This window comes from Pan paniscus, chromosome 2, assembly GCF_029289425.2.
Source record: "Pan paniscus chromosome 2, NHGRI_mPanPan1-v2.0_pri, whole genome shotgun sequence".
NCBI classification, from domain to species: domain Eukaryota; kingdom Metazoa; phylum Chordata; class Mammalia; order Primates; family Hominidae; genus Pan; species Pan paniscus.
In genome coordinates this window covers 91,495,070-91,567,158 of record NC_085926.1, presented here as the reverse complement: position 1 = coordinate 91,567,158, position 72,089 = coordinate 91,495,070, and the positions used below count along the sequence as shown (strand labels likewise).

At 37.8% G+C, this 72,089-nt stretch overlaps 1 protein-coding gene across 1 annotated transcript; it reads left to right on the top strand.

Annotated features, from left to right (window-relative positions):
• Positions 1-21,263: 21,263 nt before the first annotated feature.
• LOC129397513 (DNA primase large subunit-like) lies at positions 21,264-71,511 on the top strand. The gene is made up of 4 exons (XM_055110860.2): positions 21,264-21,273; positions 25,126-25,208; positions 57,015-57,083; positions 70,540-71,511. Exons 1-4 carry the CDS (start codon positions 21,264-21,266, stop codon positions 70,768-70,770), a joined length of 393 nt encoding a protein of 130 aa, XP_054966835.1. The 3' UTR covers positions 70,771-71,511.
• Positions 71,512-72,089: the final 578 nt, after the last annotated feature.

Sequence of the window (72,089 nt, the reverse complement as noted above, 5' to 3'; positions counted from 1 at the left end):
CTACTTTGGGATGTGTGTGTTCAACTCACAGAGTTTAACCTTTCTTTTCATAGAGCAGTTTGGAAACACTCTGTTTGTAATGCCTGCAAGTGGATATTTGGACCTGTTTGAGGCCTTCGTTGGAAACGGGATTTCTTCCTATAATGCACGCCAGAAGAATTCTCAAGAACTTCTTTCTGTGTGTGTCTTCAACTCAAAGATTTGTAACGTCCTTAAGACCGAGCAGATCGGAACACTCTTTTTGCGGAATTTTCAGGAGGAGATTTCAACCGCTATGAAGCCAATGATTGAAAAGGAAATATCTTCGTATAAAAACTGGACACTATCATTCTCAGAAAATACTTTGTGATGTGTGCGTTCAACTAACAGAGTTTATCCTTTCTTTTGGTAGAGCAGTTTGGAAACACTCTTTTTGCAGTATCTGCAAGTGGATATTTGGACCTCTTTGAGGCCTTCGTTGGAAACGGAATTTCTGCATATAATGCTAGACAGATGAATTCTGAGTAACTTCTTTTGGTGGTGTGTATTCAACTCATAGATTTGAACTTTCCTTTAGACAGAGCAGATGTGAAACTCTGTTTTGGGGAATATGCAAGTGGAGATTTCATGCGATTTCAGGCCAATATTAGAAAAGGTATATCTTCGTATAAAAACTGGAGGGAACCATTCTCAGAAACTGCTTTGTGATGTGGGCGTTAAACTCACAGAGTTTAACCTTTCCTTTCTTAGAGCAGTTTGAAAACACTCTGTTTGTAATGTCTGCTTGTTTATATATGGAAGCCTATGAGGACTACGTTGGAAACGGGATTTCTTCATGTAATGCCAGACGGAAGAATTCTCAGTGAATTCTTTCTGTGTGTGTGTATTCAACTCACAGATTTGAACGTCCCTTTAGACAGAGAAGATTGGAAACACACTTTTTGAGAGTTTGCATGTGGAGATTTCAAGCGCTTAGAGGCCAATGGTAGAAAAGGAAATATCTTTGTATAAAAACTAGACAGAATCATTCTCAGAAACTACTTTGGTATGTGTGTGTTCAACTCAGAGAGTTTAATATTTCTTTTCATAGAGCCGTTTGGAAACACTCTTTCTGCAGTATCTGCAAGTGGATATTTGGACCTCTATGAGGCCTTCGTTGGAAACGGGTTTTCTGCTCATAATGCTGGACAGAAGAATTCTGAGTAACTTCTTTTTGTGGTGTGTATTCAACCCACAGAGTTCAACATTCCCTCAGACAGAGCAGATGTGAAACTCTATTTTTGTGGCATTTGCAAGCGGAGATCTGAAGCACTTTGAGGCCAATGGTAGAAAAGATATATCTTTGAATAAAAAGTTGACGGAATAATTCTCAGAAACTGCTTTCTGTTGTGTGCGTTAAACTCACAGAGTTTAACCTTCCCTTTCATAGAGCAGTTTGGAACCACTCTGTTTGTAGTGTCTGCAAGTGGATATTTTGAACTCTTTGAGGACTTCGTTGGAAACGGAATTTCTTCATGTAATGCTAGACAGAAGAATTCTCAGTGAATTGTTTCTGTGTGTGTGTATTCAACTCACAGAGTAGAACGTTCCTTTAGACAGAGCAGATTGGAAACACTCTTTTTGAGGATTTGCAAGTGGAGATTTCAAGCGCTTTGAAGCCAATGGTAGAAAAGGAAAAAACTTCGTATAAAAGCTAGACAGAATCATTCTCAGAAACTACTTTGGTATGTTTGTGTTTAACTCACAAAGTTAAACTTTTCTTTTCATCGAGCAGTTTGGAAATACTCTGTTTGTAATGTCTGCAAGTGGATATTTGGAACTCTTTGAGGCCTTCGTTGGAAACGGGATTTCTTCATACAATGCAAGCCAGAAGAATTCTCAGTAACTTCTTTGTGTGTGTGTCTTCAACTCCAAGAGTTGAAACATCCCTTAGACCGAGCAGGTTGGAAACACTCTTTTTGCGGTATTTTCAGGTGGAGATTTCAACCGCTTTGGGGCCAATGATTGAAAAGGAAATATCTTCATATAAGAACTAGACAGAATCATTCTCAGAAACTACCTTGTGATGTGTGCGTTCAACTAACAGAGTTTACCCTTTCTTTTCATAGAGCAGTTTGGAAACACTCTTTTTGCAGTATGTGCAAGTGGATATTTGGACCTCTTTGAGGCCTTCGTTGGAAAGGGGATTTCTGCATGTAATGCTTGACAGATGAATTCTGAGTAACTTCTTTGGTGGTGTGTATTCAACTCACAGATTTGAACTTTCCTTTAGACAGAGCAGATGTGAAAGTCTGTTTTGTGGAATTTGCAAGTGGAGATTTCCAGCGCTTTGAGGCCAATGGTAGAAAAGATACATCTACGTATAAAAAGTTGACGGAATCATTCTCAGAAACTGCTTTGTGATGTGTGTGTTAAACTCACAGAGTTTAACCTTTCCTTTCATAGAGCAGTTTGGAAACACTGTTTGTAGTGTCTGCAAGTGGATATTTGGAACTCTGTGAGGACTTCGTTGGAAACGGGATTTCTTCATGTAATGCTATACAGAAGAATTCTCAGTGAATTCTTTCTGTGTGTGTGTGTATTCAACTCACAGGGTTGAACGTTCCTTTAGACAGAACAGATTGGAAACACTGTTTTTGAGAATTTGCAAGTGGAGATTTCAAGCGCTTAGAGGCCAAGGGTCTGAAAAGGAATTATCTTCACATAAAAACTAGACAGAATCATTCTCAGAAACTACTTTGGGATGTGTGTGTTCAACTCACAGAGTTTAACCTTTCTTTTCATAGAGCAGTTTGGAAACACTCTGTTTGTAATGCCTGCAAGTGGATATTTGGACCTGTTTGAGGCCTTCGTTGGAAACGGGATTTCTTCCTATAATGCACGCCAGAAGAATTCTCAAGAACTTCTTTCTGTGTGTGTCTTCAACTCAAAGATTTGTAACGTCCTTAAGACCGAGCAGATCGGAACACTCTTTTTGCGGAATTTTCAGGAGGAGATTTCAACCGCTATGAAGCCAATGATTGAAAAGGAAATATCTTCATATAAAAACTGGACAGTATCATTCTCAGAAAATACTTTGTGATGTGTGCGTTCAACTAACAGAGTTTATCCTTTCTTTTGGTAGAGCAGTGTGGAAACCCTCTTTTTGCAGTATCTGCAAGTGGATATTTGGACCTCTTTGAGGCCTTCGTTGGAAACGGAATTTCTTCATACAATGCAAGACAGAAGAATTCTCAATAACTTCTTTGTGTGTGTGTCTTCAACTCAAAGAGTTGAAACATCCCTTAGACCGATCAGGTTGGAAACACTCTTTTTGCAGTATTTTCAGGAGGAGATTTCAACTGCTTTGAGGCCAATGATTGAAAAGGAAATATCTTCGTATAAAAACTAGACAGAATCATTCTCAGAAACTACCTTGTGATGTGTGCGTTCAACTAACAGAGTTTATCCTTTCTTTTTCATAGAGCAGTTTGGAAACACTCTTTTTGCCGTATCTGCAAGTGGATATTTGGACCTCTTTGAGGCCTTCATTGGAAACGAGATTTCTGAATATAATGCTAAAGAGAAGAATCATGAGTACCTTTTATTTGTGGTGTGTATTCAACTCACAGGGTTGAACTTCCCTTTAGACATAGCAGATGTGAAACTCCATTTTTGTGGAATTTGCAAGAGAGATTTCATGCACTTTGAGGCCAGTGTTAGAAAAGGGTATATCTTTAGGTAAAAACTTGCCAGAATCATTCTCAGAAACTGCTTTGTGATGGGAGCATTAAACTCACAGTGTTTAACCTTTCCTTTCATACAGCAGTTTGCAAACACTCTGTTTGTAATGTCTGCTAGTGGATATTTGGAGGACTATGAGGCCTTCGTTGGAAACGGGATTTCTTCTTGTAAAGCTAGACAGAAGAAATCTCAGTGACTTATTCCTATGTGTGTGTATTCAACTCACAGTGTTGAACGTTCCTTTAGACAGATCAGATTGGAAACACTCCTTTTGTTGAATTTGCAAGAGGAGATTTCAAGCGCTTTGAGGCCAATGGTAGAAAAGGAAAAGTCTTCGTATAAGAACTAGACAGAATCATTCTCAGATACTACTTTGGTATGTGTGTTTTCAACTCACAAAGTATAACCTTTCTTTTCATAGAGCAGTTTGGAAACACTCTGTTTGTAATGTTTGCAATTGGATATTTGGAACTCTTTGAGGCCTTCGTTGGAAAAGAGATTTCTTCATATAATGCAAGCCAGAAGAATTCTCAGTAACTTCTTTGTGTGTGTGTCTTCAACTCACAGAGCTTAACCTTGCCTTTCTTAGAGCAGTTTGGAAACCCTCTGTTTGTAATGTCTGCAAGTGAATATGTGGAACTCTTTGAGGCCTTCGTTGGAAAAGGGATTTCTTCAGATAATGCAAGCCAGAAGAATTCTCAGTAACTTCTTTGTGTGTGTGTCTTGAACACAATGTGTTGAAACTACTCTTTCATAGAGCTGTTTGGAAACACTGTGTTTGTAATGTCTGCAATGGGATATTTGGAACTCTTTGGGGAGTTCATTGGAAACGGGTTTTCTTCATGTAATGCTGGACAGAAGAATTCTCTGTGAATTATTTTTGTGTGTGTTTATGCAACTCACAGATTTGAACGTCCCTTTAGAGAGAGCAGATTGGAAACACTCTTTTTGTCTAATTTGGAAATGGAGACTTCAAGCACTTAGAGGCCAATGGTAGAAAAGGGAATATCTTCGTATAAAAACAAGACAGAATCATTCTCAGAAACTACTTTGGTATGTGTGTGTTCAACTCACCAAGTTTAACCTTTCTTTTCATAGAGCAGTTTGGAAACACTCTGTTTACAATGTCTGCAAGTGGATATTTGGAACTCTTTGAGGCCTTCGTTGGAAACGGGATTTCTTCATATAATGCAAGGCAGAAGAATTCTCAGTTACTTCTTTGTGTGTGTGTCTTCAACTCAAAGAGTTGAAACTTCCTTTAGACCGAGCAGGTTGGAAACTCTCTTTTTGCGGAATTTTCAGGAGGAGATTTCAACCGCTTTTAGGCCAGTGATTGAAAAGGAAATATCCTCGTGTAAAAACTAGACAGAATCATTTTCAGAAACTACTTTGCGATGTGTGCGTTGAACTGAGTTTATCCTTTCTTTTCATAGAGCAGTTTGGAGACACTCTTTTTGCAGTATGTGCAAGTGGATATCTGGACCTCTTTGAGGCCTTCTTTGGAAACGGGATTTCTGAGTATAATGCTAGACAGAAGAATTCGGAGTAAATTCCTTTGGTGCTGTGTATTCAACTCACAGAGTTGAACTTTCCTTTAGACAGAACAGATGTGAAACTCAATCTTTGTGGAATTTGCAAGTGGAGATTTCAAGCGCTTTGAAGCCAATGGCAGAAAAGGATATATCTTCATAGAACAGCTAGATTTAATCATTCTCAGAAACTGCTTTGTGATGTGAGCATTAAACTCACAGAGTTTAACCTTTCCTTTCATAGAGCAGTTTAGAAACACTCTGTTTGTAATGTCTGCAAGTGGATATTTGGAACTCCTTCAGGACATCTTTGGAAACGGGATTTCTTCATGTAATGCTAGACAGAAGAATTCTAAGTGGATTCTTTCTGTGTGTGTTTATTTAACTCGCAGAGTTGAACGTTCATTTAGATAGAGCAGATTGGAAACACTCTTTTTGAGAATTTGCATGTGGAGAATTCAAGCGCTTAGAGGCCAAGAGTAGAAAAGGAAATATCTTCGTAGAAAAACTAGACAGAATCATTCTAAGAAACTAATTTGTTTTGTGTGTGTTCAACTCACAGAACTTAACCTTTCTTTTCATAGAGCAATTTGGAAATACACTTTTTGCAGTATCTGCAAGTGGATATTTGGATCTCTTTGAGGCCTTCGTTGGAAACGGGATTTCTGCATATAATGCTAGACAGAAGAATTCTGAGTAACTTCTTTTTGTGGTGTTTATTCAACTCACCGATTTCAACTTTCCTTTAGACAGAGCCGATGTGAAACTCTATTTTTGTGGAATTTGCAAGAGGAGATTTCCAGCGTTTTGAGGCCAATGGCAGAAAAGATATGTCTTCGTATAAAAAGTTGACGGAATCATTCTCAGAAACTGCTTTGTGATGTGTGCGTTAAACACACAGAGCTTAACCTTTCCTTTCATAGGGCACTTTGGAAACACTCTGGTTGTAATGTCTGCAAGTGGATACTTGGAACTCTTTGAGGAATTCGTTGGAAATGGGACTTCTTCATGTAATGCTAGACAGAAGAAATCTCAGTGAATTCTTTCTGTGTGTGTGTTCATCTCACAGAGTTGAACGTTCCTTTAGACAGAGCAGATTGGAAACACTCTTTTTGTGGAATTTGCAAGTGGAGATTTCAAGCGCTTTGAGGCCAATGGTAGAAAAGGAAATATCTTCGTATAAAAACTAGAGAGAATCATTCTCAGAAACTACTTTGGTAAGTGTGTGTTCAACTCACAAATTTAACATTTCTTTTCATAGAGCGGTTTGGAAACACTCTGTTTTTAATGTCTGCAAGTGGATATTTGGAACTGTTTGAGGCCTTCGTTGGAAAAGTGACTTCTTCATATAATGCAATCCTGAAGAATTCTCAGTAACTTCTTTGTGTGAGTGTCTTCAACTCACAGAGTTGAAAGTTCCTTTAGACCAAGCAGATTGGAAACACTCTTTTTGCGGAATTTTCAGGAGGAGATTTCAAGCGCTTTGAAGCCAATGATAGAAAAGTAAATATCTACGTATAAAAACTAGACAGAATCATTCTCAGAAACTACTTTATGATGTGTGCATGCAACTCACAGAGTTGAATCTTCCTTTTCATAGAGCACTTTTGAAACCCTCTTTTTGCAGTATGTGCAAGTGGATATTTGGACATCTTTGAGGCCTTCATTGGAAACGGGATTTCTTCATGTAATGCTAGACAGAAGAATTTTCAGTGAATTCTTTCTATGTGTGTGTATTCAACTCACAGGGTTGAACATTCCTTTAGACAGAACAGATTGGAAACACTCTTTTTGTGGAATTTGCAAGGGGAGATTTCAAGCCCTTTGAGGGAAGCGGTTGAAAAGGAAATATCTTCGTATAAGAACTGGATAGAATCATTTTCAGAAACTACTTTGGTATGTGTGTGTTCAACTCACAAGGTTTAACCTTTCTTTTCATAGAGCTGTTTGGAAACACTCTGTTTGTAATGTCTGCAAGTGGATATTTGGAACGCTTTGAGGCCTTCGTTGGAAAAGGGTTTTCTTCGGCTAATGCAAGCCAGAATAATTCTCAGTAACCTCTTTGTGTGTGTGTCTTCAACTCACAGAGTTGGAGCTACCCTTTCATAGAGTAGTTTGGAAACACTGTGTTTGTAATGTCTGCAAGTGGATATTTGGAACTCTTTGAGGACTTCGTTGGAAACGGGATTTCTTCCTGTAATGCTAGACAGAAGTATTCTCAGTTAATTCTTTCTGTGTGTGTGTATTCAACTCACAGAGTTGAAGGTTCCTTTAGACAGAGCATATTGGAAACACTCTTTTTGTGGAATTTCGAAGTGGAGATTTCCAGCGCTTTGAGGCCAACGTTAGAAAAGGAAATATCTTCGTATAAAAATTAGACAGAATCATTATCAGAAACTACTTTGGTAAGTGTGTGTTAAACTCACAAAGTTTAACCTTTTTTTTCATAGAGCAGTTTGGAAGCACTCTGTTTGTAATGTCTGCAAGTGGATACTTGCAACTCTTTGGGGCCTTCGTTGGAAACGGGATTTCTGCATACAATGCAAGCCAGAAGAATTCTCAGTAACTTCTTTGTGTGTGTGTCTTCAACTCACAGTGTTGAAACATCCTTTAGACAGAGCAGGTAGGAAACACTCTTTTTGCGGAATTTTCAGGAGGAGATTTCAACTGCTTTGAGGCCAGTGATGGAAAAGGAAATATCTTCGTATAAAAACTAGACAGAATCATTCTCAGAAACTACTTTGTGATGTGTGCATTCAACTAACAGAGTTTATCCTTTCTTTTCATAGAGCAGTTTGGAAACACTCCTTTTGCAGTATGTGCAAGTGGATATTTGGACCTCTTTGAGGCCTTCGTTGGAAAAGGGATTTCTGAATATAATGCTAGACAGAAGAATTCTGAGTAACTTATTTTTGTGCTGTGTATTCAATCCACAGAGTTGAACTTTCCTTTAGACAGAGCAGATTGGAAACACTCTTTTCGTGGAATTTGCAAGTGGAGATTTCAAGCTCTTTGAGGCCAATGGTAGAAAAGGATATATCTTCTTATAAAAACTAGATGCAATCATTCTCAGAAACTGCTTTGTGAGGTGTGCATTTAACTCCCAGAGTTTAACCTTTCCTTTCATAGAGCTGTTTGCAAGCACTCTGTTTGTAATGTCTGCCAGTGGATATTTGGAACTCTATGAGGACATCTTTGGAAACAGGATTTCTTCATGTAGTGCTAGACAGAAGAATTCTCAGTGAATTATTTCTGTGTGTGTGTATTCAACTCAGAGAGTTGGAGTTTCATTTTGACAGAGCAGATTGGAAACACTCTTTTTGAGAATTTGCATGTTGAGATTTCAAGCGCTTAGAGGCCAAGGGTAGAAAAGGAAATATCTTCGTAGGAAAACTAGACAGAATCATTCCCAGAAACTGCTTTGGTATGTGTGTGTTCAACTCACAGAGTTTAACCTTTCTCTTCATAGAGCAGATTGGAAACACTCTTTTTGAGAATTTGCATGTGGAGAATTCAAGCGCTTAGAGGCCAAGAGTAGAAAAGGAAATATCTTCGTAGAAAAACTAGACAGAATCATTCTAAGAAACTAATTTGTTTTGTGTGTGTTCAACTCACAGAACTTAACCTTTCTTTTCATAGAGCAATTTGGAAATACACTTTTTGCAGTATCTGCAAGTGGATATTTGGATCTCTTTGAGGCCTTCGTTGGAAACGGGATTTCTGCATATAATGCTAGACAGAAGAATTCTGAGTAACTTCTTTTTGTGGTGTTTATTCAACTCACCGATTTCAACTTTCCTTTAGACAGAGCCGATGTGAAACTCTATTTTTGTGGAATTTGCAAGAGGAGATTTCCAGCGTTTTGAGGCCAATGGCAGAAAAGATATGTCTTCGTATAAAAAGTTGACGGAATCATTCTCAGAAACTGCTTTGTGATGTGTGCGTTAAACACACAGAGCTTAACCTTTCCTTTCATAGGGCACTTTGGAAACACTCTGGTTGTAATGTCTGCAAGTGGATACTTGGAACTCTTTGAGGAATTCGTTGGAAATGGGACTTCTTCATGTAATGCTAGACAGAAGAAATCTCAGTGAATTCTTTCTGTGTGTGTGTTCATCTCACAGAGTTGAACGTTCCTTTAGACAGAGCAGATTGGAAACACTCTTTTTGTGGAATTTGCAAGTGGAGATTTCAAGCGCTTTGAGGCCAATGGTAGAAAAGGAAATATCTTCGTATAAAAACTAGAGAGAATCATTCTCAGAAACTACTTTGGTAAGTGTGTGTTCAACTCACAAATTTAACATTTCTTTTCATAGAGCGGTTTGGAAACACTCTGTTTTTAATGTCTGCAAGTGGATATTTGGAACTGTTTGAGGCCTTCGTTGGAAAAGTGACTTCTTCATATAATGCAATCCTGAAGAATTCTCAGTAACTTCTTTGTGTGAGTGTCTTCAACTCACAGAGTTGAAAGTTCCTTTAGACCAAGCAGATTGGAAACACTCTTTTTGCGGAATTTTCAGGAGGAGATTTCAAGCGCTTTGAAGCCAATGATAGAAAAGTAAATATCTACGTATAAAAACTAGACAGAATCATTCTCAGAAACTACTTTATGATGTGTGCATGCAACTCACAGAGTTGAATCTTCCTTTTCATAGAGCACTTTTGAAACCCTCTTTTTGCAGTATGTGCAAGTGGATATTTGGACATCTTTGAGGCCTTCATTGGAAACGGGATTTCTTCATGTAATGCTAGACAGAAGAATTTTCAGTGAATTCTTTCTATGTGTGTGTATTCAACTCACAGGGTTGAACATTCCTTTAGACAGAACAGATTGGAAACACTCTTTTTGTGGAATTTGCAAGGGGAGATTTCAAGCCCTTTGAGGGAAGCGGTTGAAAAGGAAATATCTTCGTATAAGAACTGGATAGAATCATTTTCAGAAACTACTTTGGTATGTGTGTGTTCAACTCACAAGGTTTAACCTTTCTTTTCATAGAGCTGTTTGGAAACACTCTGTTTGTAATGTCTGCAAGTGGATATTTGGAACGCTTTGAGGCCTTCGTTGGAAAAGGGTTTTCTTCAGCTAATGCAAGCCAGAATAATTCTCAGTAACCTCTTTGTGTGTGTGTCTTCAACTCACAGAGTTGGAGCTACCCTTTCATAGAGTAGTTTGGAAACACTGTGTTTGTAATGTCTGCAAGTGGATATTTGGAACTCTTTGAGGACTTCGTTGGAAACGGGATTTCTTCCTGTAATGCTAGACAGAAGTATTCTCAGTTAATTCTTTCTGTGTGTGTGTATTCAACTCACAGAGTTGAAGGTTCCTTTAGACAGAGCATATTGGAAACACTCTTTTTGTGGAATTTCGAAGTGGAGATTTCCAGCGCTTTGAGGCCAACGTTAGAAAAGGAAATATCTTCGTATAAAAATTAGACAGAATCATTATCAGAAACTACTTTGGTAAGTGTGTGTTAAACTCACAAAGTTTAACCTTTTTTTTCATAGAGCAGTTTGGAAGCACTCTGTTTGTAATGTCTGCAAGTGGATACTTGCAACTCTTTGGGGCCTTCGTTGGAAACGGGATTTCTGCATACAATGCAAGCCAGAAGAATTCTCAGTAACTTCTTTGTGTGTGTGTCTTCAACTCACAGTGTTGAAACATCCTTTAGACAGAGCAGGTAGGAAACACTCTTTTTGCGGAATTTTCAGGAGGAGATTTCAACTGCTTTGAGGCCAGTGATGGAAAAGGAAATATCTTCGTATAAAAACTAGACAGAATCATTCTCAGAAACTACTTTGTGATGTGTGCATTCAACTAACAGAGTTTATCCTTTCTTTTCATAGAGCAGTTTGGAAACACTCCTTTTGCAGTATGTGCAAGTGGATATTTGGACCTCTTTGAGGCCTTCGTTGGAAAAGGGATTTCTGAATATAATGCTAGACAGAAGAATTCTGAGTAACTTATTTTTGTGCTGTGTATTCAATCCACAGAGTTGAACTTTCCTTTAGACAGAGCAGATTGGAAACACTCTTTTCGTGGAATTTGCAAGTGGAGATTTCAAGCTCTTTGAGGCCAATGGTAGAAAAGGATATATCTTCTTATAAAAACTAGATGCAATCATTCTCAGAAACTGCTTTGTGAGGTGTGCATTTAACTCCCAGAGTTTAACCTTTCCTTTCATAGAGCTGTTTGCAAGCACTCTGTTTGTAATGTCTGCCAGTGGATATTTGGAACTCTATGAGGACATCTTTGGAAACAGGATTTCTTCATGTAGTGCTAGACAGAAGAATTCTCAGTGAATTATTTCTGTGTGTGTGTATTCAACTCAGAGAGTTGGAGTTTCATTTTGACAGAGCAGATTGGAAACACTCTTTTTGAGAATTTGCATGTTGAGATTTCAAGCGCTTAGAGGCCAAGGGTAGAAAAGGAAATATCTTCGTAGGAAAACTAGACAGAATCATTCCCAGAAACTGCTTTGGTATGTGTGTGTTCAACTCACAGAGTTTAACCTTTCTCTTCATAGAGCAGTTTGGAAACACTCTTTTTGCAGTATCTGCAAGTGGATATTCGGATCTCTTTGAGGCCTTCGTTGGAATCGGGATTTCTGCATATAATGCTAGACAGAAGATTTCTGAGTAAGTTCTTTTTGTGGTGTGTGTTCAACACTGAGAGTTCAACTGTCCTTTGGACAGAGCAGATGTGAAACTCTATTTTTGTGGAATTCGCAAGTGGAGATTTCAAGCGCTTCGAGGCCAGTGGTAGAAAAGATATATCTTAGTATAAAAAGTTGACGGAATCATTCTCAGAAACTGCTTTGTGATGTGTGCGTTAAAATCACAGAGTTTCACCTTTCCTTTCATAGAGCAGTTGGGAAACACTCTTTTTGTAATGTCTGGATGTGGATATTTGGAACTCTTTGAGGCCTTCTTTGGAAATGGGTTTTCTGCATATAATGCTAGACAGATGAATTCTGAGTAACTTCTTTAGGTGGTGTGTATTCAACTCACAGATTTGAAATTTAGTTTATACAGAGCAGACATGAAACTCTATTTTTTTGGAATTTGCAAGTGGAGATTTCAAGCGCTTTGAGGCCAATGGTAGTAAAGATATATCTTCGTTTAAATAGTATACGCAATCATCCTCAGAAACTGCTTTGTGATGTGTGCGTTAAGCTCACAGCGTTTAACCTTTCTTTTCACAGAGCAGTTTGGAAACACTCACTTTGTAACATCTTCAAGTGCATATTTGGACCTCTTTGAGGACTTCATTGGAAACGGGATTTCTTTTTATAATGCTAGACAGAAGAATTCTCAGTAACTTCTGCTTGTTGTGTGTATTCAACTCACAGAGTTGAACGTTCCTTTAGAACGGGCAGATTGGAAACACTCTTCTTGTGGAATTTGCGAGTGGAGATTTCAAGCCCTTGGAGGTCAATGGTGAAAAGGAAATATCTTCGTATAAAAACTAGACAGAATTATTCTCAGAAATTACTTTGTGTTTTGTGCATTAAACTCACATACTTTAACCCTTCTTTTCATAGAGCAGTTCAGAAACACTCAATTTGTAAAATCTGCAAGTGGATATTTTGACCTCTTTGAGGCCTTCATTGTAAACGGGATTTCTTCATGTAATGCTAGACAGAAGAATTCTCAATAAGTTCTTTTTGTGTGTGTGTATTCAACTGACAGAGTTGAACGTTCCTTTAGACAGAGCAGATTTGGAACACTCTTTTTCTGGAATTTGCTAGTGGAGATTTCAAGCACTTTGAGGCCAATGGTAGAAACCGAAATATCTTTGTATAAAAATGAGACAGAATCCTCAGAAACTACCTTGGTATGTGTGTGTTCAACTCACAAAGTTTAACCTTTCTTTTCTTAGAGCAGTATGGAAACACTCTGTTTTTAATGTCTGCAAGTGGATATTTTGAACTGTTTGAGGCCTTCATTGGAAATGGGATTTCTTCATATAATGCTAGACAGAGGAATTCTCAGTATCTTCTTTGTGTGTGTGTGTCTTCAACTCAAAGAGTTGAAACTTCCTTTAGACAGAGCAGGTTGGAAACACTTTTTCTGCGGAATTTTCATGAGGAGATTTCAAGTGCTTTGAGGCCAATGGTAGAAAAGGAAATATCTTCGTATAAAAACTAGACAGAATCATTCTCAGAAACTTCTTTGTGATGTCTGCATTCCACTCACAGAGTTTAACCTTTCTTTTCATAGAGAAATTTGGAAACACTCAGTTTGTCAAGTCTGCAAAAGGATATTTCCGCCTCTTTGATGTCTTCATTGGAAACGGGATTTCTTTTTATAATGCTAGACAGAAGATTTCTCAGCAACTTCTTTTGTTGTGTGTATTCAACTCACAGAGTTGAGGCTTTCTGCCGAAAGAACAGATTGGAAACACTCTTTTTGTGGAATTTGCAAGTGGAGATTTCAAGCGCTTGGAGGTCAACGGTGGAAAAGGAAATATTTTCGTACAAAAACTAGTCAGAATCATTCTCAGAAATTACTTTGTGATGTGTGCGTTAAACTCACAGAGTGTAACCCTTCTTTTCATACAGCAGTTTGGAAATACTCTATTTGTTAAGTTTTCAAGTGGATATTTGGACGTCTTTGAGGCCTTCGTTGGAAACGGGATTTCCTCATAAAATGCTAGTCAGAAGAATTCTCAGTAACTTCTCTGTGTGTGTGTCTTCATCTCACAGTGTTGAACCTTCCTTTAGACACAGCAGGTTGGAAACACTCTTTTTGCGTAATTTTCTGGTGGAGATTTCAAGCGCGTTGAGGCCTTTGATATAAAAGGAAATAACTTCGTATAAAAATAGACAGAATCATTCTCTGAAACTGCTTTGTGATGTGTGCGTTCAACTCACATGGTTTAAACTTTCTTTTCATGGAACAGTTTGGAAACACTCTTTTTGAAGGATCTGCAAGTGGATATTTGGACCTCTTTGAGGCCTTCGATGGAAACGGGAATTCTTCATATAATGCTAGACAGAAGAATTCTCAGTAACTTCTTTTGTTTGTGTATTGAACTCACAGAGTTGAACTTTCCTTTTGGCAGAGCAGATTTGAAACTCTTTTTTTGTGGAATTTGTTAGTGGAGATTTCAAGCGCTTTGAGGCCAATGGTAGAAAAGGATATATCTTCGTATAAAAACTAGATGGAATCATTCTCAGAAACTGCTTTGTGATGTGTGCATTAAACTCACAGAGTTTAACCTTCCTTTTCATGGAGCAATTTGGAAACACTCAGTTTGTAAAGTCTGCAACTGGATATTTTGACCTCCTTGAGGCCTTCTTTGTAAACGGGATTTCTTCATGTAATGCTTGACAGAAGAATTCTCAGTGAATTCTTTCTCTGTGTGTGTGTATTCAACCCACAGAGTTGAACGTTGCTTCAGACAGAGCAGATTGTTAGTACTCTTTTTGTGGAATTTGCAAGTGGAGATTTCAAGCGCTTTGAGGACAATGGTAGAAAAGGATTTATCTTCGTATAAAAACTAGACAATATCATTCTCAGAAACTACTTTGGCCTGTGTGTGTTCAATTCACAAAGTTTAACCTCTCTTTTTCATAGAGCAGTTTGGAAATACTCTGTTTGTAATGTCTGCAAGTGGATATTTAGAACTCTTTGAGGCCTTCTTTGGAAAAGGGATTTCTTCATATAATGCTAGACAGAAGATTTCTCAGTAACTTCTGTGTGTGTGTGTTTATTGAGCTCACAGTTTTGAACCTTCCTGTAGACAGAGCAGGTTGGAAACACTCTTTTTGCGGAATTTTCATGTAGAAATTTCAAATGCTTTGAGGCCAATGATAGAATAGGAAATACCTTCGTATAAAAATGAGACAGAATCATTCTCAGAAAGTACTTTGTGATGTTTGCGTTCAAGTCACAGATTTTAACCCTTCTTTTCATAGAGCAGTTTAGAAACACTCTGTTTGTAAAGTCTGCAAATGGATATTTGGACGTCTTTGAGGCCTTCCTTGGAAAGGGGATTTCTTCATATAATTCTAGACAGAAGAATTCTCAATAACTTCTTTGTGTTGTGTGTATTCAACTCAGAGTGGAACGTTCGTTTAGACAGAGGAGATTTGAAACTCTCTTTCTGAGAAAGTTTCAGGTGGAGAATTGAAGTGCTTTGGGCCAATGGTAGAAATGATATATCTTCGTATAAAAACTAGACGGAACGATTCTCAGAAACTACTTTGTGATGTGTGTGTTCAACTCACAGAGTTCAACCTTTCTTTTCATAGAGCTGTTTGGAAACACTCTGTTTGTGAAGTCTGCAAGTGGATATTTGGAAGTCTTTGAGGCCTTCCTTGGAAACGGGATTTCTTCATATAAAATTAGACAGAAGAATTCTGAGAAACTTCTTTGTGATGTTTGCATTCAACTCAGAGTATTGAACATTACTTTATAAAGAGCAGTTTTCAAACACTCTTTTTGTAGAACTTCCAAGTGCATACTTAGATTGCTTTGAAGCCCGTGATAGACAACGAAGTATCTTCATGTAAAAACTAGACTGAATCGTTCGCAGAAACAACGTTGTGATCTGTGCATTCAACTCACAGAGTTCAACCTTTCTTTCTATAGAGCAGTTATGAAACACTCTCTTTGTAGAATTTGCAAGGGTGTATTTAGTGGGCTTTGAGGCCTACGGTAGAAAAGGAAGTATCTTACCATAGAAACTAGACAGAAGCACTCTCCAAAACTAAGTTGTGATGTTTGCATTCAACCCCCAGAGTTCAAAATTCCTTTTGATAGAGCAGTTTTGAAACACTCTTTTTGTAGAATCTGCAAGTGGATATTTGGACCTCTTTGAGGCCTTCTTTGGAAACGGGATTTCTTCATATAATGCTAGACAGAAGAATTCTCAGTAACTTCTGTGTGTGTGTGTACTCAGCTCACAGAGTTGAATGTTCCTATAGACAGAGCAGGTTGGACACGTTCTTTTTGCGGAATTTTCAAGTGGAGATTTCAAGCGCTTTGAGGCCGATGATAGAAAAGGAAATACCTTCCTATAAAAACGAGACAGAATCATTCTCAGAAACTGCTTTAGGATGTGTGTGTCCAACTCGCAGAGTTTAACCTTTCTTTTCATAGAGCAGTTTGGAAACACTCTTTTTGCAGATTCTGCAAGAGGATATTTGGACCTCTTTGAGGCCTTCATTGGAAACAGGATTTCTTCATATAATGCTAGACAGAAGAATTCTCAGTAACTTCTTTTTGTGGTGTGTATTCAATTCAGAGAGTTGAACCTTCCTTTAGACAGAGCAGATTTGAAACTCTCTTTTTGTGGAATTCGCAAGTGGAGATTTCCAGCGCTTTGAGTCCAATGGTAGAAAAGGAACTCTCTTCGTATAAAAACTAGACGGAATCATTCTCAGAAACTGCTTTGTGATGTGAGGGTTAAACTCAGAGAGTTTAACCTTTCTTTTCATAGAGCAGTTTGTAAACACTCTGTTTGTAAAGTCTGCAAGTGGATATTTGGTAATCTTTGAGGACTTCTTTGGAAACGGGATTTCTTCATATAATGATAGACAGAAGAATTCTCAGTAACTTCTTTGTGTGTGTGTATTCAACTCAGAAAGTTGAACAGAGCAGATTGGAAACACTCTTTTTGCGGAATTTTCAGGTGGATATTTCAATCGCTTTGAGGCGAACGGAAGAAAAGGATATTTCTTCCAGTAAAAACTAGACGGAATCATTCTCAGAAACTGCTTTGTGATGTGTGCGTTCAACTTACAGAGTTTAGCCTTTCTTTTAATAGAGCAGTTTAGAAACACTCTTTTTGCAGAACCTGCAAGTGGATATTTGGACGTCTTTGTGGCCTTCATTGGAAACGTGATTCCTTCATATAAACCTAGAGAGAAGAATTCTGAGAAACTTCTTTGTGATGTGTGCATTCCACTCACAGGGTTGAAACTTTGTTTCAAAAGAGCAGTTTTCAAACACTCTTTTTGTAGAACTTCCAAGTGCATAATTAGAGTGCTTTGTAGCCTGCAGTAGACAACGAAGTAACTTCATGTAAAAACTAGACAGAATCATTCTCAGAAACCACATTGTGGTCTGTGCATTCAATTCACAGTGTTCAATATTTCTTTCCATAGAGCAGTTTTGAAACACTCTCTTTGTAGTATTTGCATGGGTGTATTTAGAGGGCTTTGATGCCAATGGTAGAAAAGGAAATATCTTCGTATAAAAATTAGAGGGGATCGTTCTCAGAAACTACTTTGTGATGTGTGCTTTCAACTAACAGAGTTTAACCATTCTTTTCATAGAGCAGTTTGGAAACACGCTGTTTGTGAAGTCTGCAAGTGGATATTTGGACCTCTTTGAGGCCTTTGTTGGAAACGGGATTTCTTTATATAAAATTAGACAGAAGAATTCTGAGAAACTTCTTTGTGATGTGTGCATTCAAGTCACTGAGTTGAACCTTACTTTTGAAAGAGCAGTTCTGAAACACTCTCTTCATAGAACTTCCAAGTGCATACTTAGAGTGCTTTGAAGCCTACGGAAGACAACAAAATGCCTTCATGTAAAAACTAGACAGAATCATTCTCAGAAACCACATTGTGATCTGAGCTTTCAACTCAGAGAGTTCAACCTTTCTTTCCATAGAGCAGTTATGAAGCACTCTCTTTATAGAATTTGCAAGGTTGTATTTAGAGGGCTTTGAGGCCTATGGTGGAAAAGGAAATATCTTACCAGAAAAACTAGACAGAAGCCTTCTCAGAAACTCAGTTGTGATGTTTGCATTGAACTCACAGAGTTCAACATTCCTTTTGATGGAGATGGTTTGAAACACTCTTTTTGCAGAATCTGCAAGTGGATATTTGGACCTCTTTGAGGCCTTCGTTTGAAACGGGATTTCTTCATATAATGCTAGACAGAAGACTTCTCAGTAACTTCTTGGTGTGTGTGTATTCAACTCACAGAGTTGAACCTTCCTTTAGACAGAGCAGATTGGAAGCACACTTTTTGCGGAATTTGCAAGTGGAGATTTCAAGCACTTTGAGGCCAATTGTAGAAAAGGAAATATCTTCGTATAAAAACTAGATGGAATCATTCTCAGAAAGTGCTTTGTGATGTGTGCATTCAACTCACTGTGTTTAACCTTTCTTTTCATGGAGCAGTTTGGAAACACTCTTTGTGTAAAGTGTGCAAATGGATATTTGGACGTCTTTGAGGGTTTCTTTGGAAATGGCATTTCTTATAAACCCTGACAGAAGAATTCTGAGAAATTTCTTTGTGATGTGTGCATTCATCTCACAGGGTTGAACGTTACTTTTGAAAGAGCAGTTTTCTAACTCTCTTTTTGTAGAGCTTCGAAGTGCATACTTAGAGTGCTTTGAAGCCTGCGGTAAACAACGAAATATCTTCATGTAAAAACTAGACAGTATCATTCTCAGAAACCACGTTGTGATCTGTGTGTTCAACTCACAGAGTTCAACCTTTCTTTCTGTAGAGCAGTTATGAAACACCCTCTTTGTAGAATTTGCAAGGGTGTATTTAGAGGGCTTTGATGCCTATGGTAAAAAAGGGAATATCATACCATAAAAATTAGACAAAAGCATTCTCAGAAATTAAGTTGTGATGCTTGCATTCAACTCACAGCGTTCAACATTCCTTTTAATAGAGTGGTTTTGAAATACTCTTTTTGCAGAATCTGCAAGTGGAGGTTTGGACCTCTTTGAGGCCTTCATTGGAAACGGGAATTCTTCATGTAATGCTAGACAGAAGAATTCTCAGTAACTTCTTCATGTTGTGTGTATTCAACTTACAGAGTTGAACCTTAATGTAGACAGAGCAGATTTCAAACACTTTTTTATGGAATTTGCAGGTGGAGATTTCAAGCTCTTTGATGCCATTGTAAGAAAAGGAAATGTCTTCATATAAAAACTAGTCAGAATCATTCTGAGAAACTACTTTGGGATGTGTGCGTTCAACTCACAATTTAACCTTCCTTTTCATAGAGCAGTTTGGAAACACTCTGTTTGTAAAGTCTGCAAGTGGATATTTGGACCTCTTTGAGGCCTTCTTTGAAAATGGGAATTCTTCATATAAGGTTAGACAGATGAATTCTCAGTAACTTCTTTTTGTGGTGTGTATTCAACTCACAGAGTTGAACTTTCCTTTAGACAGAGCAGATTTGAAACTCTATTTTTGTGGAATTTGCAAGTGGAGATTTCAAGCGCTTTGAGGCCAATGGTAGAAAACGATATATCTTCGTATAAAAACTAGAAAGAATCATTCTCAGAAACTGCTTTGTGATGTGTGCGTTAAACTCAGAGTTTAACCTTTCTTTTCATAGAGCAGTTTGGAAACACTCTGTTTGTAATGTCTGCAAGTGGATATTTGGACCTCTTTGAGGCCTTCGTTGTAAAAGGGATTTCTTCATGTAATGCTCGACAGAAGAATTCTCAGTGAATTCTTTCTGTGTGTGTGTATTCAACTCACAGAGTTGAATGTTCCTTTAGACAGAGCAGATTGGAAACAATCTTTTTGTGGAATTTGCAAGTGGAGATTTCAAGCGCTTTGATGCCAATGGTAGAGAAGGAAATATCTTCATATAAAAACTAGACAGAATCATTCTCAGAAACTACTTTGGTATGTGTGTGTTCAACTCACAAAGTTTAAACTTTCTTTTCATAGAGCAGTTTGGAAACACTCTGTTTGTAATGTCTGCAAGTGGATATTTGGAACTCTTTGAGGCCTTCGTTGGAAACGGTATTTCTTCATATAATGCTAGCCAGAAGAATTCTCAGTAACTTCTTTGTGTGTGTCTTCAACTCACAGAGTTGAACCTTCCTTTAGACCGAGCAGGTTGGAAACACTCTTTTTGCGGAATTTTCAGCCGGAGATTTCAAGCGCTTTGAGGCCAATGATAGAAAAGGAAATATCTTCGTATAAAAACTAGACAGAATCATTCTCAGAAACTACGTTGTGATGTGTGAGTTCAACTCTCAGAGTTTAACCTTTCTTTTCATAGAGCAGTTTGGAAACATTCTATTTGTAAAGTCTGCAAGTGGATATTTGGACCTCCTTGAGGCCTTCGTTGGAAACGGGATTTCTTTTTATAATGCTAGACAAAAGAATTCTCAGTAACTTCTTCTTGCTGTGTGTATTCAACTCACAGAGTTGAACATTCCTGCAGACAGAGCAGATTGGAAACATTCTTTTTGTGGAATTTGCAAGTGGAGATTTCAAGCGCTTGGAGGTCAATGGTGGAAAAGGAAATATCTTCGTATAAAAAGTAGACAGAATCATTCTCAGAAACTACTTTGTGATGTGCGCGTTCAACTCACAGAGTTTAAACTTTCTTTTCATAGAGCAGTTTGGAAACACTCTTTTTGCAGAATCGGCTGGTGGATATTTGGACCTTTTTGAGGCCTACATTTTAAAATACTGCACACTTTTGGACTGCTGAAGATCAAATAATCATAAGCAATATTTTTAGAAAGACATTCTATGTGACCAAATCATTAAAAAATGCCTATATATTCATTAGTTAATAGATGAAGAAGTGGCCAGCACTAGTTATATTGATAGACAGATAAGATCGAACTATATATAGACATAGATTTTTTTTTTTTGAGACAGAGTTTCATTCTTGTTGCCCAGGCTGGAGTGCAATGGCGCAATCTCGGCTCACTGCAGTCTCCACCTCCTGGGTTCAAGCAATTTTCCTGCCTCAGCCTCCTGTGTAGCTAGGATTACAGGCACCTGCCACCCAGCCTGGCTAATTTTTTGTATTTTTAGTAGAGACGAGGTTTCAACTAGTTGGCCAGGCTGGCGGGCCTCAGGTGATCTGCCCGCCTTGGCCTCCCAAAGTGCTAGGATTACAGGCCTGAGCCACCACACCCAGCCTGGTAATAGATATTGAGTGGTTTTTATCACTTATTTCAGAGTCCCTTGAGGTTCTTTTTTAGAAATGCAGATTCTCAGGGTGCACCCTCAGTCATATAAAATCAGACTTTATTTGCAAGTACACCGGGTGAGTTTTATGTCTTCTAAAGTTTGAAAACCATGGGTCCAGGTACTTCTGTTGTGGAAGCTTGAAGCCTTTTTTAGCTTAGCAGCCATACCAGGCAGTCAACTTATGATTAAGCTTGTGGCCAAGTAAAACTCCCAGGGATTTGTCTGCAAATTTCCAGGTTCTAGCATTTGTCTCTTAATTAGTTGGTTTTCATTAGCTTAAATGCAAAACTTTATTTCTGTTAAGTTGTATCTTGTTATCCCAGTGCTTTATGTTATTATTTTGTTTCTAAGTTCAACTCTGTCAGTCCAGAAATATTATACTTAGCACTCAATGTACTCATTAATTGTTGGACATTTACTTATTCCGTTTTTAAAAAGTAATAAACTTGATTTTTTAGAACTGTTTTAGGTTCACAGCAAAATCGTGTGGGAAGTTCAGAGTTCCCATATACCTCCATGCCCCAACATACACACAACCTCCGTTGCTGTCAGTATCCCACACCACACTGGTACATGTGTTACAATTGATGAACCTACATTGACAAATCCTTATCATCCAAAGCCCATAGTTTACAAGAGTTCATTGTGTATTTTGCATAACAGTACTTTATCAGATTTGTCTTTTGCAAATGTTTTCTCCCCATCTGTGCTTCTGTTCTTTTCTCTCTTTTTTCACCTTTTGGGATTTCATTTACACACACGTTATACCTTTTATAGTTGTCCCATAGTTCTTAGGTATTGTATTTTGTTTTGTTTTGTTTTTGTCTTTTTTCTCTTTGCTTTTTAGTTTCAGAAGTTTCTATTTGTCACATCCACAAGATCCAAGAATTTTCCCCAGTCATGTCCAGTCTACTGATGAACCCATTGAAGACATTCTTCATTTCTGTTACAGTGTTTTTGATCACTAGCATTTCTTTTTTGTTCTTAGAATTTTCATGTCTCTGCTAACTGGTTATTCCAACACATTTATTGAATAGGGAGTCCTTTCTCCATTGCCTATTTTTATTGACTTTGTTGAAGGTCAGATAGTTGTAGGTATGCTGTCTTATTTCTGATTCTCTATTCTGTTTCATTAGTCTATGTGTCGGTTACTGTTTTGGTTACAATGGCCTTATAGTATAGTTTGGAGTTAGGTAGAGTGATGCCTCTGGCTTTGTTCCTTTTGCTTAGGATTGCTTTGGTCATTTAGTCTCTTTTTTAGTTCCATATGAATTTTAGAATAGTTGTTTTCTTATTCTGTGAAAAATGACATTGGTAGTTTGATAGAAATAGCATTGAATCTGTACATTACTTAGGGTGGTATGGCCATTTTAATGATATTGATTCTTCCAATCCATGAGCATGGAATGTTTTTCTGTTTGTGTTGTCTCTGATTTCTTTCAGCAGCATTTTGTAGTTCTTCTTATAGAGATCTTTCACTTCCTTGCTTAGATGTATTCCTAAATATTTTATTTATTTATTTCTTGGTGGCTACTGTAAACAGAATTGTGTTTTTGATTTGGCTCTCAGCTTGAACATTGTTGGTATGTAGAAATGGTACTGATTTTTAAGGCTGGTCGTGGTGGATCATGCCTGTAATCCCAACACTTTGGGAGGCCAACACAGCTAGATCACTTGAGGTCAGGAGTTCAAGACCAGCCTGGCCAACATGGTGAAACCTCATTTCTACTAAAATTAAAAAGCCAAACAAAAATTAGCCAGGCGTGGTGTTGTGCACCTGTAATTCCAGCTATTCAGGAGGCAGAGGTTGCAGTTGGCTGAGATGGCACCACTGCACCAGGTGACAGAGTGAGACTCTGTCTCAAAAAAAAGAAAAGCTACTGATTTTTGTATATTAATTTTGTATCCTGAAACTTTGCTGAAGTCATTGATTAATTCCAGGAGACTTTTTGGTGCATTCTTTAGGGTTTTCTAGGTATAGAATCATATCATCAGCAAAGAAAGATAGTTTGACTTCTTTTCCTATTTGGATGGCTTTTATTTCTTTCTTTTGCCTGATTGCTCTGGGTAGGACTCCCAGTAGTATTTTGAGTAAGAGTGGGGAGAGTGGGCATCCTTGTCTTGTTCCCATTCTCAAGGGAAATGGTTTGAGCTTTGGCCCATTCAGTATGGTGTTGGTTGTGGGTTTCTCTTAGATAGTTCTTATTATTTTGAGGTATATTCCTTTGGTATCTAGTTTTTTGAGGGTTTTTATCATGAAGGAATATTGGATTTTTTTTTTTTTTTTTTTTTTTTTTTTGGAGATGGAGTCTCACTCTGTTTCCCAGGCTTGAATGCAGTGGTGCAATCTGGGCTCACTGCAAGCTCCGCCTCCTGGGTTCATGCCATTCTCCTGACTCAGCCTCCTGAGTAGCTGGGACTACAGGTGCCTGCCACCGTGCCCAGCTAATTTTTTATATTTTTAGTCGAGATGGGGTTTCACCGTGGTAGCCAGGATGATCTTGATCTCCTGATCTCGTGATCTGCCTGCCTCGCCTTCCAAAGTGCTGGGATTACAGGCATGAGCCACCATGCTTGGCCAGGATATTGGATTTTATTGAAAGCTTTTTCTATTGAGATGATATGGTTTTTGTTTTTAATTCTGTTTATGTGGTGAATCACTTTTATTGATTTGCATATGTTGAGTCAGACTTGCATCCCAGAAATAAAGCCTATTTGATCATGGTGAATTCGTTTTTTGATGTGCTGCTGGATTCAGTTTGCTAGTATTTTGTTGAGGATTTTTGATTCTATGGTCATCAGAGATATTGGCCAGAAGTTTTCCTTTTTTCATTGTGTCTCGGCCAGATTTTGGTATCAGGGTGATGCTGGCTTCATAAATTGAGTTAATGGGGGATTACCCCCTAATCAGTTTTTTGGAATAGTTTTGGTAGGATTGGTACCGATTCTTCTTTGTACATCTGGTAGAATTTGGCTGTGAATCTACCTGGTCCAGGGCTTTTTCTGGTTGATAGGTTTTTTATTCCAGATTCAATTTCAGACCTCATTATTGGTCTGTTCAGATTTTCACTTTCTTCCTGCTTCAGTCACAGAAGGTTGTGTGTTTCCTGGAACTTAGTCATTTCCTCTAGATTTTCTAATTTGTGAAAAATACACAATTATTAACTTACAAATCTATCATCTGTATGACTGAAAAAAAGACTTTTCTGTATTAAATTTTTAATAAGCATTTTGACTTACCATTGCAGTTTGTTAAAATATCTAAAATTTTCTAGATTTTGTCCTAAAACAGCTTTTGTATTTCAAATTCTTCTGTATTCCTATTTATGTGAATATTTCTAGTGGTCTTTCATTTTTTTCATGAAATAATATAACGATGACACATATCCACCATAAATTGTTTTTCTATGAAATAGTTTATTTTTTCATCGCATTTCCATCCATGATTCTTTTACATTTTCATAGATTCTACGCTTTAGGAAATAGGCATATAATTTACATTTGAAAATGATGTTGAATTTTTTTCTTTCTCAGAGTTTGCATGTTTTTCATTTTGTTTATCTATCTTCCTTCTCTCATATGCCTTTTATATAATTTTTAGAGTAGAATATGAGAAGATTGTTAAAGTTTTAAAATAAACTATTACACAGCTATTTTGTGATTATTTGTGCTTGTTAGCAAGGAGCATAATTAAAGCTGTTTTCCCTCTTCCTGTTGAATGGACATCTTAGCCTGAGAATGCTGCAATGTTTTATGTAACTCTTGAGCCTGGAGTGCCCTGATAACCACACAGCTAAGTAATCATTTAGATGAAAAGGGGAAAGCAGTTGCACCCATGGGCAATTACCTTTTTTTATTAATAAGCTGTTAGACAATTAAGGGGAGCTTAGATGGTCTCTCGAGTGTGGTATTGTACTAAGTTGTGGGTAAATAACCTTGTTTGTGTGCTGGCTTATTTTTTTGTTGTCAGGGTGCCCATTCCGTCACAGTGATCCAGAGCTGCTGAAGCAAAAGTTGCAGTCATACAAGATCTCTCCTGGAGGGATAAGCCAGGTAGGTCATATTCTTCTCTCTGCATCTGCAGTAATGAGGCCTTAGACAGATCTGTAGGTTTTATTTAATGTTCTTGCAGTGATGCTGTGTACTAGTTGTCAGGCCTCACACCAGACATCTTATCTTCAAGATGAATTAAGTTAAAACCTTGACTTATCTGGTTTAGACTCTTGGGAAATTCTAGTTCTTCTGTCTGCTAAGCTGCATTTTTATTTTTCCTAGTCATAAAGGAAGCTGGAAACCTTCCTCCACACCTCAGTTTGTTTTACTATCTCAACTGGGGACTACATCTTTAAAAATAAAATTTTTGAGCAATGCATGGAAGCTTATTAATGAAGCTGAAAATTAATGACAGCATATTGCAGTTTGGGAAATTGTTTTCTGAGCAGATGATAATGTAGTACATACTGGCTGAATGTTCTGATAGGCATCAGTTATTTCTGTGTTTAATCTACACTTCTGATGGTAGATCAAATAGTTTGTCAAAATACTTTGTCATATGAACAATGGAAACGCTCAGATTGTAAAATCAAATGTTAAACAGTACATTTTTTAGTAGTAGTAACTCTACCTTTAAAAAATTAATATTGTGACATAGCAAAGACTATTTTCTATAGTGTGCTTTCAAGTTGACTGGAATTTTGAAGGAATAGGGGAAGAGCTTCTGCTTCCTTAGCTTAAGAAGAACATTATATATTTTAGAGTTAGAACATCTAAATCATCATACATCTTTAAACTGTTATTTTTATTTAAAGAAAATTGTTACTCTAGACAACTTTACAGCTGCTTCTGTGTCCAAAGTTCAGATAACAAATCTTACATAGTTTTTTAGTACTTTGATCAAAGCAGTGTTCAAAGTGCCATAGAGTATGCAAGGAAGAATCAGATATAAATCCTGCTCCCACAAAACCAGTGTCTGAAAAAAAAAAACATAAACCAAGTGTCATGAGAGGTACACATAGACTGTTTTGGGTCTTCTGATGAGGGAAAGACTATAACCAGCTGAAGAGGTCAAGGAACCCTTTATGGAAGAGATGCCCTTTGAATTAGGCCTTGCACGAAGTTTGGGAATTAGGGAGAGAGAATGCACAAATGAAAGACTATAGGAGTATTAAGATTTCAAGCTTAGGATAATGGTGGCACCAATACATAAATACTAATAGGTAACTTAAAGGAAGTATAGTTGGTTTCGGTTTGAGTGACTTAATTTTAGTGGTTATAAACTGCTGCTAACATATTTGATAAGGAATCTAGAAATAAAGAATTAGTGGCTTTTTTTAAAGCAATCATAAAGGATCACCTTTTTGAAAACAATACAAGTTCTTAATGTATCTATGTTAACATATTGTGTCTGCATTTAAATGGTATTGATGTGGATTTAGGGCATTAGATAATTTAGGACTAGAAATCTGATGGTCTTTTCAGTTAGAATTGTAGCATAGGTAGAAAGCCATTCTCTTTTTTGGAGTCCTAGGATGTGACATGCCATGGTCCATAGGTAGGAAGTCAGTGGTAGAACCAAAAATTGAAGCCAGGCTTTCTGACTCTTAAGATTTTTTTTTTTTCCCCTGAACTCCACTCTACTTTAGAGCTTATTATCATGAGTTTCCTGGAGGGAGAGAAGAGGTAGGGTGTCAAAAGCTGTGTTTGAAAACGTAATCTTGGCTAATCCTTCTCTTTGTCAAGCATTAAAAGGAGGTGGGATCAATGAAGACTGAACAGAAATGGGGAGAGAGGGAGAAAATACATTAGGGTAGTGAAGTATCACAAAAGTCAAGGAGAAAATTTTGAGAAGAGAATAAGTTCCACAGAGTCCCTTGTAGCAGAGATTTCTTTTCATGGAGAGAACTAAGAAAAGGTGGTTGGATATGCTGAGAGGATTATTTGACTTGACTTTGGTGAGGTGTCAGTAAAATGGTGGAAACCAAAAGCAAGATTATACTTGCTTAAAAAATTAATGAAAGACAATAAATAACCTTTCCAAAAAATGTGTCAGGCCAGGTGCAGTGGCTTGTACCTGTAATGCTAGCACTTAGTAGGGAGGCTGAGGCAGGCAGATTGCTGAGCCCAGGCATTCAAGACCAGCCTGGGCAACATGGCAAAAACCTGTCTCTACAAAATATTAGCAGGTGTGGTGGCATGCAACTGTAGCCTCAGCTACTCAGGAGGCAGTGGTGGAAGAATCACCTGAGCCCAAGAAGTTGAGCCTCCAGGGAGCCGTGATCATGCCACTGCACTCCAGCATTGGCAATGGAGTGAGACCCTGTCTCAAGAAAAAAAAAAAAGTGCCAGTAAAGGGGATGCTATAGTGGTATTAGCTTAAGCATCATTGTTCATTTCTGGGTTTAAGACCTGAGCCTATCTGTAGAAAGAGGAGGAGAAGAAAGAACTGTCAGAGAGGGTGGGCTTGATGAAGATATAAAAGAAAGAAAATATCTCTCTAACCAAGCAGAATTAAGTTCTCTTTCCTTTATACCATGACTGGATTGTACATGCCTTTGCTCTTAACATTTGTTACACTTGATTGTAATTATTTGTTTACCTGTTCATCTTTCCCAATTGTTTGTGAGTTTCCTGAAAGGAGGACTGGATTTTTACTTAACTTTCTGTCTCATGGTAATCCAATGAGTTACACTTGTTAGGTGCTTTAAAAATGTTGGAAGAGTGAATGGGCATATTTAGGTATGAGGTGGTTGCTACAGTATGCATGGTGGTATGCAGAGAGAGGCAAATAGGAACTCAAAGACACAAGTGAAAAAGTAACTTATTGGAGGAAGGACGATATGTACTTGAACCAAAGAATGGTGACAGAGAAAGTCATACCCCTCAGCAATGTGGGAACATAGAGGAAATAGTTAAGACACAGCAAAGGGAAGTTGATGGAGTGTATCAACTGGTCTTACTCTTCCTTGTAAATAAAGTAAGGTCATCAGCTGGAGAGTAAAGGGGTTATGAATGATATTCTGGTTATAGAAAATGTTAGAAACTACCACCAACAAATGTGATAGGGAATCTAGAAGAAATTAGAGGCGTTTTTTAGCAGTCATAAAGAATCACCTTTAAAAAAAAATCTTAATATACTAACATTATCTCAAGAAAATTAATGTTTATAGTTAATAGTAATGACCATATTTGTATACTCTTTGCTTTTGACTCCACTGTATTTCTCCATTTGCCCTTGATCCATAAGGATACTCCTTACTTAGCTGAAGCTGGTTAGTAATTTTCACATTACCCTTTAGACCTGCATTGTAACCTTTTATCTGAGATGAACACAGATGTATAGTGCATGCCAGCAAGCTGTAAATAATATCTTGCTTTTATATGATGTCTTTATTGAGTGGATCTCACTAGAGTGAAGCAGCTGGTGGACTGTATTCTAAAGGGCAGAGAGTTAATGAATGAAAATGCCATGTAAAACATTTTGATAAGGTTGAATTTTGCAGGTTGGCCTAAGTGCAGATTAGATCTTGAAAACTCCAAGCGTACATTAAAATATTGAATGAGAGTTAAGAAAAACATCATTAAAATGTACGTAAGGTAGAACTCCATGTGGTTATTTTTTATCTCAGAGAAAACTACTTGAAAAAGATAACTTCAACTATAGGAAATAGATTTTTTTTTTAATTTTTGGAGACAGAGTCTTGCTCTGTCTTCCAGGCTGGAGTGCAATGGCGCAATCTCTGCTCACTGCAAACTCCATCTCCTGGGTTCAAGTGATTCTCCCACCTCAGCATCCCAAGTAGCTGGGATTACAGGCACCCTCCATCATGTCCAGCTAATTTTTGTATTTTTGTAGAGATGGGGTTTCACCATGTTGGCCAGGCCAGTTTTAAACTCCTGACCTTGGGTGATCCACCTGCCTCGGCCTCCCACAGTGCTGGGATTACAGGCATGAGCCACCACGCCTGGCCAAGAAATAGATGTTTTAAATAATCAGAATGTTGGTGATCAGAAAAGAGATCATTGTGACTCAGCTGGTGTTGCTGATTTTTTTTATAAAGCATACTTACAGGATCACATTTCATTTTCCTTTTTAATTAACCTTAATAGTGTTACAAAATCACTGAAAATTAATGAGCTTGGTATCCAGCTTAGGAAACAGCAATTAAACAACAGAATATGGCCAAAGAAAATGGGTACCCCTGCATTTATTCTCCTCTCCTCCCCGAAAAGAGAAATACACAGCAGTCAATTCACCAACATGATAAAAAAATTATAAATATTTATGCCCCAACAACATAGCTTCAAAATACATGAATTAATAATAGAGAACTGAAAAGAGAACTAGACAAATCCACAGTTACATTTGGAGACTTCAGCACTCCTCTTAAAAATTAACAGAAGAAGCAGGCAGAAAGTCAGGAAGGATATAGAAGCCTTGAACAATACTGTCAACCAACTTTACCTAATTAACATCTGTAGAACATGTTACCCAACAACAGGAGACATGAAATAGTAACCCAGGTAGATCATAGTCTAGGTCTTTAAAATCCATTACAAATGTAAATAATTTGAAATCCTATAAAGTAGGATTTAAAGCAGAGCAATAAAGCAAGAAAAACAAAAGATTAGAAAAGAAGAAAGAAAACCTTTTTCTTTTCTCAAAGTGATTATCAGTGTAAAAAATCTCAAAGAACCTAGCAAGATGCTACTGTAACTAGTAGGTGGAAGGATACTTACTCAATATACAAAAATCAATTCTATTTCTTACAGTGAACAATTGGAAATTAAACATTTCAAAAAGTATTAGTTTGCTGCAAACATAATTGTGGCTTTTACTGCAAATGCTTTTGTAGCAACCTAATACCATATACAGCAGTACCAGAAATCCAAAATATACATGAGATCTTTATATGAAAGACTGATGAAAATGAAAAAGTGGAGACATATATTTCCTGATTTCAAAACTTACTGAAAACTATTGTAATTAAGATGGTGTGGTATTAGGGAAATGATGAAGACAGATTAATTGGACAGAATAGAGTTCAGAAATAGACCCACATATATACGGGCAACTGATTTTTAAACAAAGGTGCCAGGGCAATTTAATAAGGAAATGGTAATGTAGAGTTCCAGAACAACTCCAGAGTTCTAGAACAAGTAGATCTAGAACAATTGGATATCCAAATGCAAAAATCCTAGACATATACCTCCAAGCTTATATAAAAATTATTTAAAAATTGATTATAGAACTAAGTAACTGTAAAATGTGAAACTTAACAAAAAAAAACAGAATATCTGCATGAGCTTGGGTTTGGTGGGTTCCCTGAAAGAAAATAGTGATAAATTAGACTTTACCAAAATTAAAAATTTTGCTCTGCAAAAGACAGCTTTAAGAGAACAAGATAAGCCACAGACTGGAAGAAACTATTTGCAAATCATAAATTTCATAAAAGATGTGAATCCAAAAGATATAAAGAAATCTCAAAACTCAGTAATTAGAAAACAGTTTTTTAAACGGGCAAAACATTTGAGTAGACAGTTCACCAAAGAAAAAGTGTGAATGGTAAATATAAGCACAAGAAAAAATATAGCTCATTAGTGAAATGAAATTTAAAACTACAATGAATACCATGATATGCCAAATAGAATTGGTCTAATTTTTAAAAATCTACCAATACTAAGTGCTAGTGAGGAGGCAGAGTGACTGAAAGTCTCATACAATAGTGGAGGAAATGCAAGTCATAGAGTCACTTTGAAAAGGAGTGTGGCAACTTCTTATAAAGTGAAGCTTACACATGCTATGTGACACAGTGATATCTGTAACTAGTATTTATAGAATTGAAATAAAAGCATAAGTACACATAAAAATCTGTTCCTAAGTGTTTATAGTGTAGGCATTATTCATAATTGCCAAAAACTAGAAACAACCCAGATGTTCTTCAGTGTGTGATTGGATAAACAAATTGTGGTATAGTCATACAATGGAATATTACCTGGCAATAGAAAGGAATAAATTACTGGTACACCCATTAACATGTAAGGTTCTCAAATACATTATACCAAGTGAAAGAAGTCAGACTCAAAAGCACTATGGTGTATAATTCTATTTGTATGACAAATCTGTAGGTACAGAGTGATTGCTGGGAGCCGGAGAGGTGTTTGTTATAAAGGACAAGGGAAATATTTTTGGGTAATGGGAATGATCTGTGTTGATTGCAGGGTAATATCAAAAGTGAATTTGTCAAATGTTGCAGAACTATGATAAAAGGAAATATATTTTATTTAAAAACTTTTACTTTTTTAGAAAAAACTTAGTCCCTGAGTAAAAAGGGGATATATTTTACTGTGTGGAAATTATACCTTAATTTTTTTCTTTTTTTTCTTTTTGCTTTTTTTTTTTTAATAGACAGGGTCTTGCTCTTTCACGCAGGCTGGAGTGCAGTAGTGTGATCATATCTCATTGCAACCTCGAACTCCTGGGCCTAAGTGATCCTCTTGCCTCAGTCTCCTAAGTAGCTGGGGTTACAGGTGCACATCACCATGCCCAGCTAATTTTTTACTTTTTTGTAGAGATAGAGGTCTTGCTGTGTTGCCTAGGCTGGTCTTGAACTCATGGCTGAAGCAGTCCTGTCACCTTGACCTCCCAAAGTGCTGGCATTATAGACATGAGCCACTTAATTTCTTTGTTTAATGGGGGGAGAAAGAAAGGGTAGATTGTAAGTAGCATAATGAGCCAAAATATTTAGTTTTCATAGTAAAAATGCAGTGGATTAAGTTTATATCAGGAACTTAAAGTATAAACATATAATTTAGAGTGACATAGACAACATCCTATGTAATAAAAAATGGAAATGGTTAAAGTAATTGCCTCTTGTAAACTAACCAAGCAGTGGGAATAAATGTGATATGAGAACTGTTGATTTTAATAATAAGCCATAATGTACTTCAGTTTTTTTCCTTACATACGTTACTTTGATTAAAAGTTAGAAAGAAAGTATAACGTTATTAATGAAGTTTAAGTTAAATGGTCGTGTGCCTAATGGATAGATGGTAATAGCAGTAGTACTAGATGACTGCAAGGTCTTTGGGTATGAAATTCTAACCCTAATCCCTCTGAGCTCCCAGTACCTAGCATAGTATCTGATCCATGTTAGGAACTGTGAAGGATCTGAGATTTTACCCTACTTGAAAGCTAAGAACTTAGCTGCCACACTTCTATGGATTCTGGCAGAAGACATGACAATTCCAGCAATAGCAGTATGTCAGCCTTTTCTTGCATTCGTTCCTTGAGCCCTACTTCCCACAGAGCAACATGAAGGCCAGGTACTACCTGCACATGCAGTGGCTTGTGTTGGAGGAGGGAAACCCTGAATTTAGGGAATCTGAACCTTTTATTATGGACAGTAAGTATGTCTACTCTTTTAATTTATTTTTAATTAATTAATTATTTTTTTGAGACAGAGTTTTGCTCTTGTCACCCAGGCTGGAGTGCAATGGCGCGATCTCTGCTCACTGCAACCTCTGCCTCCTGGGTTCAAGCAATTCTCCTGCCATATGTCTGCTGTTTAATCCAGTGGAAGGAACCATTGTCTTCCAGGGCTGTTCATTATATCAGAGGTCCCCAACCCCTGGGCCACGGACTGGTACTTGTCCATGGCCTGTTAGGAACAGCAGGAGGTGAGCCAGGGCAAGCAAGCATTACTGCCTGAGCTCCACCTCCTGTCAGATCAGTGGCCATGTTACATGGTACTGGTCCATTGCCTGTTAGGAACAGCAGGAGGTGAGCCAGGGCAAGCAAGCATTACTGCCTGAGCCCCACCTCCTGTCAGATCAGTGGCCATGTTAGATTCTCATAGGAGCTTGAACCCTATTGTGAACTGTGCATGCGAGGGATCTAGGTTGTGTGCTCCTTATGAGAATCGAACTAATAATGTCTGATGATCTGAGGTGGAACAGTTTCATCCTGAAACCACCTCTACACCCTGGCCCGTGGAAAAATTGTCTTATACGATACTGGTCCCTGGTTCCAAAAAGGTTGGAGACCATTGTGTTACGTGAACATCTTTGAAAAAATGGTCTGAAGTAAAGGCCATTGTTGCCTCTATTTGCAAAATGTTCAGAAATTTAAGACTATTGGAAAGTTATTTCTCAGGAATACATAGCTGATGACCAGTGAATAATATATAGATATACAATCTATATTGGTCATTTCTTATTGGAACCTCAGCTTTTTCTCCTTAAAATATTGGTGTATGTTGGCTGGGTGTGGTGGCTCACACCTATAATCCCAGCACTTTGGGAGGCCGAGGCGGGCAGATCTCAAGGTCAGGATATCGAGACCATCCTGGCTGACACGATGAAACCCCGTCTCTACTAATACAAAAAATTAGCCGGGCGTGCTAGCAGGCACCTGTAGTCCTAGCTACTTGGGAGGCTGAGGTAGGAGAATGGTGTGAACCTGGGAGGTGGAACTTGCAGTGAGCAGAGATCATGCCACTGCACTCCAGCCTGGGCAACAGAGCGAGACTCTGTCTCAAATATATATATATATGTATGTGTGTGTGTATACATTTTAATCTCAATACTTTCATTAATTTCTTTTCCAAATTGGCAGTGAGTTAAAAAATCCTTTCAATGTTTTGTTAGTTTGGGTATCGTATCTATCTATCAATAGTTTCTGCCTAAGTTAGATGTCTGAAGTTTCTAATTATTCTAAAAACACTTTTGTTTTTTAGCTTTTATTTTCCACTTCAGCTTTTCCTTTAAAAACCTGCAATTTTATGATAGAAATATTTATATTTTGAGATACAGAAATTTTAGAGCTGGGCGCGGTGGCTCATGCCTGAATCCCAGCACTTTGGGAAGCCAAGATCTATGGGTTGCTTGAGCCCAGGAGTTCGAGACTAGCCTGGGTAACTTGGCAAAACCCAGTCTCTACAAAAAAATATAAAAATTAGCCAGGCGTGGAAGCATGCACCTGTAGTGTCAGCTATGCAGGAGGCTGAGGTGAGAGGATTGCTGGATTGCTTGAGCCCATGGGGACTGAGTGAGCCATGATCATGCCACTGCACTCCAGCCTGGGCCACAGAGTGAGACCCTGTCTCCAAAAAAAAAAAAAAAAAAAAAAAAAATTTGAGAATATGTGTTCAAAATATTGACAGTAAAATCTCTCATTGGCCTTAAATGGTTTGTTTCTCAGAAGTTTTTTCTATTGTGGAAAGATGCACATGAAATTTTCAAATTGTACTTTGTTTCATGGGCTTATAATGGTGTGCTATGTCCTATTTTAATAGAAAAATTGGGGCTGGCCACAGTGGCTCACGCCTGTAATCCCAGCACTTTGGAAGGCCGAGGCGAGAGGATTGCTTGAAGCCAGGAGTTGGAGACCACCTGGTAGACTCTGCCTTTAAAAAAGTAATAAAAATAACAGTTGTGGTGGTGCACACCTGTAGTTCTAGCTGTCCGGGAGGCTGAAGCAGGAAGCTTGCTTGAGCCTAGTAATTGTTACAGTGAGCTATAATTGTGCCACTGTACTCCATCCTGGAAGACACAGCAAGACTCCATCTCTCCAAAAATTAACAAACAATAAATACATAAAGTTTATAGGAAAATTGTCTTTTTGTTATACTGAATCACTGTGGCATATCCTTAGTTCTCACAGAACTTAATAAATAAACAATATTGCTGCCTACAGACTAATCTAAAAGTGGTAGTTCATTGTAATATATGCCACAATGAAGTTAACATCTTTTATTGTAATCTCTGAATGCTATTACTCCTTAATAGTTTTTTTTCTTATTATGTAGTAATGAGGGGTGTGCTTGATCTGTCTCTGGAAATAGAACAATTTGAAGCCATGGTAGTTTGTTTTATTTTTGGCCTGCTTATGCAAAGCATTGTGATGGAAGCTTTACACAAATAAACTGTATCTCATTTGATTCCCACCACTACATTATCCCTATTTTATAGATGAGAAAGCTGAGGTTTGGAGAAGGCAAGAAACTGCTCAGAACCATAGAACGAATATATGATAAGGCCAGAATTCACACCTATGCCTGACAGTGAAGCTGAAGTTTCTTACAATACATTGTTCTGATTCTCTGTAGTATTTTTCTATTTTAAATCCAGTTGAAATTCTTTTTGGTTTCTTCTTTCATGGAAAGCCATCACTGTGAAGTGAACGGTAATTCTTATGTACCTAAACTTAAGAAAATGTATAATGCATTGTTGAAACACTGACAAATGTGAAATGAAGATGAGAATAATTCAGAAAATGTAAATTATATATGGTAAAAGATTTTCAAAAGATCTGATTGCTTTTTTTATTGAGGTGAAAGTCACATAACATACAAATATCTATTTTAAAATGTACAATTCAGTGCATTTAGTACATTCACAATATTTTACAACTACTATATCTATCAAGTTCCAAACCTTTTCATCACCCCCAAAGAAAACTTCATACCTATTAAACAATCACCTCCTGCTGCCCCTAGAAACTAATAATCTGCTTTCTATTTCTGTGGATTTACCTATTCTGAATATTTCATAAAATAGCATCATACACTGTCTGGCTTACTTCATATAGCATGTTTACAAGGTTCATTTGTGTTTTGTTCTTTTGAATGGCTGAATGATACTCCATTGTATGTCTGTACCACATTTTGTTTATCCATTCGTCCTTTGATGGACACCGGGTTGTTTCCACCAACTGGGTGACTTTAAAAATTTATCTCACAGTTTTGGAAGCCAGCAGTCAAGGTGTTGGCAGGTTAGTTCCTTCTGAGAGCTGTGAGGGAGAATCTGTTCCCACGTTTTTCCCAGCTTCTGGTGGTTTGTTGGCAATCTTTGACTTGTAGATGCATCACTCCAAACTCTATCTTTATTTTCACATGGCTTCCTCCCTGTACGTCTTCTCACCATCTTTGCTCTGTGCATTCTTTGTCTAGTTTCCTCTTTTTAGGAGGACACCAGTAATATTGGATTAGGGCTTACCTTAATGACCTCATTTTGATTACTTCTGTAAATACCCTATTTCCAAATAAGATCACATTTTCAGGTAGTGGGAGTTAGGACTTCAACATATCCTTATTTGAGGGACACAATTCATTTCATAACACCATCCTTTTAAGTATGCAGTGATATCTCATTGTGGTTTTGGTTTGCATTTTTCTAATGAATAATGATGTTGAACATCTTTTTATATGCTTTTTGGCCATTTGTATATCTTCTTTGAAGAAATGTCTATCCAATTCCTTTGTCTATTTTTGAATTGGGTTGTCTTTTTGTTGAGTTTAAGAGTTCTTAATATATTTTGGATACAAGGCTCTTATCAGATAGATATATGATTTGCAAATATGTCCTCCTATTCTGTAGGTTTTCTTGTCAACAACTTCTTAATGTCTATTGGTGGACAAAAGATTTTAATTTTGATGAAGTTTGTTTTCTTTTGTTACTTGTGCTTTTAGTGTCATAATTATCTATATTCAAATTCAAGGTTGTGAATATTGACATCTATGGCTTTGTATAAAAGTATTATAGCTCTAGCTTTTATATTTAGGTCATTGATCCCTTTTGAATTAATTTTTGTAGATGGTATGATGTAGGGGTTTATCTTCATTCTTTTGCTTGTGAATATCCAGTTTTCTAACACTATTTCTTGAAGAGACAATTTCCCCATTGATGGTCTTGCACCCTTGTCAAAACTCAATTGGACATAGATGTATGGGATAATTTCTGGAATCTCAATTTCTACTGTATTGGTCTATATGTCTGTCCTTATGCCAGCCAGTACCACACTGTTTTGATTTCTGTACCTTGTATTGAGTTTTGAAATCAGGAAGCATGGAATCTTCCAATTTTGTTCTTTTTCAATATTATTTTGGCTATCTGGAGCTCCTTGCAATTCCATATGAATTTGAGGATCAACTTTTTTATTTCTGCAAAAATAGCCATTAGAACTTTGATACGGATTGCATTGAATCTGTAGATTGTGTATAAAGAGGGATCATGGCAGATGGGAGGCAGGACTAGATTGCAGCTCCTGACAGAGCAGCATGTGGAGGCTTAAATTGTGAATTTTAGCTCCAGATCGACTGCAAGAACAAACCAGCAATCCTGAGAGGACCCTCAGACTCTCTGAAGGAAGCGGACTGCTCCTGCAGGACCCGGGAGACACCCCAAATACTCTGGGAGGTGAAAGCCTCGGGCAAGTTTTCAAGCCCACCTTCCACCTGGAGACAGATCTGGGGCTGTTGTGGGGGGCATGGTGGGAGTGAGATCAGCCCTTCAGTTTGCATGGGAGCTGGGTGAGGCCTGTGACTGCTGGCTTTCCCCCACTTCCTTGACAACCTGCATGACTCAGCAGAGGCAGCCATAATCCTCCTAGGTGCACAACTCCAGTGACCTGGGAATCTCACCCTGTCCCCCACAGCAGCCACAGCAAGACCCACCCAAGGAGAGTCTGAGCTCAGACACACCTAGCCCCGCCCCCCACCTGACAGTCCTTCCCTACCCACCCAGGTAGCAGAAGACAAAGGACATATAATCTTGGGAATTCTAGGGCCCCACCCACTGCTGATCCCTCTGCACTGCTACTGCTGATGCTCTCTGGAAAGCGCCACCTCTTGGCAGGAGGCCAACCAGCACAAATATAGAGCATTAAATAACCAAAACTAAGAACCCTCATAGAGTTCATTGCACCTTCTGCCGCCTCCAGTGGAACAGGTGCTGGTATCCATGGTTGAGAGACCCATAGATGGTTCACATCACAGGACTGTGCAGAAACCCCCAGTACTAGCATGGTGCCAGGTAGACTCACTGGATGGTTAAACCCAGAAGAGAGACAACAATCATTGCAGTTCAGCTCACAGAAAGCCACAACCACAGGAAAAAGGGAAAGTACTACATCAAGAGAACACCCTGTGCACTAGAATCTGAACAACAGCATTCAGCCCTAGACCTTCCCTCTGACAGAGCCTACCCAAACGTGATGGAACCAGAAAACTACCCCTGGTAAAATGACAAAACAAGGCTCATCAACACCCCCTAAAAATCATACTAGTTCACCAGCAATTGATCCAAACCAAGAAGAAATCCCTGATATAACTGAAAAAGGAATTCGGTAGGTTAGTTATTAAGCTAATCAGGGAGAACCAGGGAAAGGCAAAGCCCAATGCAAGGAAATTCAAAAAGTGACACAGGAAGTGAAGAGAGAAAGATTCAATGAAATGGATAGCTAAAAGAAAAAACAATACAAAATTCAGGAAACTTTGGATACACTTTTAGAAATGCAAAATGCTCTGGAAAGTCTCAGCAATAGAATTGAACAAGTAGAAGAAAGAAATTCAGAGCTTGAAGACAAGGTGTTCAAATTAACCCAATCCAACAAAGACAAAGAAAAAAGAATAAGAAAATATGAACAAAGCCCCTAAGAAGTTTGGGATTATGTTAAACTACCAAACCTAAGAATAATTGGTATTCCTGAGGAAGAAGACAATTCTAAAAGCTTGGAAAACATATTTGGGGGAATAATTGAGGAAAACTTCTCCAGCCTTGCTAGAGACCTAGACATGCAAATATAAGAAGCACAGGGCCAGGTGTGGTGGCTCACACCTGTAATCCCAGCACTTTGGGAGGCTGAGGCAGGTGGATCATGAGGTCAGGAGATCGAGACCATTCTGGCTAACACAGTGAAACCCCGTCTCTACTAAAAATGCAAAAAATTAGCTGGGCGTGGTGGCACACACCCGTAGTCCCAGCTACTTGGGAGGCTGAGGCAGGAGAATCGCTTGAACCTGGGAGGCTGAGGTTGCAGTGAGCCAAGATCATGCCACTACACTCCAACTTGGGTGACAGAGTGAGACTCCATCTCAAAAAAAAAGACAAAGAACACCCAAGAAATTCATTACAAAAAGATCTTCACCTAGGCACATTGTCATCAGGTTATCCAAAGTTAAGATGAAAGAATGAATCTTAAGAGCTGTGAGACAGAAGCACCAGGTAACCTATAAAGGAAAACCTAACAGATTAACAGATTTCTCAGCAGAAACCCTACAAGCTAGAAGGGATTAGGGCCCTATCTACAGCCTCCTCAAACAAAACAAACATCAGCCAAGAATTTTGTATCCAGTGAAACTAAGCACCACATATGAAGGAAAGATAACAGTCGTTTTCAGACAAACAAATGCTGAGAGAATTCGCCATTACTAAGCCACCACTAGAAGAACTGCTAAAAGGAGCTCTAAATCTTGAAACAAATCCAGGAAACACATCAAAACAGAATATCTTTAAAGCATAAATCTCACAGGACCTGTAAAATAAAAATACAAGTTAAAAAACAAAAACAAAAAACCAAAGTATGCAGGCAACCAAGAGCATGATGAATGCAAAGGTACCTCACATTTCAATACTAACATTGAATGTAAATGGCCTAAATGCTCCACTTAAAAGGTACAGAACTGCAGAATGCATGAGAACTCATCAACCAACAATCTGCTGCCTTCAGGAGACTAACCTAACACATAAGGACTCACATAAACTTAAAGTAAAGGTGTGGAAAAAGGCATTTCACGCAAATGGACACTGAAAGCAAGCAGGGGTAGCTGTTCTTATATCAGATGAAACAAACTTTAAAGCAACAGCATTACAGGCAGGAGCTGCCATGCCAGGCATTTTGCTCACTGCTTTCAATGATGTCATGTCTTTTTTGTCCCTCAGTTTCTCCATTAGTACCTTCTTTTACATTAAATTTTTTTTTGGTAGTGTACTTAGTCTGTTTTGTGCTGCTGTAACAGGATACCACAGACCAGCTAATTTATAAATGAAAGAAATTTATTTCTCACAGTTATAGAGGCTGAGAAGTCCAAGGTTGAGGAGCCTATTTCTGATCTGATGAAGACTTTCTTGTTCAATCTTCACATTGCAGAAGGACAAGAGAACAAGCTAGCCAAATGCCACCTGAAGCTGCTGCTGCTTTTTTTCTTTATAAGGGCCTTAGTTCTATTAATGAGAAATGAGCCCTCATGGCCTCATCATGTCTTAAAGGTTCCACCTCTTAATACTAGCAGATTTGCAGCACCTGAACTTTGGAGGGGACATATTCAGACCACAGTACCATAGTACCATTTTTATTCCCATCACTTTTTTTTTGATGTATTTTTTTCTCATTATTTGCTTAGTCGTTATCCTGGAGACTGTAACCTTTTATATGTATAACAATTTTTAATATCAACTTAGCATCTATTATATACAAAAACTCCACTTCTGTATAGCTCTGTCCCTCCCCCTTATATTGTTGTCACAAATTACATCTTCATACATTGTGTGCCCATTAACTTATAATTACTGTTTTATGCATCGTCTTTTAAATCATTTGAGAAAAAAGAAGAGTTACAAATCAAAAACACAAAAATACTGGATTATTAATACCTATATAGTTACCTTAGCTCGTGTTCATTCTTTTTGAATGGCTTTGAGTTACTTTGTAGTGATCTTTTCTTTCTGCCTGAAGGATTTACTCTAGCATTTCTTGTTGGGCAGGTCTACTAACAACAGACTCCCTCAGCATTTGTTTATCTGGGAATGTCTTACTTTTTCCTTATGAATCTTGGTTGACAGTTTTTTTTTTCCTTCTTTCTTTTTTGAGATGGAGTCTCACTCTGTCGCCCAGGCTGGAGTGCAGTGGCATGATCTCAGCTCACTGCAACCTCTGCCTCCTGGGTTCAAGCAATTTTCCTGCCTAAGCCTCCCAAGTAGCTGGGATTACAGCCAGTTTGTGTTAGCTCCAGTATACCACTGGCTGTAGTAAAATGTACACCAAGTTTCACAGAGTAATAATAGTATCGAAAAAAAGCATTACAAAATATCTCAGTAATATTTTTATATTGATTACATTTTGAAATGACAATATTTTAGATATATTGCTTTGAATAAAATATATTACTGAAAGTAATTGCTTATTTTTACTGTTTTAATTGTGGTTATAGAAAATCTAAAATTACAGATATGTCATATTTCTGTTGAGAGCACCACTTTAAGTATCGAGCACTTGAGAATGTTGAGTATTCAGGTGATTAGGTTCTGTTTCTACAGTGTATTTTAATGTTTGCTTCTGCTGTACAATTTTGTTAGACCTATTACAACCAATACTTACTTTTACATGTTGGCCCATAAGTAAGCATACATAAGGCTATTCATTTTTCAAGATTTTGATTGAAATGATACATTATTTACAAATGTATTTCTGCACTAATATTTTTAAAACTCTCTTTATTTCTCATTTTAGTTTTTTTAATAGAGGAAGGAAATGTGTTTTAGAATTTTCACCCAACTATTAATGATTTTTAAAACAAATCTAATTGGTGCTTCTAAGAAACTTAAGAGTGAATTAAAGCCATGAAATATGAAAAAATGTATGCTCTTATTGCTTTTTGAGAGGTTGGTTAACCTGTTTTTCACAGTCAAAAATTCTCAAGAAGTTAGTGACTATATTAAATCTAAAACTGGCAAATGCCTTTTAATGAGGAAATCTTTCAAAGGGGACAGTTTAAAAGACTTAAAAGTAACTCTTTGTCAAGAAGATTTTATGATAAAGATAAATTTCAATGACTCTTTATTTAATGTTCCTAAAAATCTGAGCTACCTAAAAACTCCTATGATTTTCTTAGGTAAGGGGGACTTACCAGTGGATGATAGTATTCAGGCTGTCTATTACTTTATGGAAAGTAACTGCTTTTAAGGGGAGCTTTTGTATCTATTTCATCTTCAGGAGTATCTCTTCTGATTTTTGAGAACGGTAGTTTGATTGCTACACTTAGCTTTGCTTTTCTTAGTGTTGTAGTTGAAGATGTGTAACGTTCTTGGTAAAACTCAGAACTGCAATAAGGAAAAGATGGGAAGTTGAGCATTAGAATTGGTGTCACCAGGCCATGGTTGTATTTTGGCTTTAATACTTGATTTCTGTGTATATCCTTCCTTTCTTATAGGCTGAAGATAAATGGTTGCTTGAAGATTTAATGTTCAAGGTGGTTCAAAGAAAAATCACTTTGAAAGTCAAGTAACATATGTCATTGTTAGCTAAGCCTATTAATTAAAACTTATATTCATTAAAATTGCATTCAAATGGAAAACATCCTTTCTTAAAATTTAATACTCTGTTTATATAGTTACACATCTTTCTATATTTATTATGTATTCATTACATGAAAAATTACTGATACCTATGGAAGAATTTTATTCAGTCACATATGATACTGTCACTTAGGATATTTTTGTAAAGTCAAACCTAACTACCTATAGTCATAAAACTATTCTAACTTAGTTCTATTTCTTGATCAGTTTTATAGAGTATACTCCCAGAGGCATCCCGGCTTCTTTTGAAGAAGTAAGCTTAAGGTACCCAGAAGGTTAAGTAAATTTATTTCATAAAGCAAGTAGTTTAGATTTTTAGGCTGGGTAGCTTTAAGTCATTTCATTCTTCTTGGTGGTGTTTACCATCAATTTCCAATGTATTTCTTGTTAAAGTTTCTATCTCTGAATTTATATGATTATTTTTACTTCTTAATTCTTAAGTGACAGATTTTAACATTAGCTTCTGTTTTCAATAGCATATCCAGGAGATATGATACATCTTTTAATAAACAATCTAAAGTAATTATTAAATCAGTACATGATACATCTTTTAATAAGCATAATCTTCTAAAGTAATTATATAATCAGTATAAATATCTTTCATTATTTTCATAAAGATCATAGAGCATAGTGATTCTGAATTGGCTTGCTTTTATATTAGGCCAAAAAATAGAATACTCAAAGCACAGTAATAATTAGTAACTGAACCATGGAACTGAGGTTTGACAATACGTTTCTCCATATCTCTAAGCAGGCTTTACATGTGTCTTCTCGTTTGTCCTCCCTTCCCCCTCATTATCTTTCCTCTCTTCTTCCTTCTCTTTCCTTCCCTCCTTGCTTTCTAAGTTTACTTAGTTGTTAACGTTCCCTAAGAGCTTAAATCCTTTAATCCAAAATGTTGGTATTAATGTGCACTAAGAAAATCAGTATTTTGGGTAGCAGTTTAAATTGCTTCTCAACAATCCTTTTATTGGTACCTAACTACAATAGAGTATGATAAGTGCTTTAATAATTAACTATTATAAAGTATGCTAAATGCTTTTATAAAAATATATTCAAAGTGCCAGAGGGGAAAGATCTTCTGTTGAAGAGGGAGCAGAAGAGAATGCTTCATATAAGAAGTGACATTTTAATTGGGTTTGAAAGTTGAGTAGGAGTTTCCCCTGTGCCTGATGTAAGGCAGATTAGGCAAAAGGAGCAGCATTCATTCAACATCAACAAATAATAATTGCGTGAGGATTGTATTCCATTTACTGTTCAAGACATTGGGAATATAATGATGACTAAAACTAGTGAGACTTCTACCTTCATGGAGCTGATATTCCAGTGGGGAGACAGACTGTATTAGTCTGTTTTCATGCTGCTGATAAAGACATGCCCAAGACTTGGTACTTTATAAGGAAAAAAAGGTTTAATGGACTCACAGTTCCATGTGGCATAGGAGGCCTCACAATCATGGTGGAAGGTGAGAGGCACATCTTACATAGCAGCAGACAAGAGAGACAATGAGATCCAAGTGAAAGGGGTTTCCCCTGCAAAACCATCATCAGATCTCGTGAGACTTACTCACTACCACGCGAACAGTATGGGGGAAACCGCCCACATGATTCAATTATCTCCCACCAGGTCCCTCCCATGACATGTGGGAATTATGGGAGCTACAGTTCAAGATGAGATTTGGGTGAGGATAGAGCCAAACCATATATCGCAGATAAACAAGTAAGTGTAGTGAAATAAAACTATGGCAGGATAAGAGAGAAGAATGAGACTTGTGGAGGTGACTCTATTAATTTAAATAAGGTTGTTTGGTGTGTTTTGAGGAACCCTAGTCCTGAGAGATCTATGAAAAACGGATTCTGGGGACAAATTAGTTTGAGAAACGTTACCCTATTAAGTTCTCCCATAAAGAAACTTAGGTAATTGTGGATTAAAGCCAGTTAAACAAGTTATTAGACAAGAAAACCCCCGATCATCACTAGGATTTTGTGAGCTGATGTTCCAAAGAGCACATTGCAGGAGAAGCTGGACCAGAGTATGAGGATCCAGTGGCCAGGTAGGACAGGGTAGGAGCCTTTGAATCATGATGAAAAGTTTGTGCCCCAGCCATGCCAGGATTAGATTTGGCTTTTAGAAAAGGTACTCTTGTGGCAATGTGGCAGCTATCTTGAGTGAAGAAAGTATAAATCAAGAAGCTTTCCAATAAAAAAGAGAATGATAAAGACTTCAAAAATGGAGAGAAAAGGGTAGATTTTAATGACATTTGGAGGTAGAATTGACTCAGATAACTTTGTTTATAGATAATAGAGTCAGAAAAATTCTTGACATATAATGTTTTAAAGAAATGAAAGTACATCTTCAAGAGAGGGAAACTTGGCCCTGATATGCCAGTAAGTGAAGGTCACAGCAAGGCAGCAGCAGGCTAAGCTGTGCTGAGTGTGTGAGAAATGGGAGCAAAGTCGTATGTTCAAAAATGTGCAAGACTTGGCATCTCCACCACATTTTTCTTTCACCTTTGAAATATGGGAAGGTTAGAAATGGAGGGGAAAAATATCAGCCCAGTCTAGTTTTGAAAGATTGAGTTTTTTAGGAAGAAGCAAGCTTGTTATCACTTTCAAATAAGACAAAACTTGACCTTGAATTAGATTAGCCACATATCTAATTGGTGAGTGCAGCATACCTAGCTGTACAGCGCTCTGCTCACCAAAGCCAAAGATGGGCAGGTGGCTGCATTCTGCTGCCAGGTAATCATCTGAACCTCGTTGGCAGGCATTGAAGCAAAAGAGAGAGAGGAATTTGCAGCTGGCTAGAAATATTAAGAGAATTAGCAAGAGGGAGGAAGTGTGGCTCAAAGTTATAAAATGTTGTGTGTGTATAAAAAGAAGAGAGTTCTATTTTTGTATATGTGTGTGTTATAAATAGACATACCTATAGCATTTCCCACCAGTGTTCTGTATCATCTATGTTCCATCACTGATTAAATCAGAAAAATATCACCTTATTTGCTTTTTGCTCCTCATCTGCAAAGATGTCTTTGGTGAGGTGCTTTACTAGAATTCTCTTACAGAAAAAAAAATCAGTAATTCCTCTTGAGGATGAAATAGTAGATGAAGTATAATTAATGCTTTTAGCAAACTTAGCAAATACAAATATGAACTTTTTGTGAAGATGAAAACTGCATTGCTTTTTTTTTTTTTTTTTTAAGACAGTGTCTCATTCTGTCACCCAGGCTGGAGTGCAGTGGCATGGTCAGGACTCACTGCAGCCTCGACCTCCCCGACTAAAGCGAAGCTCCCGCCTCAGCCCCCCAAGTAGCTGGGACTACAGGCATGTGCCACCATGCCTGGCTAATTTTTCATATTTTTATTAGAGACAGGGTTTCTCCGTGTTGCCTAGGCTGGTCTTGAACTCCTGGACTTAAGCAATCCACCTGCCCTGGCCTCCCAAAGTGCTGGGATTACAGGTGTGAGCCACCACACTCAGCCTATTTTTAAAATCTGTAATATTCTTACTGGTGGACTTTATTCAACTGATAGAGAATAGTTAAAAATAAAGAGAGGCCAGGCATGGTGGCTCACACCTCTAATCCTAGCACTTTTGGAGACCGAGGCTGGTGGGTTGCTTGAGGCCAGGAGTTTAAGAACAGTCTGGCCAACATGGCAAAACCCCATCTCTATTAAAAATTCAAAAATTAGCTGGGTGTTATGATGCGCATCTGTAATCCTGGCTACTTGAGAGCTGAGGCAGGAGAATCACTTGAACCCGGGAGGTGGAGGTTGTAGTGAGCCGAGATTGCACCACTGCCCTCTAGCCTGGGTGACAGAGTGAGACTCTGCCTCCCAAAAAAAAAAAAAAAAGTTTAAAAATATATAGAGTTTAAAAATACGAATTACCAAAATATTGTAGTTTGATGTCACTACTACTCACTTTTTCTTTCTTTGTTTTGTTTTTTTCTGAGACAGAGTCTTGCTCTGTCACTCAGGCTGGAGTGTACGGTTGCAATCTTGGCTCACTGTAACCTCCACATCCCGGGTTCAAGCGATTCTCCTGCCTCAGCCTCCTGAGTAGCTGGGATTACAGACACGCACCACCACACTCAGCTAATTTTTGCATTTTTAGTAGACATGGGGTTTCCCCATGTTGGCCAGGCTGGTCTTGAACTCCTGACCTCATGATCCACCTGCCTTGGACTCCCGAAGTGCTGGGATTACAGGCGTGAGCCACCGTGCCCGTCCACTACTCACTTTTTCTTAGCCTTTTGATTACTGATGAACTAGATTAGAACAGTAAGTGGATTGTTACACTTGACATTTTGTACTTTATCTGGAAATTAAAAACTAAGTCATATTGCCATTTGTATAATATTCTTAGATCTTTATATGAGTTTTTTCTTCAAATAAAAATTGTGTTTTTAAATGTCTTTGATATGATTGTTCAAATTGTTTGATATTTTTCTAAAACAGATTTAGGAAACTTCTGGCCCCAGCATCAGAATGGACCCTTGATTTGGTTTCCTCTGACCTTTGGAAAACTGTTCTTTGGTATTATTGCAATATGCAAGAGGACCTCATAAGGTGCTCTGGTTCTTTCAGAATGGAACATGAAAACTGGAGAGTTACTGTCAATGCTCATTGAAACATCTTTTGTGAGCTGTGGGTTAGACTTTGATGCTTGCAAGCCACATAAATAGCAAGCCATGGACTCCATTTACTTATCCCATTTCTCTGGCTTTCCACATTTTTCTTCCTATTCTTGTTTTTTGCCTCTTCATTATATTTCTTCCTCTTGATGGGTTTCCACCTCTATGTAGTATGTGTTTTCCTGACCTATTCTATTTCTGACCCTCACTCTGGGCAGTCCTGGCCTGCCATCTTGGGAAGCTATCTTTTTAGGAGCCAAGACCAGCTTGTGAGGATGGAGGTCTGGGCTTTCAGAAGCTATGCTGCAGAAACAAACACAGGCAAAAAGTACTCTTGCCTAACAACATCTTCATTACTTTGTGGAGTATTTCAGTTTTTTAATACATTTTTAAATATTTTTATTTTAGATTCAGGGGGGCACATGTGCAGGTTTATTATATGGGTATATTGCATGATGCTGAGGCTTGGGCTTCTAATGATCCCATTGCCCAAGTAGTGAACATAGTACCTGATAGGTAGTTTTTCAACTCTTGTCTCCCTCCCCCCAGTTTTAGAATCCCCAGTGTTTATTGTTGCCTTTTTTGTGTCCATGTATAACCAATGTTTAGCTCCCACTTTAAGTGAGAACATGTGGTATTTGATTTTTTTTTCTGCATTAATTTGCTTAGGATAATGGCCTTCAGCTGCATCTGTGTTGCCATAAAGGGCATGATTTTGTTCTTTTTTTGTGGCTTCATAGTACTCCATGGTGTATAAGTATCTTGTGGAAATTTGACCCTAAGTTCTGTTTCATGCAGTGTACCTTAGGCATCTGTTCTTGGATTTTGGTGTTTGCCAGGTTTGTAATTTTGATCCTATATCATAAGCTGAATTTTAGTGTCTTGGTCATACCTTAATGCTTCATTTCCTTCACCTGATTTTTAGTTTGTATTTCCTGCCTTGGAGTCATCAAACCCCCTCAGCAAGTTATATTAGTATCAACATCAAAACAGAGTTACCTGCAGAATATCTTAATACAGTGCTTAGTGGTGATGTTCATATTGGAAAAATTTAACAAAACAAAGTGCAGAAGAAGTTCAGGTTGCAGTCCGTATACAAATTCTAGAACATCAGAATCACTTGGGAAGATTTTGACGTCAGCAAAGTGTGCATCTAAGAAGTCCTAACTCTAAGAGACATGAGGTATCATACTCCTGTTTCTACACAGAGAATATCTGTTTGTTAATCATATTGTTTAGTGGCTACTATGTGATATTTTGGGTATTTTACATTTATTTTATATGATAGGTTTGTTTTTCATATTGGCATTTTCCCGAGTTTTAGAACTAGTTATTTAGGAAATCAGTTGGCAGGGGAAGGGGTTGAGTGGTAGCTCATGCATTATTTTAAGACATTGGAGGACAGGTTCCTCTTGAGTATTTTCATGGAGAACATCTGATTTTAGAAATATTTTATAGCCATTAAGTGGGAAATGCTCCTGTCTCCAAATCTGACCACTTACCATCGCCACTGATATTGCCACCATGGTCCATGGATCTACCATCTATTCCCTGAATTCATGTAATGAGCTCCCTGTTTCTACCTCTGTCCTTTCCAATCTGTTCCCAGCACAGCAGGCAAAAATGAACCCTCTGTAAATGTCAGTTCACTTTAGTCCTGCACATAGAATATTGTATTAGCTCCCCATTTTACTCAGAGAAAAAGTCAAACTTCATTCCTTGGTCCATCTTTTCTTTTCCTATATCTCTGTAATATAGATCATAATCTGAAATGAAACTATATATTCATTAGTTGGATTTTTTGGAGTAATGTTTTATATTTTCTACCTTAATTTTAAAAGCATGTAAGTTATCTTCCTTTAAAAGAAAGGTTATTAATTTGTATGTGATTTTTAAAATTCTTTCTGCGGTTAATGGCCCTCACCCTCAGGAAACAGATACTCCAATTTTAATATATTTCCTCATTTCTGAAGTGAAGATAAAAGTATCTACCAATAATACTTGTTTACCTCAAAAACCTCTATTGCCTTTTTTTCTCATCACACCTTTCCTTATTTATAGAAACCTTCACTTATCTCAAGTATGCTGGGACATGATTAAAGTTCTTTAAGCTATCCTGATCATAGTTGAATGACTTGTTTATAGATTTGCAAGCAGATTTTAAATAAAAATTCATCCTAATAAAATAAGACTAAAATAAAAGTAAGTTATTTTTGTTAAGGAAGAGCCCTCTCTGTGAGTTGGGTCAGGTCAGGGGAAGATTGTAGTGTGATTAATTTAAATTTAATTTTTTTATGGACCCTAAAAATTGAACCTAAAATTGGCAATACATCTGTTTTTCTCACATTCTGTGGCTTTTATGTCAGTTTTCTTTAGTAAGTTTTTTACACGTGTGGATTACCCAACTAAATTTTTTATTAATATGATTTATTATTTCTTTATAGCATGTTTCCCAAACATATACATAATAGATTGTATGTATGTATGTATATCATGTTACATATTTACTTTTTATATGGTTGAGCTTTTTCATTTCTGTGAATCCATTTCCTCTTCAGGTAATTTATGGGATTATCTAAAGCTTAAATTTATGTTTGAAGTCTTTACTTCTCCAAAATTCTAACTCAGATATTAATATATTATTATAGATGTTTGTCAGTAATTATTTGCAAGTTTATTTCATCACAATTTGAAAATCTTTGTGAAGAGCATCAGACAACATGAACTCAGTGTTAGCGTTACTTGGAAAACTTGCAGAATAAATTTAAAAATGAAGAAAGTCTCATTTCAAATTGATTTTTCATATTTTGCTCTAATAATTCAAGAAATAGACAGGCCAGATAGGCAGGCTGGCAGAAACCTGGCCTCTGTGGTTGGCTGGAATTTACACAGGTCTTTCATATATGATTTAATAAAAGGTGACACGAAATTCAGAAATGTAGTCTATAAGACAATCAGAGAAAAACAATTTTTGAAGCACATTCTTGTCAGTATTGTATAATGCCTGTCCTGTAACTGTAATTTTTTTTTTTGTGTATCTGTCAAATGACATTAAGCTATACTCAATAATGAGGATAGCAAGAATTTGAGACCCCGTGTTCATTTCTTTTTGTGACAGGAAGATCAGCCTTTTAAAAAATAAAAGAGGAGGAGGGAGGAGCCAAGATGGCCGAATAGGAACAGCTCCTGTCTACAGCTCCCAGCGTGAGCGATGCAGAAGACGGGTGATTTCTGCATTTCCATTCATCTCACTAGGGAGTGCCAGACAGTGGGCGCAGGCCAGTGGGTGCGTGCACCATGTGCCAGCCAAAGCAGGGTGAGGCATCGCCTCACCTGGGAAGCGCAAGGGTTCAGGGAGTTCCCTTTCCAAGTCAAAGAAAGGGGTGATGGACGCACGTGGAAAATCGGGTCACTCCCACCCGAATATTGCGCTTTTCAGACCGGCTTAAAAAACGGTGCACCACGAGACTATATCCCACACCTGGCTCGGAGGGTCCTACGCCCACGGAATCTCGCTGATTGCTAGCACAGCAGTCTTAGATCAAACTGCAAGGCGGCAGCCAGGCTGGGGGAGGGGCACCCGCCATTGCCCAGGCTTGCTTAGGTAAACAAAGCAGCCCGGAAGCTGGAACTGGGTGGAGCCCACCACAGCTCAGGGAGGCCTGCCTGCCTCTGTAGGCTCCACCTCTGGGGGCAGGGCACAGACAAACAAAAAGACAGCAGTAACCTCTGCAGACTTAAATGTCCCTGTCTGACAGCTTTGAAGAGAGCAGTGGTTCTCCCAGCATGCAGCTGGAGATCTGAGAATGGGCAGACTGCCTCCTCAAGTGGGTCCCTGACCCCTGACCCCTGAGCAGCCTAACTGGGAGGTACCCCCCAGCAGGGGCACACTGACACCTCACATGGCAGGGCATTCCAACAGACCTGCAGCTGAGGGTCCTGTCTGTTAGAAGGAAAACTAAGAAAAAGAAAGGACATTCACACCGAAACCCCATCTGTACATCACCATCATCAAAGACCAAAAGTAGATAAAACCACAAAGATGGGGAAAAAACAGAACAGAAAAACTGGAAACTCTAAAAAGCAGACCGCCTCTCCTCCTCCAAAGGCACGCGGTTCCTCACCAGCAACGGAACAAAGCTGGATGGAGAATGATTTTGACGAGCTGAGAGAAGAAGGCTTCAGACGATCAAATTACTCTGAGCTACGGGAGGACATTCAAACCAAAGGTAAAGAAGTTGAAAACTTTGAAAAAAATTTAGAAGAATGTATAACTAGAATAACCAATACAGACAAGTGCTTAAAGGAGCTGATGGAGCTGAAAACCAAGGCTCGAGAACTACATGAAGAATGCAGAAGCCCCAGGAGCTGATGCAATCAACTGGAAGAAAGGGTATCAGCGATGGAAGATGAAATGAATGAAATGAAGCGAGAAGGGAAGTTTAGAGAAAAAAGAATAAAAAGAAATGAGCAAAGCCTCCAAGAAATATGGGACTATGTGAAAAGACCAAATCTACGTCTGATTGGTGTACCTGAAAGTGATGCGGAGAATGAAACCAAGTTGGAAAACACTCTGCAGGATATTATCCAGGAGAACTTCCCCAATCTAGCAGGCAGGCCAACGTTCAGATTCAGGAAATACAGAGAACGCCACAAAGATACTCCTCGAGAAGAGCAACTCCAAGACACATAATTATCAGATTCACCAAAGTTGAAATGAAGGAAAAAATGTTAAGGGCAGCCAGAGAGAAAGGTCGGGTTACCCTCAAAGGGAAGCCCATCAGACTAACAGCGGATCTCTCTGCACAAACCCTACAAGCCAGAAGAGAGTGGGGGCCAATATTCAACATTCTTAAAGAAAAGAATTTTCAACCCAGAATTTCATATCCAGCCAAACTAAGCTTCATAAGTGAAGGAGAAATAAAATACTTTACAGACAACCAAATGCTGAGAGATTTTGTCACCACCAGGCCTGCCCTAAAAGAGCTCCTGAAGGAAGCGCTAAACATGGAAAGGAACAACAGCTACCAGCCGCTGCAAAATCATGCCAAAATGTAAAGACCATCGAGACTAGGAAGAAACTGCATCAACTAACGAGCAAAATCACCAGCTAACATCATAATGACAGGATCAAATTCACACATAACAATATTAACTTTAAATGTAAATGGACTAAATTCTCCAATTAAAAGACACAGACTGGCAAGTTGGATAAAGAGTCAAGACCCATCAGTGTGCTGTATTCAGGAAACCCATCTCACGTGCAGAGACACACATAGGCTCAAAATAAAAGGATGGAGGAAGATCTACCAAGAAAATGGAAAACAAAAAAAGGCAGGGGTTGCAATCCTAATCTCTGATAAAACAGACTTTAAACCAACAAAGATCAAAAGAGACAAAGAAGGCCATTACATAATGGTAAAGGGATCAATTCAACAAGAGGAGCTAACTATCCTAAATATATAAGCACCCAATACAGGAGCACCCAGATTCATAAAGCAAGTCCTGAGTGACCTACAAAGAGACTTAGACTCCCACACATTAATAATGGGAGACTTTAACACCCCACTGTCAACATTAGACAGATCAACAAGACAGAAAGTCAACAAGGATACCCAGGAATTGAACTCAGCTCTGCACCAAGCGGACCTAATAGACATCTACAGAACTCTCCACCCCAAATCAACAGAATATACATTTTTTTCAGCACCACACCACACCTATTCCAAAATTAACCACATAGTTGGAAGTAAAGCTCTCCTCAGCAAATGTAAAAGAACAGAAATTATAACAAACTATCTCTCAGACCACAGTGCAATCAAACTAGAACTCAGGATTAAGAATCTCACTCAAAGCCGCTCAACTACATCAAAACTGAACAACCTGCTCCTGAATGACTACTGGGTACATAACGAAATGAAGGCAGAAATAAAGATGTTCTTTGAAACCAACGAGAACAAAGACACAACATACCAGAATCTCTGGGACGCATTCAAAGCAGTTTGTAGAAGGAAACTTATAGCACTGAATGCCCACAAGAGAAAGCAGGAAAGATCCAAAATTGACACCCTAACATCACAATTAAAAGAACTAGAAAAGCAAGAGCAAACACATTCAAAAGCTAGCAGAAGGCAAGAAATAACTAAAATCAGAGCAGAACTGAAGGAAATAGAGACACAGAAAAGCCTTCAAAAAATCAATGAATCCAGGAACTGGTTTTTTGAAAGGATCAACAAAATTGATAGACCACTAGCAAGACTAATGAAGAAAAAAACAGAGAAGAATCAAATAGACACAATAAAAAATGATAAAGGGGATATCACCACCAATCCCACAGAAATACAAACTATCATCAGAGAATACTACAAACACCTCTACGCAAATAAACTAGAAAATCTAGAAGAAATGGATACATTCCTCGACACATACACTCTCCCAAGACTAAACCAGGAAGAAGTTGACTCTCTGAATAGACCAATAACAGGATCTGAAATTGTGGCAATAATCAATAGTTTACCAACCAAAAAGAGTCCAGGACCAGATGGATTCACAGCTGAATTCTACCAGAGGTACAAGGAAGAACTGGTACCATTCCTTCTGAAACTATTCCAATCAATAGAAAAAGAGGGAATCCTCCCTAAATCATTTTATGAGGCCAGCATCATTCTGATACCAAAACCGGGCAGAGACACAACCAAAAAAGAGAATTTTAGACCAATATCCTTGATGAACATTGATGCAAAAATCCTCAATAAAATACTGGCAAAACAAATCCAGCAGCACATCAAAAAGCTTATCCACCATGAACAAGTGGGCTTCATCCCTGGGATGCAAGGCTGGTTCAATATACGCAAATCAATAAATGTAATCCAGCATATAAACAGAGCCAAAGACAAAAACCACATGATTATCTCAATAGATGCAGAAAAAGCCTTTGACAAAATTCAACAACCTTCATGCTAAAAACTCTCAATAAATTAAGTATTGATGGGACGTATTTCAAAATAATAAGAGCTATCTATGACAAACCCACAGCCAATATCATACCGAATGGCCAAAAACTGGAAGCATTCCCTTTGAAAACTGGCTCAAGACAGGGATGCCCTCTCTCACCGCTCCTATTCAACATAGTGTTGGAAGTTCTGGCCAGGGCAATTAGGCAGGAGAAGGAAATAAAGGGTATTCAATTAGGAAAAGAGGAAGTCAAATTGTCCCTGTTTGCAGACGACATGATTGTTTATCTAGAAAACCCCATTGTCTCAGTCAAAAATCTCCTTAAGCTGATAAGCAACTTCAGCAAAGTCTCAGGATACAAAATCAATGTACAAAAATCACAATCATTCTTATACACCAACAACAGAGAAACAGAGTGTCAAATCATGAGTGAACTCCCATTCACAATTGCTTCAAAGACAATAAAATACCTAGGAATCCAACTTACAAGGGATGTGAAGGACCTCTTCAAGGAGAACTACAAACCACTGCTCAAGGAAATAAAAGAGGATACAAACAAATGGAAGAACATTCCATGCTCATGGGTAGGAAGAATCAATATCGTGAAAATGGCCATACTGCCCAAGGCAATTTACAGATTCAATGCCATCCCCATCAAGCTACCAATGACTTTCTTCACAGAATTGGAAAAAACTACTTTAAAGTTCATATGGAACCAAAAAAGAGACCGCATTGCCAAGTCAATCCTAAGCCAAAAGAACAAAGCTGGAGGCATCACACTACCTGACTTCAAACTATACTACAAGGCTACAGTAACCAAAACAGCATGTTACTTGTACCAAAACAGAGATATAGATCAATGGAACAGAACAGAGCCCTCAGAAATAACGCCGCATACCTACAACTATCTGATCTTTGACAAACCTGAGAAAAACAAGCAATGGGGAAAGGATTCCCTATTTAATAAATGGTGCTGGGAAAACTGGCTAGCCATATGTAGAAAGCTGAAACTGGATCCCTTCCTTACACCTCATACAAAAATCAATTCGAGATGGATTAAAGATTTAAATGTTAGACCTAAAACCATAAAAATCCTAGAAGAAAACCTAGGCATTACCATTCAGGACATAGGCGTGGGCAAGGACTTCATGTCCAAAACACCAAAAGCAATGGCAACAAAAGACAAAATTGACAAATGGGATGTAATTAAACTAAAGAGCTTCTGCACAGCAAAAGAAACTACCATCAGAGTGAACAGGCAACCTACAACATGGGAGAAAATTTTCACAACCTACTCATCTGACAAAGGGCTAATATCCAGAATCTACAATGAACTCAAACAAATTTACAAGAAAAAAACAAACAACCCCATCAACAAGTGGGCGAAGGACATGAACAACACTTCTCAAAAGAAGACATTTATGCAGCCAAAAAATACCTGAAAAAATGCTCATCATCACTGGCCATCAGAGAAATGCAAATCAAAACCACTATGAGATATCATCTCACACCAGTTAGAATGGCAATCATTAAAAAGTCAGGAAACAACAGGTGCTGGAGAGGATGTGGAGAAATAGGAACACTCTTACACTGTTGGTGGGACTGTAAACTAGTTCAACCATTGTGGAAGTCAGTGTGGCGATTCCTCAGGGATCTAGAACTAGAAATACCATTTGATCCAGCCATCCCATTACTGGGTATATACCCAAAGGACTATAAATCATGCTGCTATAAAGACACATGCACACGTATGTTTATTGTGGCATTATTCACAATAGCAAAGACTTGGAACCAACCCAAATGTCCAACAATGATAGACTGGATTAAGAAAATGTGGCACATATACACCATGGAATACTATGCAGCCATAAAAAATGATGAGTTCATGTCCTTTGTAGGGACATGGATGAAACTGGAAACCATCATTCTCAGTAAACTATCGCAAGAACAAAAAACCAAACACCGCATATTCTCATTCATAGGTGGGAATTGAACAATGAGATCACATGGACACAGGAAGGGGTATATCACACTCTGGGGACTGTGGTGGGGAGGGGGGAGAGGGGAGGGATAGCATTGGGAGATATACCTAATGCTAGATGACGAGTTAGTGGGTGCAGCGCACCAGCATGGCACATGTATACATATGTAACTAACCTGCACAATGTGCACATGTACCCTAAAACTTAAAGTATAATAAAAAATAAATAAATAAATAAATAAATAAATAAATAAATGTTAAAAAAAAATAAAAGAGGAATAGAAATGAACATTTCTCCAGAATTATGTTTCCATTCATTTGAGGTTATCTCTTAATTCCAGCATTTTACTGCATTTGATAAATAGGCCAAATATGTGTTTTATTTATTTGAAGGCTTGGGGGAGGCAATGAAACTTTACAAATTTCAACTGGCATTGCAGTCTGCTGATAAGGATGGGAGTTTGCACTTCTCTGAAGAGATTACATGAAGTAGAATTGGAAAGCAAATTGTATTTACGAAAGATAGGATGATGTTCCTAATAGGTGTTCTGAATAGGCTATTCACTCTCATATTCTGCTGAGCTTTACTAGAAATAACTTCATTTCAAAAAGGACAAATCTGACTGAAGGTAAAAGCATTACCTCTTCACAGATACTTGTCCAAAAGGGTTTACATTAAATTTTCCTGATGGGCACACAGCAGTATTTTATGCTGTATCTGTATAAACCATTAACATGGAAAATACATATCTAAATAGTACACTTGATTGCTTCATGCACCAACCATTAGATTACTAGATTTCTATCTACAGTTTTCAGAGAGATGTTGCAATATGATGTTCTGACAATAACTGTCAAAGTCATCATACCAGGATCCATTTTCATCTGTTGTTGAGGTAAAGTTATTAAAATGTACAGTTGGTAGGTCAGAAAGATCACTATCTCTTGTCATCTGTGGTTTAATGCTGACCTAAGCCACTACTGTATAATGTCAGAATTATCACAGTGTCCAGGCTGCAGAAGTACAACATGCTACATGCTTTATTGCATTTCCTGTCTGGAATGAAGATTATGAAAAGGCCAACAACTGTGAGCTACAGTGGTTTAGAAGAAAACTTAATTTCTAATTTTTATTTCTCCTTTTCCTCATTCATTTTAGATTTTGGATTTAGTAAAGGGGACACATTACCAGGTAGCCTGTCAAAAATACTTTGAGTTGATACACAATGTAAGTTTTTTTTTAACTTTATATCCTAATTATTTGTCTTTTGTTACTGTGTCACATTCAGGGTTTTTAGTTGCAGCAATGGAAACCACTCTAGCTATTTTCAGCAGAAAAGGGGATTGCATGGTATTAAGTAACCTACAGCATTTATTGAATGGCCAGACAAACTAAGCTTGGATGCTGCAGAACCAGGAATATTTTGTAACTAGGAGAAGCTACATCATGAGAAAATCTTTACTACAGCTGTCACCCACCACTCCATATCTAGGGATGAGACCAAGGGTCAATAAAGTTTTTCTGTAAAGAGCCAGAGTGTAAAAATTGTAGGCTTCATGGTCCATATGGTCTGCATCACAGCTACTCAACTCTACTGTTGTAGTGCAAAAGCAGCTGTAGAAAATATGCAAATGACAGGTATGACTGTTGATCCAATAGAACTCTATTGATAAAATTAGGTAGTAGACCCAGTTTGACCCACGGGCCTTGATTTGCCAACCTCTAGACTAGATCTAGAATCTTTGCCACAGCTGCCTAGAAGAACCAAGGCTTTTGCCATCTTCCATGCAGAAAATCTGATCCTTGTACTTGTGGTTGCCACCTGATCTAACTGTAATCCACTTCCCAAGTCTCATACTTATCTGCATGGCAAAACCTAGATTGCATGTGGACCCCTAACTATACACGAGTCAGGGAAATGTGTTTGGTTTTTATCTTGCCAACTTCCTTAGTACAAAAAAGCCTGCTTGATTATTAGAGTAAGAGTGGAAAGACCCAGTCTGGCACAGAATGGATTTTGAAGTGTGTAAAGCCAATGTCACAAACTCAGAGGCCTACAGAGATTGGGCATATAGCCCAAAAAAGTGAAGCTGCCTGAGATTAGTACCACAGAGTATGGCAGAATTATGGTGCACTAAACATGTTTGCCCTATTACAGGCATTCACATTGACAAATTGTGAGGCCCTCTGCAGGCCAACAAAACACATCTCCAAGTCCAATTCAATCCTCTGGACCTGAGCCTGAATTTCTAACCTGGGAAAGACATCCAAGAACAGACTTTGGGGATCCTTGTACTTCTTGAAACATTTTGTCTCTAAGTACATATGTGTATTTTTCCAGAGTCCATGTTACTTATTAAAGATCCATGCCCTCCCAAAAAGGAAGTTGCATTTGTTGAAATCATCGTCAGCTACCATGCTAAAGTTTTACAATTATTTTTATGTTTTTTATTTGGTTGTTACAAAGTAGTTTTTCTATTATGGTTATATAATTGCAGAATTTCTTACTTGATAAAATATCTCATAGGAAAAAGATATTTTATAATATTACCAATAATAATTAAAATAGTAATAGTAATACCAGCCAATATCTATGGAACCCTTAATGCAGCGGTCCCCAACCTTTTTGGCACCAGGGACCGGTTTCATGGAAGACAATTTTTCCATGGTTAAACAGGGGCTGGTGGGAGGGCACATTAGATAATCACAAGAAGCACGCAACCTAGATCCCTTGCATGCGGGGTTCACAATAGGGTTCACACCCCCATGAGAATCTAAGGCCACTGCTGATCTGACAGGAGGTGGAACTCAGGCAGTGATGCAAGTGATGGGGAGTGGCTGTAAATACAGATGAGGCTCCACTCACTCACCCACTGCTCACCTCCTGCTGTGAGGACCAATTCCTAACAGGCCGCGGACTTGGTTGGGAACCCCTGCCTTAATGTATACCAGGCACAGCACTAAAATTTTTGAACGCATTAGCTCTTTTGATTGACATTACAGAAAGATACTATATGTATATTTCCCTGTCTATGAATAAAACTTAGAGAAGTTAAACAATCTGTGTGGGGTTACACTACTTATAGGGGATAGAACTTAGATTTAAATTCAAGCTGTCTAACTCATCTAAAGCTTGTGAGCATAACTATGACTGTACTGTCCTATGATATTTGGTACTAAATTTGTGATAATGACAGCAGAGGTAATTGGCATTTTCCTGTTTATCTTCATAGCATGGTAAACAGGTAGGGACTCTAACTTGCCTTACATGCTGTAATTGATTAATGGAAGGTCTGGAGCTAGAGCCCCAGTCTGTTGTGGGTCCTGTCCTCATTCTTCTATACCTAAGTTTTGAAAGTATTATTCTTATTTAAAAGCTTTTTTTAAAACAAAACTCAAGGGGTAAACATCAAGAAAATAGCAACAACGAAATCTCATTAGTTTTATCACACTAGGAATCTCGCCAGATAAGCCATGTTTGGCAACACCAGGTTTATATGACTCACTCTCTCGGAGACTGCATTCTTTAATTTGGTTGCTTCACTTGAGAGTTTTAATTTCCTATTGTTCTTTAATCATTTGTGGATGCTTTTAATTAAGAGGCCTCAGAATTTTCACAAGTGAGGTCTATTATCCAACCTCTTTTTATAAAAATAAGATATGAAAATTATATTTAAACATTGAGTTTGTTGCATAATCACCAAAAAGTAAGGAGTGGTTTTTATTTCTCAAATCTGCTTTTGTAATATCTCTCCTATTGATTATTCCCTCAAGTATTGCCAATATTGCCAATTTTTAAAACTTGTTTTAGATTAATGAAGTTTTTGGAAAGACATATATCTAAATCCCCTCATATATAAAAATAGTCTAACTTAAACCACACTTAAATCAACAAAATAAAAAGGCTGTTTGTATTCACTTGATCTCTCACTGTGGACTTTTAGATGTGAATATCCTCCTTCATTTATATTTTTTCTAATTTAATTTAAAAATAGAATCTATTTTTATTGTCAGGTTTCTGCCATCCTACCCCTCCCTCAAATAAATCCTATGTTTATTTTCCCGAGGCCTCTGTGATCAAACTTACTTAAATGGAAGTTTTGAAAATAAACCAGTTAATTGATACCATTTGCAGCAGCACTATGATAGTTTCATATGGCTTTTTTGGTAATACCAGCTGCCTCATTATAAGCTGTCATTGCAAAACCTCTTGATTAAAACCCAAATATCCCATAGGTAAAACAATATTGCTTTCATTCCTTCAAACTCTACATTTGCAGTGGCAGAAATATGAGACCCATGTTTGTGTGAAGGTCATTGTGTGCAGAATGTGCTGATTCCAAACAAATGTTTGAGAGAGATTCATTTAGTAGATGTTTAAAGCTGGCCTGCTTGAAACCTGTTTTCCTCTGTATTTTTAGGATCAATGTTTAAAATAATTTTATACTAATAGTATATTCTTTACTTTCTGCATGTTCCATGTATAAATGAAAACACTAGGTCATGTGTAGATTAACCACAGAATTTTAATAGAAAATAATGTTTTCAGAGGTAGACCTCTTTGGACACTGAGTAACTGTGGGTACTATTTTCCAAATGGCTGAGCATAATTTTTCTCCACCATATAAATCTCTAGAGAAATCTTATTAAAACCTATCACACATTTTCCTGCAATCTTAAACAGGATATATGTGATACAATTAAGCCCTTTTATAATAACTCAGGGTCATCATTATGGATATCAGTTAGAATGCTGGGCTAGAAGCCACCATCATCTCCCTTGGATCACTGCAATAGCTTGTTAACTCATTTCCCAGCATCTACACATGCCCCATTCCAATTCTTTCTCCTCCACACAGCTGCTGGAGTGACCTTTAAAATAGAGGAATCTGATCATTTCAGGAACCTTCTTTTTAAAACCTTCAATGGATTCCTATTTCTCTTAAGATGAAATCTAAAATTTATAATGTATCTTCTAAAGGCCTCCACTCCACCCACCTTCCTCTAGACTCCTAAATTTGTTTCAGATCCTTTACAGGACTTTGGACCTGAAACACTAGGACCAAGCTAGTGTGGTAGAATGCAAATGCTTCACAGAATTTTCCCATCTCAATACATAAAATAATGCACAAAACATAATTTTTTAAATCATCAACCACAAAGAAAAACATCAGCAATAGTAACCAAAAAAGAAAACAGGCAAGGAAAGAAACAAAAGAGTCACAGTAGACAAAGTCATGAAAATGCTCACTTAATATTTCCAAACAGAGTAAAGGAAATAGCTGCTGACTTTAGAAGAAATAAGTGAAATGGAGGATTTAGATGTGGATACCTCTATTTCTCTATTCCTTTTCCTAATTTAATTTTAAAGTGAAGATTTCCATTCTGTTTAGTTTATGCTCTTACCCTTCCCCCCACATACAAAAAAACCCCTAAGTTTATTTTCCTAAACAAGACAAAAGGAAACAGCCATGTACACTTCCTTTAAAAATGAAAGTGAAAGAAGCAGAACACAAAGAACTCATCCTAGAAGAAAATAGAATTCTATAAAAAGGAAACTTCATAATTTCATTTTGCTATCAAGCAACTTAGTAGATCACAAAGAGCATCAAAAATGAGTTAAGGACAATTGCAGATCAAGAAAAAGGAGAAACAGCATCACAGAGCCATGGCACAAACCCTCACTTCAAGGCCCTTGGCACTGTTTTAGTGGTTAATAAAAAAAGATTAATTATCTCTGAAAAAAAGGCAGCAGCCCCAGTCAGGGGCTTATAGATAAAATCCCCATCTCCCTGGGATGGAGCACATGGGGGAAGGGGCAGCTGTGGGTGCAGCTTCAGCAGACTTAAATGTTCCTGCCTGCCAGCTCTAAAGAGACCAGCAGATCTCCCAGCATAGCATTCGAGCTCTGTTAAGGGACTGCCTCCTCAAGTGGGTCCCTGACCACCATGTCTCCTGACTGGGAGACACCTCCCAGCAGGGGCCGACAGACACCTCATACAGGAGAGCTCTGGCTGGCATCTGGTGGGTGCCCCTCTGGGACGAAGCTTCCAGAGGAAGGAACAGGGTGCAATCTTTGCTGTTCTGCAGCCTCCACTGGTGATACACAGGCAAACAGGGTCTGGAGTGGACCTCCAACAAACTCCAGCAGACCTGCAGCAGAGGGGTCTAACTGTCAGAAGGAAAATTAACAAACAGAAAGGAATACCTTCAACATCAATAAAAAGGACATCTACTCAGAAACCCCATGCAAAGTTCACCAACATCAAAGACCAAAGGTAGATAAATCCACAAAGACTGGGAGAAACCAGCGCAAAAAGGCTGAAAATTCCAAAAACCAGAATATCTCTTCTCCTCCAAAGGATCACAACTCCTCACCAGCAAGGGAATAAAACTGGATGGAGAATGAGTTTGACAAATTGCCAGAAGTAGGCTTCAGAAGGTGGGTAATAACAACTTCCTCCGAGCTAAAGGAGCATGTTCTAACCCAATGCAAGGAAGCTAAGAACCATTGAAAAAAAGTTAGAGGAAATGCTAACTAGAATAACTAGTTTAGAGAACATAAATGACCTGATGGAACTGAATAACACAGCAAGAGAACTTCATGAAGCATACACAAGTATCCATACCCGAATTGATCAAGCGGAAGAACAGATATCAGAGATTGAAGATTAACTTAATGAAATAAAACAAGAGGCAAGTTTACAGAAAAAAGAATGAATGAAAAGGAATGAACAAAGCCTCCAAGAAATATGGGACTATGTGAAAAGACCAAACCTATGTTTGATTGGTGTACCTGAAAGCGACCAGGAGAATGGAACCAAGTTGGAAAACACTTCAGGATATAATCCAGGAGAACTTCCCCAACCTAGCAAGACAGGCCAACATTCAAATTCAGGAAATGCAGAGAACACCACAAAGATACTCCTCGAGAAGAACAACCTCCAGACACATAATTGTCAGAATCACCAAGGTTAAAATGAAGGAGAAAATGTTAAGGGCAGCCAGAGAGAAAGGTCAGGTTACCCACAAAGGGAAACCCATCAGACTAACAGCGGATCTCTCTGCAGAAACCCTACAAGCCAGAATAGAGTGGGAGCCAATATACAACATTCTTAAAGAAAAGAATTTTCAACCCAGAATTTCATATGCAGCCAAACTAACCTTCATAAGCGAAGGAGAAATAAAATCCTTTACAGACAAGCAAATGCTGAGAGATTTTGTCACCACTAGGCCTGCCTTACAAGAGCTCCTAATGGAGGCACTAAACATGGAAAGGATCAACTGGTACCAGCAACTGCAATAACATATCACATTCTAAAGACTATCGACACTATAAAGAAATTGCATCAACTAACGGGCAAAATAACCAGCTAGCATCATAAGGACAGGGTCAGATTCACACATAACAATATTAACTTGAAATGTAAAGAGGCTAAATGCCCCAGTTAAAAGACACAGACTGGCAAATTGGATGAAGAGTCAAGACCCATCGGTGTGCTGTATTCAGGAAAGCATCTCACAGGCAAAGACACACGTAGGCTCAAAATAAAGGGATGGAGGAATATTTATCAAACAAACAGAAAGCAAAAAAAAAAAAAAAAAAGGCAGGGATTGCAATCCTAGTCTCTGAAAAAACAGACTTAAAACCAACACAGATCAAAAGAGAGAAGGGCATTACATAATGGTAAAGGGATCAATGCAAAAAGAAGAGCTAACTATCCTAAATATATATACACCCAATACAGGAGTGCCCAGATTCATAAAGCGAGTTCTTAGAGACGTACAAAGAGATGTAGACTCCTGCACAATAATAGTGGGAGACTTTAACACCCCACTGTCAATATTAGATCAACGAGACAGAAAATTAACAAGGATATTCTGGACTTCAACTCAGCTCTGGACCAAGTGGACCTAATAGACATCTACAGAACTCTCTACCCCAAATCAACAGAATATACATTCTTCTCAGCACCACATTGCACTTATTCTAAAATTGACCACATAATTAGAAGTAAAACACTCCTCAACATATGCAAAAGAATGGAAATCTTAATAAACAGTCTCTCAGACCACAGTGCAATCAAATTAGAACTCAAGATTAAGAAACTCACTCAAAACTGCACAACTACATGGAAACCGAACAGTCTGCTCCTGAATTACTACAGGGTAAATAATAAAATTAAGGCAGAAATAAATAAGTTCTTGAAACCATTGAGAACAAAGACACAATGTACCAGAATCTCTGGGACATAGCTAAAGCAGTGTTTAGAGGGAAATTTATAGCCCTAAATGCCCACAAGACAAAGCAAGAAAGATCAAAAGTCAACACCCTAGCATCACAATTAAAAGAACTAGAGAAGCAAGAGCACACAAATTCAAAAGCTAGCAGATGGCAAGAAATAACTAAGATCTGAGCAGAACTGAAGGAGATAGAGACACAAAAAACCCTTCAAAAAATCAATGAATCCAGAAGCTGGTTTTTTGAAAAGATCAAAAAAGTAGACTGCTATCCAGACTAACAAAGAACAAAAGAGAAACGATTCAAATAGATGCAATAAAAAATGATAAAGGGGATATCACCACTGATCCCACAGAAATACAAACTACCATCAGAGAATACTGTAAACACCTCTACACAAATAAACTAGAAAGTTTAGAAGAAATGGATACATTTCTGGACACATACACCCTCCCAAGACTAAACCAGGAAGAAGTCAAATCCCTGAATAGACTAATAACAAGTTCTGAAATTGAGGCAGTAATAGCCTATCAACCAAAAAAAAAGCCCAGAACCAGACAGATTCACAGACAAATTCCACCAGAGGTACACAGCAGAGCTGGTACCATTCTTTCTGAAACTATTCTAAACAACAGAAAAAGAGGGAGTCCTCTCTAACTCATTTTATGAGGCCAGCATCATCCTGATTCTGAAACCTGGCAGAGACACAACAAAAAAAGAAAATTTCTGGCCAATATCCCTGGTGAACATCGATGCAAAAAATCCTCAATAAAATACTGGCAAACTGAATCCAGCAACACATCAAAAAGCTTATGTACCATGATCAAGTCAGCTTCATCCCTGGGATGCAAGGCTGGTTCAACATATGCAAATCAATAAACATAATCCAGTGCATAAACAGAACCAGTGACAAATCCACATGATTATCTCAATAGATGCAGAAAAGGCCTTCAACAAAATTCAACATCCCTTCATGCTAAAAACTCTCAATAAACTAGGTATTGATGGCACATATCTCAAAATAGTAAGAGCTATTTTTTGACAAACCCACAGCAAATATCATACTGAATGGGCAAAACTGGAAGCATTCGCTTTGAAAACTGGCGCAAGACAAGGATGCCCTCTCTCACCACTCCTATTCAACACAAAATCGGAAGTTCTAGCCAGGGCAATCAGGCAAGAGAAAGAAATAAAGGGTATTCAAATAGGAAGAGAGGGAGTCAAATTGTCTCTGTTTGCAGATGACATGATTTTACATTTAGAAAACCCCGTTATCTCAGCCCAAAAACTTCACAAGCTGATCAGCAACTTCAGCAAAGTCTCAGGATACAAAGTCTCTGTGCAAAATCACAAGCATTCCTATACACCTCTAATAGACAGAGACCCAAATCATGAGTGAACTTCCATTCACAACTGCTACAAAGAGAATAAAATACCTAGCAATACAACTTCCAAGGGATGTGAAGGACCTCTTGAAGGAGAACTACAAACCACTGCTCAAGGAAATAAGAGAGGACACAAACAAATGGGAAAACAGTCCATGCTCATGGATAGGAAGAATCAATATCGTGAAAATGGCCATAATGCACAAAGTAATTTACGGATTCAATGCTATCCCCATCAAGCTACCATTGACTTTCTACACAGAATTAGAAAAAAACTACTTTAAATTTCATATGGAACCAAAAAAAAGCCCACATAGCCAAGACAATCCTAAGCAAAAAAACAAAAAAAAACAACAACAAAAAAAAACAACGCTAGTGGCATCACACTACCTGACTTCAAACTATACTACAAGGCTACAGTAACCACAACAGCATGGTACTGGTACCAAAACAGATATATAGACCAATGGAACAGAACAGAAGCCTCAGAAATAATGCCACAGATCTACAACCTTCTGATTGTTGACAAACCTGACAAAAACAATCAATGGGGAAAAGATTCTCTATTTAATAAATAGTTTTGAAAAAACTGGCTAGCCATATGCAGAAAACTGAAACTGGACCCCTTCCTTACACCTTATACAAAAATTAACTCAAGTTGGATTAAAGACTTAAACGTAAGACCTAAAACCATAAAAACCCTAGAAGTAAAACCTAGGCAAAACCAATCAGGACATAGGCATGGGCAAAGACTTCATGACTAAAACACCAAAAGCAATGGCAACAAAAGCCAAAATTGATAAATGAGATCTAATTAAACTAAAGAGCTTTTGCACAGCAAAAGAAACTATCATCAGAGTGAACAGGCAACCTACAGAATGGGAGAAAATTTTTGCAATCTATCCATCTGACAAAGGGCTAATATCCAGAATCTACAAAGAACTTAAATTTACAAGAAACAAACAATCCCATCAAAAAGTGGGCAAAGGATATGAACAGACACTTTGCAAAAGAAGACATTTATGTAGCCAACAAACATATGAAAAAATGCTCATCATCACTGGTCATCAGAGAAATGCAAATCAAAACTGCAATGAGATACCATCTCATGCCAGTTAGAATGACAATCCTTAAAAAGTCAGGAAACAACAGATGCTGGAGAGGATGTGGAGAAATAGGAATGCTTTTACACTGTTGGTGGGAGTGTAAATTAGTTCAACCATTGTGGAAGACAGTGTGGCGATTCCTCAAGGATCTAGAACCAGAAATATCATTTGACCCAGCAATCCCATTAATGGGTTGTACCCAAAGGATTATAAATCATGCTACTGTAACAACACATGCACATGTATGTTTATTGTGGCATTGTTAACAATAGCAAAGACTTGGAACCAACCCAAATGCCCACCAATGATAGACTGGGTAAAGAATATGTGGCACATATACACCATGGAATACTATGCAGCCATTAAAAAGGATGAGTTCATGTCCTTTGCAGGGACATGGATGAAGCTGGAAACCATCATTCTCAGCAAACTAACACAAGAACAGAAACCGAACACTGCATGTTCTTACTCATAAGTGGGAGTTGAACAATGAGAACACATGGACACAGGGAGGGAAATGTCACACACCAGGGCCTGTTTGGGGGGGTGGGGGTGCTAGGGGAAGGATGGCATTAGTAGAAGTCCCTAATGTAGATAACAGGTTGGTGGGCACAGCAAACCACCATGGCATGTATATACCTATGTAACTTGCATGTTCTCCACATGGACTCCAGAACTTTAAGTATAATTTAAAAAATATTAATTAAAATGAGGATTCATTAACGATATGCACATACCTTAAATATTATATCTTAAAGTTAAGACATTTAAATGCCATTTATTAGTTAGGGCAGGGTCTTTTGAGTATCGTTTAGTGTTTGGAATTTGATTTTATCTTTCTTTTATAAACTATACCCATAATACAGCATCAGACATTTCCAGTTTGGATTCCTTAAAGTAGAAAAGGAACTTGATATATGCAAAGCAATAGGATCTTTCTCCCTCTCCTTCTGTGACCTCCACCTTTTTTTTTAAGTGACTTGCTTTTCTTGACTCTTTAAAAACATTTTCTTTAGATTTCATAGAACAACTCTTTTTTTACATTCATTTTTATTTACTTTTCCCATAGCAACCCTATGACCTAACACTGTTATCTCCCTTTCATCGATGGAGAAACTCAGACTTTAAAAACATTACCCTATTTTGTGCAATAAATGAATTATAATTGATTCATTTGAAGTCTAATAAATGTATTAACTGACAACTTGAGGCGAGGTATAGAAAATGCCAAGATATTATTATAGCATAAGATACTAGGTTATTTTTGCATGAAATAATACAACTATGTTTTTATAATCTTTGTAGCCAAGTTTATCTCTAGAAATAAAATTTATAATGGAGATATCATTATCAGTATGATTTTGCATACAATCTCTTAAAACAGATTTCAGAGCAACTAATGATTTAGTGAGAAGGCCTGAATTTTAATTCAGACAAAACCAGTTACTAATTCTTTGACCTTGAATAAACTATCTATTCTCCTTAGGCCTCTGTACATGGAGGAGATTGAATTTAATGGATTCCCCAAGGTCTTTCTAATCTCTGATTTTCTGTTTACAAACTATTTTACAAACTATAAAGCCTTCTGATTAAAATGTATTAGACAATAAACATACTTTTTGTGAAACACATTGCAAAATGCAAAATTTATATTGGATTTCCCAGTTTTTAATGAATTGGGTGAAAATTGAATGTAACAAAAAAGTTCATAATAAAAAAGTTCATAAATGATTCCATTGTTAATAAAAATTATAAATATAAAACATTTCAGAAACATTTTGAAATCAAGCAGCTAAGTTAAAAAAATAAAGCAAAGATAAAAATTTGTTCTTAATGATCTATAACTCTTAAAATCAGTCTGTATACTATCCATCTGTTACACACTGGAATTACTATAAAATTAGCCTAACATGTATTAACAACTAGCAAAAGAGAATCAGAGATTCCTAGGGTGCTTAAATAAGTATTACCAGAAAAGACTCATGTTTCTGTCTGTTGGTCCGTCCACCAGTAGGGTTCATTCTAGACCACAGCAGCAACCCCTTTTTCCCTGGCCAATTCATTTTAATCTACTATAAGATTATACATAGCTTTAATCACACCACGTCTCTTTTTAAGGGTTTTTGGTGACTCTGTTGCCTAGAGAATTAGGTCTTGACCCCTTACCCTGATTTTCAAGGCTCTCTCAGGCTGGCCCCTGCCTGTCTTTCCAACCTCATTCCTTGTTGTTTCCTTGTATGTGCCTTTCATAATAGGCTATGTGAACTATTTAATATTTGCTTTCCCAGGACATTCCCTCTTTACCTTGCTCATGTGGCCCTGCTGCAAATATTGCCTTTCCCCTCATCATCCCAGCTTTTCACTCCCTCCATCTTTCCAGACGCAACTCAAATAGCACTCCTCTTACAAAGCCTTCCTTGATCTCCTCAGTCGAAATTTCTCTCTACTGTGGAGTGTAATAGGCCTTTATCTGTGACCCTCATCAGTTCTCCATTCTTGGTAGAGGTTTTTAAGTATATGACTTACTGGGCTGGAAATTTGAGTTAGTCAAATATATTCCTGTATGCTGAATAGTGAATAGTTTATAACACAGTCTTTTATATAGTAAGGCTTTAATTAAATATGCAAAATTATCACTGGTATACACTATTTCTGGGTTCACTTCACCAAATATTTATTAGATACCTACAGTGTGCAAGTCACTTCAGTACGAAGGGTGAGACGTAAAAGGATTAGTTAATACAAGACAGATGAACAAAAGAAATGGAATCACTTCTCAGTTTCCAAAAACTTGATAATTGAAAATACCACCAAAGAAACCAACAGTTACTCACTCAAGCAAAATGATATTTTTGTTGTCAACTCCAACTGCAGAAGGCGGGAAGGCAGGGATTTGAGACTGTGGAAAGTGAAACTGAATATAAGGAGAGATTACTAGAGTGCATAATTTGAAATGATACTCAAAATCAAAGTTTAATGATAGTATTTGAGAAAAAATAACATAAGTTATGAACCAGGCATGTTTGTATTCAGTCACAGTGAAATTTACAAGAAGAGATTTTCTGTAAAAAGACTAAGGAAAGGCCAAGATTAGAATGAAGAATTACATTGACTTAGGTTGCTTTTTCAGTTTATATCATACTAAATGAGTGCACATGCCAGACTTACAAGTCAGCTCTAAAACACAAGTGGTATCAGGGACCAGTATCAAAATGATCAAAAGTGATTTTACAATCACTTAAAAACCCACAAATATTTATTGGCCTACAATGTGGTAGGCCTTTTCTTGGAACTGGGGATACAATAATGAATCACACAGGTCCCTAACCTGTGCCTCACTAACATACAATGTCATTCACACACATACACACACACACACACACACACACAGAGGTTTGTATTCCAAACACATTTTTATAGTTTTCTAATTTTTTGTTTTGATGTAATTGTCAACCAGAATTGGTAATGTTTTGGGTATTGCCAGAATTGAGGGCTTGGTGTAGATGGGAGGTGGCAGGTGGGAGTTGGGGGTTGGGGAGGTGAGAGAAAGGTGTCTAGTATGCCCCAAGGATGAATGGTGATACCAGTCACTGAGAGCAAAGGATGGGGAGAGGGGAAAGGATATGTTTCCTGTTGGGTTTGAGCTGCCTTTGAGCCATCTTAGATGTTGAGTAGGTGTTGGATATGGGACTGAAACTAGATAGGGAACTGGAGCCAAACACGGAGGCTCAGACTAGAAATAAAAATGTGGGAGCCATTTAGGTTTGGGTAGTGGTTGAAGCTCTCTTTGAATGAAATGGTGTAAGTAGCTGATTAAGTGTTAGAATGCATACAGCTAGAATCCATGTTTCAGGTATTAAGTTTTAAACAAGTACTAAAACAGCTTTTGAAACTCATATATTTATAGCTTTGCCATGTATTAATGCAATATAAATTTCCTTCCTTTACAGGTGGATGATTGTGGCTTTTCTTTGAATCATCCTAATCAGTTCTTTTGTGAGAGCCAAAGTATTCTAAATGGTGGTAAAGACATAAAGAAGGAACCTATCCAACCAGAAACTCCTCAACCCAAACCAAGTGTCCAGAAAACCAAGGATGCATCATCTGCTCTGGCCTCTTTAAATTCCTCTCTGGAAATGGATATGGAAGGACTAGAAGATTACTTTAGTGAAGATTCTTAGGCAGTTTTCTAACCCTTTTTCCTCAATACCCTGTTTCCTATTTTTAAGATTTTGCCTTTGTTGTTGAAAAAGGGTTTCACTCTGTCACCAAGGCTTAGTGCAGTGACACAATTACAGCTGATTGCAGCCTTGACCTTCCCAGCTCAAGTGATCCTGCTACCTCAGCCTCCCAAGTAGTTGGGACCACAGGTGTGCACCCCATATCCAGCTAATTTTTTTCAATTTTTTTTTGTAGAGGTGAGGGTCTCCCTATGTTGCCCAGGCAGATCTCAGACTCCTGGGCTCAAGCGATCCTCACACCTCAGCCTCCCAGAGTGCTGGGATTACAGTTGTGAACCACTGTGCCTGGTCTTTCTTTTTTTAACCTTTTTGTTTAACTTCTCTCTTCATTGCATCCCAATCCATTTACAGGCATGCACACTTATTAGGAAAGCAGGTTGGAGGTAACAACAGAGACTTTCACTATATTTTACTTTGACAGAAGGAAAGAGGAAGAGTTTCTATTAAAATCTGTCATTTGAGTGATGTCATTTAAGTCCTATTTTAGGAGATAAAAACAGCTTCGGGGACTGGTTAAATTCCCCCAGAAACTACAATAAATAATAACTTTTGTTTTAACTCTTAATCACTTTGTAATTTTGACTGAATCCTTTTCTGGACCATTTTTGTTAATAAATATCAAAGTGTACATGACAGTGTCTGCGTATAATTGGGAGAGTCTTATGTCATAACAGATTGGACATTACTTCAGTTTTAAAGTGGTAATTTGCAGTATCCAACACACTGCTGATCACTAATGAATATTTTAAACTTTTCTTTACCTTTTTTTAAGAGTTGACCTATTTGTGGTTATTCTACATCAGGCACCAGACTCTCCTGAGTGAACTGTGACTTGGGAATTAAAATAAAGTATAGCCAGTTATATTTGTTAAGGAATAATAGTGATATTTTATTATGTAAAATAATGACACGTCTTATCTGCTGCCATTACTCTGGGGTCAGGTTCATGAAGAATAGACAATTACCAAGCAAGAAAGTTGTACATATAAAATAAAGTGTTTATTTTACCCTCCAACTTCCATACCTTATTACTTCTGTAGTTGCTGTGAATTACCAAATAGATTTGGTAAATTAATTAACTTCAGCAATGAATAGTGATACTGATAGTAACCCCCTCCTTTAAGTGCCAGCAATAGAATTAATAAATGTTGTGGATGATTACAGACATACGAGATCAATGCCCTGTTCTCAAGGGAGTAAGGTGAAGTTGATGATCCCTGGCACATATGACTTGTGGAGCAGTGCCATTGTGGATAACC

Coding starts and splice junctions, on each gene's coding strand:
- LOC129397513 (XM_055110860.2), top strand. Junction 25,209..57,014: donor CTCCTGGAGGGATAAGCCAG/GTAGGTCATATT, acceptor CATTCATTTTAG/ATTTTGGATTTAGTAAAGGG. Junction 57,084..70,539: donor ACTTTGAGTTGATACACAAT/GTAAGTTTTTTT, acceptor CTTCCTTTACAG/GTGGATGATTGTGGCTTTTC.